Consider the following 72089-nt stretch of genomic DNA (forward strand, 5'->3'; position numbering starts at 1 on the left):
CAGGAACAAACAGGGGCTTCTGACTTAGAAGGTTGTCAAAGTCTAAGTGATGCAGAAATGGATGCATTTTGATCTCATTTGCTCCTCCTGGAAAAGGAAGACAAGAAAGAATGTGATAGAGTCATTTTTAGAGAAACTGCTCCATATCGGTACAGTTTATGTTAACCTGAACTGAAGATGTAACAGCAGACATGAAGGAAATGTACTGAAAGTCACAGCATGAAAAATGGGGAATGGATAAGTAGGTAGATTACTGAACCTCATGGACACAACCATTTGTCTGGTCACAGACGTGTAATAAGTCATAATACTATTATAATATTACCTGTCCCAAGTCTATCTGCTGGATCTTTTCTGAGCAGCTGAGTGATGATGTCCCGAGCATCAGGTGGAGTAGAGTATTTATGATATGTCAAAATTAATTTATCTGTTATATAGAAACAAATATTACAGGAAATGAAACGTTTTCATTTATTTTTATAAAAAATGTCCTTAATAAGGCTAGAAATTATACCAGAAAACCAATGAAACCAAATAACAGTGACATCACAAGCATTCAGATTATTTTACTTACCCTCAAGGACACTGCGTAAAATATCTCTTTTTAAAGCCCCTTTAAATGGTGTACATCCATAAAGAAATTTATGTAGAGTGATCCCTACTGACCACCAATCAACGGGCCTTCCATAGCCTTTCCTTTGGATAATTTCTGGGGCCATGTAACTAGGGGTGCCAAAAGTCTGGAAACCAACAGAAGAATGAGATGATAATCAATAAATATAATTGCGTCAAATAACATCAGTGCAAACGTTTTATAGAGAAATTGTCAGAGAAAGAGAAAGAGATGAAATCTGTAAAGTACAAGACCTTGAAAGTAAAGCCTACCTCTTCATCAAGGAACTCGCTGGTGATGTCCTCAGTTGAAGCCTTGTAGATATCTGAGCTTGGTCTCATGAGGCCGAATTTTGAAACCCCAAAATCGGTGACCTTAATATGTCCTGTTGATGATATCAGGAGGCTGTGAAAGAAAGAAATGGTGTCAGACCCAAGTAATTACCCATAGACTGTATAAAAACTATAATTTTTTTTCCCCTTTATTATACTACTGGGGTCACTTACTTGCCAGGCTTCAGGTCTCTGTGCACCACACCATAACTGTGCAGGTATTCCACAGCAAGTACCGTTTCCGCAATGTACATACGGGCCAGGGGGACTGGTAAAGGACCCCTGCGCTTTATAAGACTGGCACAGTCTCCTCCTATCGGAGAAAGCAAATATGAGAGGTGAGGGTTTGTTTCAATGTAAATTACACATGATGAGGGTGAATATGAAATAAGTGGAAATATTGGGACAAGATGGCCTATATAGAGATATACTGTGTAATGTAGAGCGTATACTGTATACTATATGTTGCCATCCATGTGGGCACATTATGGTCATATATAGGTGCTAGGACTAAACAGACGTGGGCTGGATATAGATACAATGGATGTGTCCTACCTGGTACATACTCCATGACCATACACAGATGAACTTTAGTAGGGAAAGAGCAGAACATGGAGGCCACAAAGGGACAATCAGCGAATGCTGAGATGTCCCTCTCCAGAAAGGTCAATTCAAGTCTCTTTGGCTTTTTCAGGTTCTCCTTGTCCATTGTCTTCATAGCACAAATCTGGTTTGTGTCTTTATGGCACACTAAGTGGACGGCCCTGGAGAGGAAGAAAATCCATGATTTATTACAAATTCTTATTAACAGTCCATCTATAGACCTCATCAAATGATCTCCTGTACTAATGGTTAATACTAGATGTGAGGCCATCACTATAAATCCATGTCTAGAAATGCATAAAATAATACTCCATAAATGATTATCAATGGAGGGTCCACATCCACGTCACATCCTAACTGACCTGACAGATAGATGTGGACAGTGATGTGGTCTCCTAATTTCTCTATGGGAATATTACATGGGCAGGACACCGAGGCATCATCATAAGGAGCCCTGGGAAATAAATATTATACCAAAGTAAAGCTCACCCAAAGGCTCCACTGCTGATCAGTTTGATCTGTTTATAGTCGCTCTTACAAGGATTTCTCTCAGGGTTCAATGATCCGATCAAGGCCTAAAAAGGAATAAGAAATGACATTAAGACAGAAAATGCAGGAGAATAAAAGCTCAAGATGCAGGAACGTCTCCCTTCTATATTATGTCCCCACTGATTACACTGTAGAGAACGTAATACAAGCCGGACCCACCACAGACCCCATTATATTATAAAGGGAAATCCCCCATACACATAAATCAATACTGCAGGGAAGGATAAGGGACATCACACAGAGGGGGCAGGAAGAATAACGCCATTATCACACATAATATGTCTGATCTACATGACGAACAGTGATATCCCATTGTCATATGGGATATAATATGGGATGTATAATTCACACCCGTCATCTAATGATATACAGACGTCCCTCTGATACTTACACTGGCAGATTCCTGGATGATTTCTGGTGTCTCACATATTCCACCATCAGTATTTGCCGGCACAGTTATTCCTAAAATAATGAAGAAACGTTATTTATTAAATGTCTATATCAGCACTTAATAACCAAAAGAAAAGGAAGTAAAAAAGTCAAATATCAAAAAACATAACAAATTGTATTGATTAATCAGAACAATTCATGATAAAAAAAATAATAAGAGAATGTCAGACACAGAGAACGCTCTCTCTTTCAAACCAAGAACAACTGATTAAAATCACTTCAAAACCTATTCATAATGGTATTCATACAAGTTTGTGTCTGTTTAGAATGTAGAAGATATAGGAACAATCTGTAGTCCTCAAAATTAATAAGACAAATAAAAAAGAGAAACCTGCACAGTCTGGGAGGGTGGGAAGCAAGACCCCGACATGTGTTTCGCATAGGCTTCTTCCAAGGGGTATTGAAGAAGTTTTGCGTAGGCTTCTTCCAGCGGGTGTGTAAGAAGCCTACATGAAACGCGCATCAGGGGCTCACTCCCCACCCTCCCAGACCATGCAGGTTTCTCCTATTTATTTGTTTATTTATTTATACAGAGGATGAAGAATAAATCAACATATTCTTTGCCGTTCTCAATAACGAAATATTTGAATGTAAAATATTAGATGATCGTCTTACCTTCTATCAGATCGGAGTTTGGCCCTGGCTGACTATTATCAGGGTCAGCAACATTTAGGTTTTGCCCCTCTGCGGAGTCGCCTTTTGATGTTTCCTGATGGATATAAGATATACAATTAATATAACATTTCTCAAACACTAGATTACCATATATATAAAGCAGGAAGGATTAAACCTGGATTTACTTGACAAGTTCAGTATTGGACGGACAATTCACGGCCGCTCTATCAAGTAAATTTACATTAATATTTAAGCGACTTGTATCTACAACTGTTCTCTAATAACTTCTATCAGAACTGCAGCATTTACAAGGAGGAAGATTGTGATGATCGAGTGAGACAGAGGTAGAAATACAAGCTCCGCACCGCTGAGTACAGACTGTCACCACAGAGGATGGAGCCGCAGAGACAGGCTGCCATAAAATATCCTGTGTCTGCCTGGAGCGGAGAGAGGAAGGCCTCTACCATCATAAATCTGACCTTCTGCTATATGACTGGTAATCTGGAGAAGATCAGACAACAAGGACATGAGATGTAGAAGATGATGGATCCTTACCAGACGCTCCAGTGAGTAGGCCGGATACTCCAGTACAAGCAGGACATTTTGGGCCAGCTGTTTGAAAAAGGCCAATTCTCCACTTTGGGATTTTTCTTCAGCCTATAAAGATGAAAATAAACAAGAAATGAAAATAATCAATAAAATTCATGAACATATATGGTATTGCCACGTTTGTTAAAGTCTGATCTGTTAAGATAGGTGTTTATTAATTGTGTTAATTAATTCCCTAACACCGAGAAAAAAAATCAAAACGCTAGATTTACAGGTTTTTTTGCTCACCTCACTTCACTAAAAAAATGTAATAATAAGTAATTAAAGCACCGTATGTACACAAAAATGATATCAATAAAAACCTGAGTTCACTGCGCAAAAAAAGGCTTTACTTAGTTATATCAACAGAAAAATTACAATGTTATGGGTCTCTGAATATAGTGACACAAAGAACCATTTCATCTCAATTGGAATTTTTTTCACCTTGTTTCAATACAATGTATGGTAAATAGGATGGAGCCATTGAAAGCTGCAATTCATCCCAAAAAAACAAGCCCTCACATGTCTATGCCAATGGAGAAATAACAAAGTTATGGCTCTTGAAAGAAAGTGAGGAAAAAATGAGAGCAGAAAAATGAAAAATTCTGTGGTCCATAAAGGGTTAACCAATCCTATTCCCTCCTCCCCCCGCATCCAGGACCTTCCCACCCCTAATTCAACTAACCCTTTAGATCCCACCCTCTCCTTTGTCATGTAGCCTGATTGCCCTGTTTTGACTCCAGGCTATTCTTATCTGGGTATTTGGCACAGGTTAAACTTAAACTTGTATTCCATTATTATTTTCCATTATTATTATATATAATTTGTGCAGATTGTCTGCTACTTACCTGGTGTACTAATGTCCAGATGTTCTGCTGTAAATGCTCAAGATATTCTGAGCTTATACAACCTTGGTGGTATTTGGTCAGGCAATCTCTCACAAGCTCCATAACCAGCCGGTAAGTGAAGCTGAGGACGCCATCGGGTAGTGGTAGCACAAAGTCAGGGTCATAGGTGGTAAGAATCCCCTGGAGTAGTGCTAACACCTGAAGTCTGTCTGGAGGAATTCCAGACATTTCAAGTAATCCAAGCGCGGTTAGTATATGACTAGCTATATGGCTTATCACACCAACAGCAATGACACCGGAATGTCAAAGTGACAACAGGAGTGTAAACACTTGTAGAAGTAGTGATGGTTAATTGTGATGTCATAATGGAATCTTGTGTTCTAATCTTAAAGGGGCATCTTACCTTATAAGGAAGTTGCCTTGCAACCCTTAAGTAGGGAAAAATATAGGCTCAGCATCAGTATCTGTTATACACAATAAAAATTATAGCATTTTGTATCAATAAGAAATTCCGATTCCAGCGCTAACAGAAATATCTTTCTGTGGGAACAGGGCATGTGGGGCTGGGGCTGCATCCAACCCTGGCATATGAAGCACGCTGGCCCATGTTGCTCTGCCACAACCACTTCCAAAGATGGGGGTCTTTATTACAAATATGACCCTGCCTACCAATGGAGAAAATCAAAATTTACTACTCCCAATAATTCCAGTTTTTAAAGTTGGCAAAATAGGTCTCTTTATAATATTAATAGTAACCTCTTGACCCTCCTTATAATAATAATAGCGCCCATCTGGTTCTCCTGATAATATTAAAGGGAATCTGACAGTGGCATCAACCCTCATAAGCCATCTATATGGGCATTTAGGTCATAGAACGTTGAAGAAACCAATACCTTGATATCTGCCATCTGATGTCTTATTCCACAGAAATCCACATTTTCTTTTATATGTAAATGAGCTGTTAAGATCTATGGGCCGGACATAGATCTCCCTGAGAATCTGCATCCAGAGATTATTTTCAATGGAACAGGTAGTTATCAGTGGGAGACATGTACATCAGGAGAGTAGACGGTCAGTCATTACATGTGTCACACTGGAAATGACTATTTTCATTTATAATAAGCCCTGGATGCAGATTCTCAGGGAGATCTATGTCCGGCCCATAGATCTTAACAGCTCATTTACATATTAAGAAAAAAAGTAAATTTCTCTGGATTAAGACATTCATCAAATAGTGGCTATCAAGGCATCACTCTATTCAACTTTCTCTGACCTGCATCTTTATGTAGACGGCTTATGAGGGTTGATCTTACTGACAGTTTCCCTTTAATAGTGTGGCTCGGACCTCCTTATAATAATAGTGCCCCTTATGGGCCTCCTTATAATAATGATAATAATGGTGACTACCTGTTCTTTTTTATTAAATTAAAAATAATAAAGCTCCCTCAGGCCTCTTTATAATAGTAATATTAATGATAAAAATATTAGATGACCCCACACGGTTTAGGGAAAGTGTCACTGAATGCAGGAGCCGGGTCTAAGCTCCTAATAAACACTACCCACCTCCTGCCCTGCTGTGTTATTACAGGCTTTATTCCCCTTCAAGCCTAAGCAGCAGAATGCCAGTATCTCCTCTTCCTGCTCCATTTCACCTGCTGTCAGTAATGCAAAGTACCTGGGCCCTGTTTTAAAGCCTCTTGTTAACCCCCTCCCACCATGTATCTATAGCATCGGCGTCTCTGCCCCCTGCTGGCGTAGCGTACATGTACATACCGTATCATACGTGTACGTTACGGTAAGCTCGGACCAATGAGAGGAAGCATCCGGCGCTCAATCAGAGGAAGTATCCGGCACCCAATCAGAGGGACAGCTGTAACATCACGTGCCAACGTTAGCTGCTGGTCTGAGATTGGCTGGCGGCTGCTTCCTGTGATTGGGCGGAGCTTACAGTAATGTACGGGACGCTACATGTAGGGTACAGCAGCGGAGAGAGACCGGCGGTCGGGCGGAATCCAGCGTGGAGCCACAGAACACCGATGAGTGTGTGTGTTCTGGCGGGTCTGGCAGTGGCATGGGGTTATTTGGTGGTGGCAGCGTGTTTGGTGGATCCAGCGGCGACCCCAGGAGCGGCTCTGACAACGGCGGCGTCTCTGGCGGTGTGTCCAGCTGTGCTTGGAGCAGCGTTTGCAGTGGCGGGTGCAGCCAGGGTGTCCTGTGCCATCTTGGGACACTCATGTGCTTCCTGCCGGGCACGGCCGCGGTGCCTTATGGGATTCGTTCACTTCGCAAACTGCCAATTATGTAAGTACATAGCCTCCCATTGCTTAGTGTTCTTGATTGTCTTTGTGGGCACACTCTCCTCCGTAGTGTAAAAACAAGGCAGCAGCGCAAGTGCGAATGCTCGCTGGGTTATGTCATCATCTTTGCCAGTGATGGTGCATCGGAGACCAGAGCTGTGGAGTCAAAGTCGGAGTCGTGGAGCCTGAGTCGGTGCCAATTTTGGTGGAGTCGGTATAAAAAGGACTGACTCAGACTCCAAAAATATATAATAAATTGGGTACGGTAGTGCAATGCAATATTTGCAAATTATTATGTTCTACATATCTTGATTATTATAGCAATGATTAAAAGGCTTATGTTCACATGATGCTACAATAAATGTATCACCTAAACATCAGCAATGTACGAAGGAGTCATGGAGTCGGAGTCAGGGAAATTGAGGAGTCAGTGGTTTGGCTTACCGACTCCACAGCCCTGGAGACAGCCAGGCAAGTGTCGCTGCTGCAGTTGTGTGTGCCTTTCCCAGAATTTCGCGCAGTATCCTAGATGCCAAATTGCAGCATCTGTATCCAGGATCGTGCATCTACCTAATAATGCATGTTGCAGCAGCCTCCAAGATGCATTATCAGTAGGAATAGATATATTCAGATGCTGAATATGGACAAATATTTTCAATTAACACTACCCCACCACTATACTAGAGAAGCAAACAAAACCATCTCAAACTTTTATTTAAAACATTTTATTTACTGGAAAAAGTAATGAGGCAGAGGGCAAAAACATTTAATACAAAAAAAAATAAATTCATATATGTACTCTTTTAAAAACAAAGGAAAGAAATTCTGCATTAATGAGCCTTGTCATTTATTCATAACTCTGTCAATCTTGCACCAATGCCATCCAGACATGACATCCACATTTGGAAATCTCAATCCCCTTTTTTTGCCAAGAAACATCTAAAGGAGTTATTCAAGTCTCCAACGCTTGGTTACCTAAATAGAAAAAAATAAATAATATAATATATATATATATTAGATGGTGGCCCGCTTCTAACGCATCGGGTATTCTAGAATATATATGTAGGCTGCTGGGGTGTATATAGAGGCTGCTGGAGTATATATAGAGGCTGCTGCTGCTGGGCTGTATATAGAGGCTGCTGCTGCTGGGGTGTACTGACCAGAAAATGTGACTGCCTCAGCCAATCACAGGCCATAGTTAACCGGATTTACCCAAAGTCCATTTTCCCTAATATGGGTAAATCCAGTTAATTTGTAGCATATAGCACAGTGGGTAACCGAAGTCCATTTTTCCCTAATCTGGTGAACAACTGCAGTATATGATACTACTTAACCGTTTTTACTCAAAATGAAGGGACTTTGTCGTTTTTTAGACCCTGGGTCACTGCCCCCCCGTGCTGGATCTGCCCCCGCAGTGTTCGCTTTCTACCCTCCATCCCACGTGCTGGCTCTTATGCAGCGGGTGAGAGCGGGCAGAGTAGGCGTGAGTGGGTAGAGCAGAGTGAGGGTAGTAGCAGAGAGCGGGACAGCGGGGGGACAGTGGGAGACAGGAGAACACAAAGGGAGACAGTAGAGCACAATGGGGTCAGTGGAACACAGCGGCGGAGAGCAGAGAAGGGGTCAGTGGAGCATAGCAAGCAAAGCAGGGTACAGCGGAGTACAGCAGGGGACATTAGAGCAGAGAAGGGGTCAGCGGAGCAGAGTGGGGGACAGCAAAACAGAGAAGGGTTCAGCAGAGCTCAGCGGGGGTTAGCAGAGAAGGGTCAGTGGAGCACAGCGGGGGACTGCAGAGCAGAGAAGGGGTAAGCAGAGCATAATGGGAGACAGCAGAGCACAGTGGGGGACAGCAGAGTAGAGAAGGGGTCAGTGGAGCACAGCGGGGAAAAAGCGGAGCAGAGAAGGGTCAGTGGAGCACAGCGGGGGACACCAGAGGAGGGGTTAGCAGACCACAGAGGGGGACAGCGGAGCAGAAAAGGGGTCAGCGGAGCATAGCTGGGGACAGCGCAGCACAGTGGGGGATAGCGAAGCAGAGAAGGGTCAGTGGAGCACAGTAAGAACAGAGAAGGTCAGTAGAGCAGAGAAGGGGTGTGTGTGTGTGTGTATATACACATGCGGTGTGTGTATATGTGTTCCCTCGCCCGACATCGCCGCAGCGCTGCCTGCACCCACCTCCGTGTAGCCACAGCCTCTAGGAAAGACCGCGGCTTGCGGCCTGTGCACGGAGGTGGCTGCAGGCAGCGCAGTGGCGATGTCGGGCGAAGGGGAATGGGGGAAGGGTCCCAGCGACGGCGGGTCCAGGCGGCGGGTGGGTTCCACTTCCGGTGAGCGTGGTTCAATTCTCGCGGCAACTCGCGGCTGGACTGCGCCTGTCCCTGATTGGTTCTGGCCGGCCGGGATTGGTTCAGCGACGCGGGATTTCGGTTACGGAAGTGGAACCACAAGGCAATTATATAGTGAACACACATTTCACATACAGTGACAGAACTACCCAACTCTGAGACCTTATTGTTCCCACACAGCCTGTCCTTGGGTGGCTCCGTCTGAGATAAGGTGTTATATTCAGCTAGGATGCATTTTAAAAAGATTTCTCTCTCCAGTCAGGGTGATGAAGGACTGTATCCCTTATCTGCATTATACACCACAGGGAACCCTGGTTTTACAGATTTCTGCTGCCTTCACCATAGCCCATAGGAGACATAATATATTACCTTATTGTATGATTAGACACTAACATGTCCCTGTGGACATTACAGCTGTGTTAAAAAAACAAACAAAAAAATGAGATAAGGCGACACTCTCACCCTTCCTGGGGATGGATGGCACAGTGAGCACCATTTATGGCCTCCCTCCAGGCAGGAGCAGAACCTGCAGGGGGGGCGAGTATAGGAGCAGTGAAAAGAGAAAAAAAACATCACATGGACTGTGAATGCCAGTTTGAAAAAAGAAATATGAAGCATTTCCCACCTTTGGTCCCTAGAGGGAGGGCTTACAATGTTTCTAGTTTGAAAGAAAAATAAATGTGATGCTTCTCCCCTTTTGGTCTTTAGAGGGGGGCTTGCAATGTTAAAAATTTATAGCACACCCCCTGTAACTGATGAACTATAAATTCAGTGGCCTGAACACAGAGCATTGTCAGAAGGTTCCGGTAAATCCAGGTAACTGCTAGCATAGTGCACAGCAAGGCAATCTGATAAACCACTATCCACTAGAGAATGAAATCCACCCAATGTACAGAGTCACTGCTGCCCCAAGAAAGATTGAAGAAAACAACCAGCGTGTATTTGTTGTTTTAGGAAATAGGCTGTGAGACTTTTTTTTTTTTTTTTTACAGGCTAGGTTTTATTTTTACATGGTGTTTTTTAATACAGATCCCATGGTGTTGTGGATCCGCCGGCTGCTGGGCGTAAGTATGTACCTTACCTACCAGTGTCTTACATCTGCCAATATGTATAACATTTTTTATTCACTTCTGGGTGTCTATGGGTAAATTACCTTACTTGATGCAATACGCAGTCACACTGTGACAGTGATACCACATGGAACGGTGTGAAGTCTACCATTTTGTCATGTCTGCAGCTTTTTGAGCGCTTTATGAATGTGTAAGGCCGTATTCCCTTTGACAGTAGTTGCACGGTGCATCACCAGTCTTATACTGCTTTTTTCAGAACATATACCACGAGGACATACCTGACCTGCCCAGTTTGCTCTAAAGTATCAGAGCGACTGGACAAACATCTACACGGAGTGTGCATGACCCAGAATTCTGCCGAGGAGAGGAAAGCCGCTACTGCTGATGCAAGGGCCAGAGTTAGAAAATCATATCCAAAGGGACAAGCATAGACGAGGAGGACATTATGTCTCTTCAAACATTGGCCAACGTAATCCCTTTCCTTGAGGATAGAGGGTTCCTCATAGTCCGGAAGCCAACTGCGGCCAGGTAGGCTCCACTTTTTCCTATCAATCTTTTGGCTATATCACATGACTTTGTATGTTTAATATATTAGTGTTGAATGATCTGATCGGCCCAACTTCAGGATGGATCAGGCGCTTTTTTGGCTGACTGGGTTTAAGGTTAGGGCCGATCACCGATTGTCGGTCAGATTGGGTCGATGCTTTTGACCCCATCTAACCCAGGATGGCTCATCACCATTTGATATGCATGTCCGTTAATCAGGTGATTTTTTATAAATTTACAGTACTGTCCAATGTGCGGAGCAGACTGCAGGTGCCAGCAGCACTGCCCCTGCGGTGGAATATGAAGTGGTCCAGGAGAGCGAGATGTCCGAGAGTGTGTAAGTGTCTGCCAGTCAGCCAGTCTGTGTCAGTCAGTCTGCGTCAGTCAGTCTGTCTGTCTGTCTAACTCACACATAATGCTTTCTTTCCTCGCAGTGCCAGTGCCGTGCATCCCTCTGCTCAGTCAACTCAAGAATCTCCTTCAAGAGAAGAAGACTACCAGAGATCGCCTGTACAGTGAGTTTATTGCTTAGTCTTTTCATTAGGATACACCCAGCATTCAGTTATAAGGTGAACCACTGCACCATATGCTACTACTTAACCGGAATTACTCAAAATGAAGGGACTTTGTCGTTTTTTAGACCCAGGGTCACTCCCACTGTCAGAGGTGCGGGCATTCAGGTGTCTGATGCCCGTCCCAGCTGGCCAGGGGAGATACCACCACCATCAGCCGCGTCCCAGCTGGCCAGGGGGGGGGACACCACCACCAGCAGCCGAGTCCCAGCTGGCCAGGGGAGATACCACCACCAGCAGCCGCGTCCCAGCTGGCCGGGGGGGAAACCACCACCAGCAGCCGCGTCCCAGTTGGCCATGGGGGGACACCACCACCAGCAGCCGCGTCCCAGCTGGCCAGGGGGGGGGCACACCACCAACAGCAGCCGAGTCCCAGCTGGCCAGTGGGGGACACCACCACCAGCAGCCACGTCCCAGCTGGCCAGGGGGGGACACCACCACCAGCAGCCGCGTCCCAGCTGGCCAGGGGGGGGAAACCACCACCAGCAGCCGCATCCCAGCTGGCCAGGGGGGGGGAAACCACCACCAGCAGCCGCGTCCCAGCTGGCCAGTTGGGACATACACATAAAGAAACACACATACACAGGGAGTAAGGCACACAGGAGGAAGACAGCACACAAGGGGGAAGAGCTCCTATCGGAACGTCACCCCCCTCCAACTAGTATAATATATATATATATATATATATATATATACACACACACTAGATGGTTGACCGATTCTAACGCATCGGGTATTCTAGAATATGTATGCGGTACACCGGGTGCAATCAGCACAGCAGTTTTTACATTTGGCGCCAATATCGCTGATTGCTCCCGGCCGCGACCAATCAGCACAGAGGTTTTTAAATTTGGCGCCAATATAGCTGATTGGTCGCTGCCGACGGCCGCGGCGCTGCTTGTGCGGGTACTTCCGCTGCGAGCAGCTGGGAGATGACCGGCTGCTCGCAGCAGAAGCATCCCGAATGGTGGCGCCGCTGCCCGGTCCTCCCTTCACTCTTACAGTCGGGAGATCAGCGGTCCTAGCCGCTGATCTCCCAAAGGTAGCCGCATGGAGGTCAGCGGCGCCGCCGGTCGGGGTAGTTCTGCTGCGATCAGCCGGTCATCTCCCGGCTGCATAGCCGCTGACCTCCGTGCGGCAGATGAGCCGCTAACGGCCGCCATCTTTTTTCTGAAATCCCGCGTCGCTTATTGGCTGCGGCCGGACCAATCAGCGACGCGGGATTTCCTGGACAGACAATTATATATATTAGATTTTATTTATGAAGATTTAGGAATAATGCAACACATGCGGGCGGGCGGGCGTGCGGCGGTGTAGGTGTGCAGTGGTGTGTATGAGCAGCGGCTGTGTGCCCCGATGGCTGTGTCACCTTGTGGCTTTGTACTCCTGTAGCTATGTCCTTCTGTCTCTGGCTGTCTCCCCGTGTGCGCTCTCTGTCTGTGCCTGTCCCCCTGTCTCTGGCTGTCCCCCATGTCCCCATGTCCCCTTGTCTCTGGCTGTCCCCCATGTCCCCCTGTGTCTGGCTGTCCTCCATGTCCCCCTGTGTCTCTGGCTGTCCCCCATGTCCCCCTGTCTCTGGCTGTCCCCCATGTCCCCCTGTCTCTGGCTGTCCCCCATGTCCCCCTGTCTCTGGCTGTCCCCCATATCCCCCTGTCTCTGGCTGTCCCCCATGTCCCCCTGTCTCTGGCTGTCCCCCATGTCCCCCTGTGTCTCTGGCTGTCTCCCATGTCCCCCTGTGTCTCTGGCTGTCCCCCATGTCCCCCAGTGTCTCTGGCTGTCCCCCATGTCCCCCAGTGTCTCTGGCTGTCCCCCATGTCCCTCTGTCTCTGGCTGTCCCCCATGTCCCCCTGTCTCTGGCTGTCCCCCATGTCCCCCTGTCTCTGGCTGTCCCCCATGTCCCTCTGTCTCTGGCTGTCCCCCATGTCCCCCTGTCTCTGGCTGTCCTCCATGTCCCCCTGTCTCTGGCTGTCCCCCTGTGTGTCCCCCTGTGGCTCTGCTGCAGGCACCACCCCCTGTCCTCTGCTCCTGTCCTGTGTGGCCCTGTGTCCCCCTGTTCTGGTCCTTTGCCCCAGTCCTGTTGGGACATAGGATCGTTGAGTGTACCTCAGTTAAGGATGACAGCAGCCGGTGGGCATCCTCTGCTCTTTGAAGAAAATGGCAGACACGGCACTAGAGACAGCCTCCGCCTCTCCGGGAAGGGAGAGTTCTGTTCTCCCGCGGAGGCTCTTGGGAGTTGTAGTTCTCCAGGCGCTGTCACTGCCTCTTCTGGCCTGGGCGTGGACTACATCTCCCAGCATGCTGTGCGGCTTCGGCCTCAGACAGACAGCTGGCTTCCCAGCAGCGTCACGTCCCCCCGCCCCCCAGCCATTCACACAGGGACGGGGAAAGGAGGAAACAGAGCAGGCTGGAACATTGAGCCCGCGCCTCCCTCTCCCCCTCCCCCCACGGCCATTCTACATTGTGCTCCGGACGGGGCCACAAGCAGATCACCCTGTCCCTGCCTCTGATGCCACACTGTACACTGCCCCCCACTTTGAGCCCGCAGCCCGTGCGCGTCCCCTACCGGCCGTTAACATTGTACATTGCACAATGAGTGACAAGCCAGCCGGCTCCGAGTCAAACACCCTGACTCCGCCCCCGCCGTGCAACATCCCCGTTTTACGCGATTTGAGGGTCTTTTGAAGTATTTTTTTTGCGGCGGCCATCATCCGGGGGAGGGGCTGATGATACCACACGCACTTAAAATTCAATCTGCAACAAAAAAGTCACTGACCCCGTTTTTCACATGAAATTTGCAAAATAAAAATAAGCGTACGTGCGGACGCGCCTCCGTTCAGCGCAGCGTCCGTTATCACGCTCATCACATGAATTACGGAAAAAAAACGTAAACTTTCTCTTTTTTTGGGTGCACTTTTTTTTCCACCCTATTGGGCTAGCTAAAGGCGAAACTGTCCATGGACAGCCCGCCACCTGCTGCTCGTTCACCGCATTGCATCTCCTAACCCAGATAATGGTGTTTGAGGGTTCCGTGGTCTGCTGCACCACCTGCCTGGGGTCGGCAGATCGCATGGCCCTAATCCGGTTAATTTGTGCACTTTGTGATTTTGGGGTGATCTTTTTTGTGCAAATAGGGCGTAGTCGCAGAGGCGCGGGAGAGGCGGCATATCGTTCGGCCGGTCTCGGCGGTGGGGCACGCACCGGTCTCGCGACCGCCAGGGCGACGGAACGGCCGCAGCGGCCCAAAGAAGCGCCACGGCGAGGGGGAAAAAAAATCCGCAAAAGCGGAGATGCTGCCCTCCCGGGCGTCGCCCCAGGGCCCGGTGTACCGATTTTCGAGGCAATCCGCCAAAATTTCCGTTTTTCCAGAGTCAGGCTGTAACCCTTCAGGTGGGAATGCTGCACTCGGAGAGGATCTCCTTTCATGTGCTATCCGGACTCTCTCACTCCCTTTTGCTAGGTCTTGCCTGGCTACAGAGACATGAACCCATCCTGAATTGGTGATCTGGTGAGGTGCTCCGTTGGGGGCAGGATTGTCATGAGACTTGCCTGGTTCCGGTTCGTCTGGCTCGACCTCCGTCTACTCCGGCTAATCTACTTGGTCTGCCGGCACACTACTGGTCCTATGTGGACGTCTTCGACAAGAAGGAAGCTGAGACACTACCACCTCATAGGCTGTATGATTGCCCTATCGACCTGGTACCCGTTGCTTCTCCTCCCCGCGGGCGTATCTACCCCTTGTCGCTGGCTGAGACCCGGGCCATGACTGAGTACATCGAGGAGAATCTTGCTAGGGGATTCATCCAGAAATCTACTTCCCCGGCTGGAGCAGGATTCTTCTTCATTAAAAAGAAAGACGGCTCGCTTCGGCCATGTATTGAATACAGGGGTCTTAACCAGATTAACATCAAGAATATGTACCCCCTGCCTCTAATCTCGGAGCTGTTCGGGTGCCTTAAAGGCGCAAGGGTCATCACCAGGCTCGATCTTCGTGGGGCATACAATTTGGTCCGGATCCGCCAGGAAGACGAGTGGAAGACGGCATTCAACACCCGGGACTGTCACTATGAATACCGCGTGATGCCCTTTGGTCTCTGTAATGCCCCAGCCGTCTTCCAGGAGCTGGTTAACGACATCTTCCGTGATCTCTTGTATTCTTGCGTAGTGGTGTACCTGGATGATATCTTGGTCTTCTCTCCGGATCTGCCCACACACCGGAGGAATGTTCGTCAGGTTCTGCTAAGGCTCCGGCAGAATCGTCTCTACGCAAGACTTGAGAAATGTCTCTTCGAACAGACTTCCCTTCCGTTCCTGGGATATATTATCTCCGAGACTGGTCTTCGGATGGACCCCGAGAAGTTTTCTGCCGTCTTAAAATGGCCCCGACCGGAGGCGTTGAAGGCGATTCAGCGATTCCTGGGCTTCGCAAATTATTACCGCCTCTTCATCCCTCATTTCTCCTTTCGGACTGCTCCCATCTCCACGCTCACCCGTAAGGGAGCAAATCCCAAGGAATGGACTTCCGAAGCGGAGGAGGCCTTCGTCTCCCTAAAACAAGCTTTCTCCTCCGCCCCTGTGCTGCACTGTCCGGATTGCAACAAGCAGTTCTTCCTGGAGGTTGATGGTTCCTCCTCCGGAGCCGGAGCGGTGCTCACCCAGAAATCCCCATCCGGGAGAATGGTAACCTGTGGCTTCTTCTCCAAGCTCTTCTCCTCATCGAGCGCAACTACTCCATAGGAGATCGTGAGCTGCTTGCCATCAAATTGGCGCTGGAGGAGTGGCGCTACCTGCTGGAAGGGGCTCTGCACCCGGTGATCATCTACACAGATCACAAAAACCTGGCCTCTTTACAAAACGACCAGAGACTCAATCCGCGTCAGGCCCGGTGGTCTCTGTTCTTTGCCAGTAAGTGTAGGGATAGTCCAGGCGGAAAGGAAAATAAAGTGGCAAATCTACTGTATTACTGAAGCTAGAAACGGAGGGTGCTGTGCCTGATACTGCGTGTGCCAATCGGATGTCCTTGAACTGTCCAGTAAACTTTTGTTGGTTAAAATGAATTGGATGTGCACTGAGTTGTGTACGGCTGTTCCTAAATATGTATTTAGTGCCCCAAAGTCGTAGTCTATATGCCTTTAAGATGTAGCAGAGCCAGCAGCTGCCTGATTATGTTTGCACAATGTTAATATTTTAGTTTGCAGATAATGTACACGAGAATTCAGTACATACACACGTGGTCAAAATTGTTGATACTCCTCATTTAATGAAAGAAAAACCCACAATGGTCACATAAATAACTTGAATCTGACAAAAATAATAATAAATTAAAAATCTATGAAAATGAACAAAATGAAAGTCAGTCATTGCTTTTTAACCCTGCTTCCACAAAATTTAAAAAAAAATGAAACTCATGAAATAGACCTGGACAGAAATGATGGTACCCCTGAAAATAATGTGACAAAAGGGACATGATAAATCAAGTTGTGTCCACTAATTAGCATCACATGTGTCTACAATCTTGTAATCAGTTAGTGGGCCTGTATATAGGGCTACAGATACTCACTGTGCTGTTTGGTGACATGGTGTGTACCACACTCAACATGGACCAGAGGAAGCAAAGGAAAGAGTTGTCTCAGGAGATTAGAAACAAAATTAGAGACAAGCATGTTAAGGGTAAAGGTTATAAGACCATCTCCAAGCAGCTTGATGTTCCTGTGACTACAGTTGCACATATTATTCAGAAATGTAAGATCCATGGGAGTGTAGCCAACCTCCCTGGACATAGCCGCAGGAGGAAAATTGATGACAAATCAAAGAGACGGATAATACGAATGGTAACAAAAGAGCCCAGGATAACTTCTAAAGAGATTAAAGGTGAACTTCAAGCTCAAGGAACATCAGTGTCAGATCGCACCATCCGTCGTTGTTTGATCCAAAGTGGACTTCATGGGAGACGACCAAGGAGAACACCATTGTTGAAAAAAAGTCATAAAAAAGCCAGACTGGAATTTCCCAAACTACATGTTGTCAAGCCACAAAGCCTCTGGGAGAATGTCCTATGGAATGATGAGACAAAAATGGAAGTTTTTGGCAAGGCACATCAGCCATGTTCACAGACGGAAAAATGAAGCATATCAAGAAAAGAACACTGTCCCTACTGTGAAACATGGAGGAGGCTCTGTTATGTTCTGGGGATGGTTTGCTGCATTTGGCACAGGGTGTCTTGAATCTGTGCAGGGTACAATGAAATCTCAAGACTATCAAGGGATTCTAGAGAGAAATTTGCTGCTCAGTGTCAGAAAGCTTGGTCTCAGTCGCAGGTCATGGGTCTTACAACAGGGTCTTACAACGACTAGATATCCTTGATTTTCCCTGATACAGGTAACCACTGTCTGTTACGCTCACTAAACCTTGCGTGGCTCAGTTATACTCCTATTGAGCTTCACACCAAGAACATGTGCTGAGTACAATTACCACTGTAACATCAATATTCACATAAAGTATATGCAACATACATCGTTGTACAGGGTCGGACTGGGGTGTCTGGGGCCCACAGGGAGAACTGACTCTAGGGGCCCACCTACAGCCATATGCAAATATCTGTTATCCGCTATCCCTGTTATAGTGGAGCATTGACTGGCGGCTCCTGCACATCTACTGTGCGACACTAACTGGGATGTAGAATTACGGTAGTTTGCATTAAAGGGGTTCTTTGGTTAAAACAAGTTATCACCGATCCATGGGATCCACAGGATCGGTGATCACTTATTGATCGTTTGGGTCCGAACATTGGAAAACGCGCCTATCAGAAGAATGGGGAAGTTTCATCCCTGACAGGACACTTATCCCCATTTTAAAATGCAGCTTCCAAAAAAGAGCAGCGCTCACAGTCACTGAGGGAATGAATGGATCAGTGGTCACATCTCACCAGTGACATTATACACAGGAGCTCTGTATATAGTGCACAGGTAATACAGTGGTCACCAGTGACATTATACACAGGAGCTCTGTATATAGTGTACAGATAATACAGTGGTCACCAGTGACATTATACACAGGAGCTCTGTATATAGTGTACAGGTAATACAGTGGTCACCAGTGACATTATACACAGGAGCTCTGTATATAGTGTATAGTGTACAGGTAATACAGAGATCACCAGTGACATTATACACAGGAGCTCTGTATATAGTGTACAGTGTACAGGTAATACAGTGACCACCAGTGACATTATACACTGGTGCTCAGTATATAGTGTCAGTGTACAGGTAATACAGGGTTCACCAGTGACATTATACACAGGAGTTCCGTATATAGTGTCAGTGTACAGGTAATACAGTGATCACCAGTGACATTATACACTGGAGCTCTGTATTTAGTGTACAGGTATTACAGTGGTCACCAGTGACATTATACACAGGTGCTCTGTATATAGTGTACAAGTAATACAGTGGTCACCGGTGACATTATACACAGGAGCTCTGTATATAGTGTACAGGTAATACAGTGATCACAAGTGATATTATACACAGGAGCTCAGTATATAGTGTACAAGTAATACAGTGGTCACCAGTGACATTATACACAGGAGCTCTGTATATAGTGTACAGGTAATACAGTGGTCACCAGTGACATTATACACAGGAGCTCTGTATATAGTGTACAGATAATACAGTGGTCACCAGTGACATTATACACAGGAGCTCTGTATATAGTGTACAGGTAATACAGTGGTCACCAGTGACATTATGCACAGGAGCTCTGTACATAGTGTATAGTGTACAGGTAATACAGTTGTCACCAGTGACATTATACACAGGAGCTCTGTATATAGTGTACAGGTAATACAGTGGTCACCAGTGACATTATAAACTGGAGCTCTGTACATAGTGTATAGTGTAAGGTAATACAGTGATCACCAGTGACATTATACACAGGAGCTCTGTATATAGTGCACAGGTAATACAGTGGTCACCAGTGACATTATACACAGGAGCTCTGTATATAGTGTACAGATAATACAGTGGTCACCAGTGACATTATACACAGGAGCTCTGTATATAGTGTACAGGTAATACAGTGGTCACCAGTGACATTATACACAGGAGCTCTGTATATAGTGTATAGTGTACAGGTAATACAGGGATCACCAGTGACATTATACACAGGAGCTCTGTATATAGTGTCAGTGTACAGGTAATACAGTGGTCACCAGTGACATACACAGAAGCTCTGTATATTGTGTATACATAATACAGTGATCACCAGTGACATACACAGGAGTTCTGTATATACTATACACACACGTGGTCAGAATTGTTGGTACCCCTCATTTAATGAAAGAAAAACCCACAATGGTCACAAAAATAACTTGAATCTGACAAAAGTAATAATAAATTAAAAATCTATGAAAATGAACAAATGAAAGTCAGACATTGCTTTTCTGCTTCCACTGAATTTTAAAAAAAATTAAACTCATGAAATAGGCCTGGACAGAAATGATGGTACCCCTGAAAATAATGTGACAAAAGGGACATGTTAAATCAAGTTGTGTCCACTAATTAGCATCACAGGTGTCTACAATCTTGTAATCAGTCAGTGGGCTTGTATATAGGGCTACAGATACTCACTGTGTTGTTTGGTGACATGGTGTGTACCACACTCAACATGGACCAGAGGAAGCAAAGGAAAGAGTTGTTTCAGGAGATTAGAAAGAAAATTATAGAAAAGCACATTAAAAGGTAAAGGTTATAAGACCATCTCCAAGCAGCTTGATGTTCCTGTGACTACAGGTGCACATATTATTCAGAAATTTAAGATCCATGGGACTGTAGCCAACCTCCCTGGACGTGGCCGCAGGAGGAAAATTGATGACAAATCAAAAAGACGGATAATATGAATGGTAACAAAAGAGTCCAGGAAAACTTCTAAAGAGATTAAAGGTGAACTTCAAGCTATCCACCGTTGTTTGATCCAAAGTGAACTTCATGTAAGACGACCAAGGAGAACACCATTGTTGAAAAAAAAAATAATAAAAAAGCCAGACTGGAATTTGCCAAACTACATGTTGACAAGCCACAAAGCTTCTGGGAGAATGTACTATGGACAGATGAGACAAAAATGGAAGTTTTTGGCAAGGCACATGAGCTCTATGTTCACAGATGGAAAAATGAAGCATATCAAGAAAAGAACACTGTCCCTACTGTGAAACATGGGGGAGGCTGTTATGTTCTGGGGCTGCTTTGCTGCATCTGGCACTACCAAAGGGATTCTAGAGAGAAATGTGCTGCCCAGTGTCAGAAAGCTTGGTCTCAGTCGCAGGTCATGGGTCTTGCAACAGGATAATGACCCAAAACACACAGCTAAAAACACCCAAGAATGGCTAAGAGGAAAACATTGGACTATTCTGAAGTGGCCTTCTATGAGCCCTGACCTAAATCCTATGGAGCATCTTTGGAAAGAGCTGAAACATGCCGTCTGGAGAAGGCAACCTTCACACACAAGACAACTGGAGCAGTTTGCTCATGAGGAGTGGGCCAAAATAGCTGTCGAGAGGTGCAGAAGTCTCATTGACAGTTACAGGAATGGTTTGATTGCAGTGATTGCCTCAAAAGGTTGTTCAACAAAATATTAAGTTAAGAAGAACCATCATTTCTGTCCAGGCCTATTTCATGAGGTTAATTTTTTTTTAAATTCTGTGGAAGCAGAAAAGCAATGTCTGACTTTGATTTGTTCATTTTCAAAAATTAGTAATTTATCAGATTCAAGTTATTTCTGTGACCATTGTGGGTTTTTCTTTCATTAAACGAGGGGTACCAACAATTTTGACCACGTGTGTAGTGTAAGTGTACATGTAATACACTGACTCACCAGTGATGTCTCTAGGTGAAGTCCTTCATCTTCGCTTTTCTTCTTCATCTGGCACAGACAGCCATCACTTCTTCCAGCCAGGAATCATCTCTGCAGAAAATAACACACAGTTATCAATAACTGATCTCTTCTAGAGAATATTCCCACTTTTCCCCCCGACTTCTACACTACACCAGTTGAAGAAAAAAAGCAACATAGTGCCGTCCTGCACAGTAACAGGACCCCTCTTTTGTCCCATCCCATGGAAAACAATTTCCTAAAAAGTAAATTATATTACAGAAGTAATAATGTAATAATAATAATAATTGGAATCTAAAGTAATAATGTTCCCCACTGGTCACCATAAACTAATAAAGTATGTTCCTCAATCTGGCTCCCAAACAGTAATTAAGTCCCTTGTCTAGCCAGGCACCCCCATATGTCCCTTCTGGCCACCATTTGTCTAGTGTGACCCCTCCATATATTTATCCTAGCACACGTGTATCGAGCCTGCCCCCTCCTATATACCCATCCTAGCACCCCCATGTGGCCAGTCTGCCCTCCCCACATATCCATCCTTGCCTCCATGTTTCCAGCCTGCGCCCCCATATATCCCACCCATATATCCTCCATGTGTCCAGCCTGCCCTCTACATACACATCCTGGCCTCCATGTGTCCAGCCTCCCCCCCTCATAAATCCATACTGCCCTTACCCCCTGCATATATCCATCCTGACTCCCCCCATATATCCAGCGTGCCCCTCCATATATTTATGCTAGCCCATGTGTATCGAGCCCGCCCCCACCACGTATTCATCCTAGCCCCCCATGTGTCCAGTCTGTCCCTCCCCCCCATATATCCATCCTGGCCTCCATGTTTTCAGCCTGCCCCCCCATATATTCATCCTGGTCTCCATGAGTCCAGCCTGCCCCCCCATATATCCTTCCTGGCCTCCATGAGTCCAGCCTGCCCCCCCATATATCCATCCTGCCCCCCATATATCCATCCTGGCCTCCATGTGTCCAGCCTGCCCACCCCCCTTTGCCTGGGTCCAGCCAGGGTTCCCCCTTGTGTGTCCAGCCAGGGCTCCCCCTTGTGTGTCCAGCCAGGGCTCCCCCTTGTGTGTCCAGCCAGGGCTCCCCCCCTTGTGAGTCCATCCAGGGCTCCCCCCCTTGTGTGTCCAGCCGGGCCCCCCCTTGCGTGTCCAGCCAGGGTTCCCCCTTGTGTGTCCAGCCAGGGACCCCGTTGCGTATCCAGCCAGGGCTCCCCCCTCCTGTGTCCAGCTTGGCCCCCCCCTCGTGTCCAGCTTGGCCCCCCCTCGTGTGTCCAGCCAGGGTTCCCCCTTGTGTGTCCAGCCAAGGCCCCCCCTCATGTGTCCAGCCAGGGTTCCCCCCTCTTGTGTCCCACCAGGGATCCCCCCTTGTGTGTCCCGCCAGGGTTCCCCCCTTGTGTGTCCCGCCAGGGTTCCCCCTTGTGTGTCCAGCCAGGGTTCCCCCCTTGTGTGTCCAGTCAGCTACACCCTTGTGTGTCCAGCCAGGCTACCCCCTTGTGTGTCCAGCCAGGGTTCCCCCCTTGTGTGTCCATCCAGGACCACCGCTTTTGTGTCCAGTTGGCTCCCCCCTTGTGTGTCCAGCCAGCCTACCCCCTTGTATGTCCAGCTGGGCTCGCCTTGTGTGTCCAGCCAGGGTTGCCCCTTGTGTCTCCAGGGAGGGTTCCCCCCCTGTGTGTCCAGCCAGGCTACCCCCTTGTGTGTCTGTCCAGCTGGGCCCCCCCTTGTGTGTCTGTCCAGCTGGGCCCCCCCTTGTGTGTCCAGCTGGGCCCCCCCTTGTGTGTCCAGCTGGCCCCCGCCTTGTGTGTCCAGCCAGTGGGTCCAGACCATTACACACACACACACACACCTCTTACCTTCCTGAGCTCCCGTGCGGTGTCCTCCTTCTCCTGAGTTGCGCGCCTCCTTCACAGCAGGCGCATGACGATGACGTCATACACCTACCGGCGAAGGGAGACACGCAGCTTCAGCTGCTTCACTGGGACGTGCGCCGCGGTGGTTCAGGTAATGAACGCTGCGTGCGCGCGTCCCTGCATACACTGTGCCTGCGCTTTTAAAGGGCCCGTGCCCCTTAAAACCGCAGGATTTTTTTTTGTTCTCTTCTCCCCCCTCTACTCTGCAGCAGGGGGCGGGGCCCACCGGGAAATTTCCCGGTATCCCGCCAGCCCAGACCGACCCTGTCGTTGTATGAATATTGGTATAAATGCACACTAATCTATAATAGTTAAAGATAGACTGGACTGTCAGCCAATGGTGTCTGGGTCGAATCAGTATGGGCCTCCGTCAACCTGCTCTATTTTCCCATGGCAGTCGCCGCCCCAGACCCTAACAGGAGCCCACACTACACTTTCCTGCAAGGATGAAAGTCTCACACTGTGGGCCATAGTCAATTTCTTCTACCACAGACCTTCTGTCCTTGCCTCCAATTTCCAGAGAGAGACAACTCATGCTCCCTTCTGCTCACATAACCGAATTTCTGTTCTTCCAATTAGGTCTACGCTCACACGACCGAATTTCCATTTCTGCAATCGGGTCTGTGCTATCTGCTATCTTTAGCCTCGACAATCAGGATCTCCTAGCCTCTGTAAGTGACTCGCCCAGGGTGATGGGGATGACTCGGTACCCGGGCCTTTCGCCTGACCTTCGGGATGTCACGGTGGTCGGCTCCCGGGCCCGTACTCTGGGGTCAGCTTTTAAAAAGGGATTGGTTTGTTTATTAGTTTTATTAAAGTTCGTGACGCCACCTGTGGTTTCTGGTGAGATTCACCAGCGCTGCGGCAGTCCACTGAGGCCGGTGATAAGGCAGCTTAGATGGTATCGCTTCCCACAGGTGGAGCAGGGCCTCAGGGCAGCGTAGGAGGGGGGATGCAGGGCAGGCGAGACAAATCCAGGTCAGAGCAAGAACAGGGACGGACACGATAGTCACTTCAGTACCTTTTACTGGTGGAAATTCAGACACATCCCAGAGCACTGTAGGGTGAAGGGTGCATATCAGAATCCTCCCCAATGAGCGGGTGTAGGGCCTCCTGTTTCTTGCCTCTGCGTAGTAAGTTTCTGACCTGCCTGGAGCTAGGCCTAACTTTGTCTCTGTCCTGCGCTGGCTGACCTTGTGGTAGGGCCTTTTCTTGGAATACACGCTCCCAGCTTACGGGGCCTATGTGTCTCCTGGCTCTGTTACGTATCAGCACTTTAGCGATCCTGGGACCTGTAGTTCTCCAGGGATTCCGGTTATACCTTACTGGGTCATAGAGATCCCGGTAAGCTCGGATCCGGTGTCCGGTAATGCTTCGGGGTGAGCTAGTTAAGCTCCTTTGCCCCCTATGTACTAACTTCTCCACTTGCCTTCGGCCTTCTTGGGCCCTCACTAGGCTATACACACTAACGGCAGCTTGCCACGCTTCACCGATCTTATGGCGCCGGCACACCTAAGCTCACTATTCAGAGCTACAACTGAGTCTGGACTGTGCTCCACTGCAGGAACTCTCTCAACAGACTTGACTAGGCTGAGCTCAACTCTGTATTCAGGTCTGTGCTTGCTGAACTCTCCAGAGGAACTGAACTGCCTGGCTCCACCTTCCCTTTTTATATCCGTAACGGGCTCCCTCTGCTGGTCTGAGGTGGAAGGTGGAGATGTGTGAATGTTTATGGGGGCCTCTTGTGGAGGATTCCATCAATGCACTCTTCCAGGATCTGTGATACCAAGCGCAGCTGGGCGTCACATTCCCCCCTAGCAAAGCTTAGCACTCCCGGTACATTTTATAACAATAAGAAACATTAACAATCTTCCCTTTATGGGAGGCACCAAGCTTAAACGTTGCATAATAATATCAACAAATACAAAGTGTCCTCAGAATTCAAGTCTCTTGTGGTGAGGTTCCCAAACAGGATGTCCATCTCACAGAGTAGAGTACTTGGTGGTTTGAGGGACCTGTCCCAAACCCTCAACGTAGGCCCTGGGGTGGCTGCAGGGCATGGAGATCCCGAGTTGGACCTCCAATAGAGCCACTCCAGACAGGTTTTCCTTCGGTGGTCACCTAAAGGGGCACTCCTGGGAGCGCAATTATATACAATAAATAGTTTTTGGGCTGCACACAGTCCTCAGCCACGAAGTTCTTTATGCAAACAATAAAGGAATTAATCAGGTAAAGTGTCCATGTCACTTGAACTGTTCAATAATAAAGCAAAGCACAAAATAATATACATTAGTACAGTACATTACAATTTAATACCCCAGGGGTAACTATCTACATTTGTCAGAGGTTAGCTATCTTACTGCTTGTACCTGAGAGGGGGTTTACCTCGCGTGCTACGTGTTGATCTGCGTAGTGCGGTGGTCTGTGAGGTATCAATGTCTGTACTATCAATTACCCTACCAGTTCTACGTGTGACTATGTTGTAAAACTGCCTTAACCTCTCTCTGGAACTGGTAAGTCTACCATTGGCTGGGCCTTCTTGCTCTACTCCTGCCGGGGATCCTTCGTCCGGGGATTCTTCTTGAGCTGGCTCTTCTGCGGCACTAGGCTCTTCTGCAGCACTTACAGGTTCAACTTGCTGTGGAGGGTCTTCTGGTTGTTGAAAGAATTGGAGTATTGGAAAGATTACTGCTCCTCCTAGTTGGGGCCAATCTGCTGGGAAGTCTCCTAAGTCAGTATGGATTACTGCTTCTTTAGGCTCCTCCTGGATAATGAAAGGCACTTCTTCTTGGGGTTTCAGTAGATTTGGACATAACTTTAGATGGTCCCTGGATACTGTGGCAGTTGTCCTTCCTCCATCTCGACTAATTATGCAGGTCTTCTTATTATCAAATCTTGACTTCAGCACAGTGTAGGGTTCTTTCTCTCACTGGTCATCAAGTTTGTGGTTCCTTCTTTTCCTTTTCAATACTATTTCACCAGGTGTGAAAGGCTCTGCGGGTGCACGTTTATTGTAGTGGGCCTCTTGCTTATCCCTCACCCAGGTGAGACTGTCCTCGACACAGGCTTGTACCCTTCTGTACTGCTCTTGTCTGGTCATGTCCCAGTCCTCAGTGGTCACATCCGCTTCTGGTTCTACTACACCAAGCTCCAGATCCATAGGCAACTTCCCAGGTCTTGCACGCATAAGATATGCCGGAGTACAATTGGTGGAACTCACGGGTATGTGGTTGTACAGATCCACTAGGTCAGGTAGTAGGTCTGGCCACTGATTTCTCTCCTCAAGTGGTATGATCTTCAGCAGGTCGATGATGATGTTGTTCATCTTTTCACAGAAACCGTTGGTTTGTGGGTGGTACGGTGTAGTTCTTATCTTTTTACACCCGTACAGATGGCACAACTCCTTAAACAATTCAGCCTCAAAGGCCGGGCCTTGGTCCATCAGCACCTGCTCAGGGTATCCATGGAGTCCGCAGAAACACGCCTGGAAGGTCTTTGCTGCTGTCTCCGCCGTCAGGTCCTTGACGGGGGCGACCACCAGGAACCTAGAGTAGTGATCCACCATGGTCAGGGCGTAGGAGTACCCTGACCTGCTGGGTGACAACTTGACATGGTCCAGGGCCACGATCTCCAGGGGTCGAATCATCTTGATGGGTTGCAGGGGTGCCTTCTGGCTGCTGTAGTCTTTTCTTCTGAGGCCACAGGGTCCACAGTCTTGGCACCACCGCTCAATGGAGCTGCGCATTACTACCCAGTAGAATCGACACTTCAGCAGGGTCTCTAGCTTTTTCCAGCCAAAGTGTCCCGCCTAATCGTGGTAGGCCTCCAACACCATTTCTTGCGGCCCGCCCGGTATTTAATTGTAAATTGGTAATTTGGCAGCTGAGCCATCCATCGTTGTTCCAGTGCTCCTAGCTTGGCTGTTTCAAGATGGGTCAAAGGGTTGTTATCAGTGAAGGCAGTGAACTTGCTGGAGGCCAGGTAGTGCTTAAATCTTTCAGTGATGGCCCAGACCAAGGCCAGGAACTCCAAATTGAAGCTGCTATAGTTCTCTGGGTTCCTCTCGGTCGGGCGGAGCTTCCTGCTTGCGTATGCGATTAACTTCTCCTGGCCATTCTGCTTCTGACTTAAGACAGCTCCCAGCCCTTCGTTGCTGGCATCTGTATACAGCAGGAACGGTTGGCTGTAGTCAGGGTAGGCTAGGATCTCATCGCCTGTCAGGATCTCCTTCATCTCCTGAAATGACTCGACTTGCTCCTTACCCCAGTGGAATGGGGGATTTCTGCCTTTGGGGGACTGCCCTACCAGGAGGTCTTGCAGAGGGGCTGCTTTCTTAGTATAGTCTTTTACAAACCTCTGGTAGTATCCTACTAGTCCCAGGAACTGATGCACCTCCTTGAGGTTCTTCGGCTCCGGCCACTTCTGGATGGCAGCGATCTTCTCCGGGTCTGGTGCTACCCCTTCCGGACTGACAATGTGCCCCAGGTACTGTACCTTTCTCTTGAGCAGGTGGCACTTTGAGGGCTTCAGCTTCATCCCATACCGGGACAGTGAATCAAATACCTCTGCCAGGTGTTTCAAGTGGTCCTCGTACGTTCTGGAGTACACTATCACGTCATCCAGGTATAGTAACACAGTCTCGAAGTTGCGGTGTCCCAGGCAGCACTCCATCAATCTCTGGAACGTTCCAGGGGCATTGCAGAATCCAAACAGCATACTGTTGAACTCGCAGAGTCCCATCGGGGTTGTAAAGGCCGTCTTCTCCCGATCCTCCTCAGCCACAGCTACTTGCCAGTACCCACTAGTGAGGTCAAGGGTGGAAAAGTAATTTGCAGACTTTAAGGCAGCTAGGGACTCCTCTATGTGTGGTAAAGGGTATGCATCTTTATGTGTAATGCGATTTACTTGTCGGTAATCTACACACATTCTCATGCTCCCATCCTTTTTCCTAACTAGCACTAGGGGAGCTGCCCAGGGACTACAACTATCCCTTATTACCCCCGCCTTTCTCATGTCGTGCCACATTTCCTTAGCCTTCTGGTAGTGAGCTGGTGGTATAGGCCTGTAACGTTCATTGATTGGGGCATGGTCGCCTGTGGGGATATGATGTTGAACCCCCTTAATCCTCCCGAAGTCAAGTGGATGTTTACTGAACACCTGCGAGTATTCTTGAACCACCTGGTGTACACCCTGTTTTTGATGGGCAGAAGTGGTGTCTGTCCCAACATGGAGCTGTTGACACCAATCCTCCACCTGGGTTGCAGGGTCATTATCCTCCACTTCATCTGGTGAGGCTAAGGACTCCGCCTTGTGAATACAATTGTTATTTACAGCATGTAATTTGGCAACAGTGGGATAACGTGGCATCTTCCCCACAGTTGAGAAGACGGACGGGCACCCTCCCATTGCGTACATCTACCACTCCTCTGGTGGTTAAGAGCGTGGGTCTGTGCTCGGAGCAAAGGGGTTCTACTACCGCCTGGTAGCTCTGTCCTCTAAGACCTATAGCAGCTCTACACCAGATGAGCATTTCACTCATTGGGGGGACGACAATGGGTGTGGGGTCCGTTACACGCACATTACCAATTTCACCTTCCGCTAACCTTACTTGCTGTTGGTACATCAGGACTCGGATCTCCTTCTGCAGCGCCCTCCTCTGTCCTGGTCTGGCAGTGTCAGCTATCTGTTGGAGCAAGAACACAACCTCTCCCAAACAGTTACCAACAATGTTTGCTTCGGGGTGAGCTAGTTAAGCTCCTCTGCCCCCTATGTACTAACTTCTCCACTCGCCTTCTGCCTTCTCGGGCCCTCACTAGGCTATACACACTAACGGCAGCTTGCCGCGCTTCACCGATCTTATGGCGCCGGCACACCTAAGCTCACTATTCAGAGCTACAACTGAGTCTGGATTGTGCTCCACTGCAGGAACTCTCTCAACAGACTTGACTAGGCTGAGCTCAACTCTGTATTCAGGTCTGTACTTGCTGAACTCTCCAGAGGAACTGAACTGCCTGGCTCCACCTTCCCTTTTTATATCCCTAACGGGCTCCCTCTGCTGGTCTGAGGTGGAAGGTGGAGATGTGTGAATGTTTATGGGGGCCTCTTGTGGAGGATTCCATCAATGCACTCTTCCAGGATCTGTGATACCAAGCGCAGCTGGGCGTCACATAAGGACTCTGCACCCCTTGCTTAATCCACATCCAATATTGATCTTGTGTTTCTGGACACACTCATCACCTACGTCAGGCCTAGCTACCACAGGTGACTTGTTACAAGTCGGGGCGACGACTGACTTCCTGGCCTGACCCCTGTGGCTTTTGTATTTTTCTGCTGCAGATCACATGTCCCCTGTGTACCTAGCTCTGCTTTCCTCTCATTCAGCCTGCCTTCTGTCCTTTGGTTCCAATATCCTTTCAGGGTCCTACACCTATATTCCTGATCACTACATGGCAGCATCTGCCCACAAATACCTTACAGCTCATTTCTATTATATGAATCACTCACTCTCCTTACATTCCTTCTCTCTTTAAGCTCATCAGTACTTGGATGAGAAAGGTTACTTATGCTCTAGATGCTCCTTGGCGGTGGTCTCAGAGTCACCAATATCCAAACACACTCCTGTGTCTGCTGTATTACATACTGCCATATGAAATCATCTTCCGCATACCTCCTGGGTGAAACACCAGTGTTGGTACATTCAGATCTGTGAGGTCCCTCCTGACCTGTCTCTTCTGGGACACTGAGGCCCTGAAACACTCTTCCTGTGATTTTGACCTCTACCCTACCCTCTAAGCTAGCCCCGGTCATTCTCTCTTCATCAGACACACATATCGGTAGCATGTAAGGGTGCCGCACTCTCTCTGGTGCGACGTCTTCTCCTTTCGGGGTGTACTCTCCTTGTCACTCGATGAGGAACAGCCTCCGATGCGTAGTCCAATTTTCCCCAAGCGTGCTTCACTTGAACCAAAACTCGATTCCCCAGCTGTAATGGTGCCTCCTGCACAGGAGTTACTACAGGATGCCTTTTCCCCTGGGGATTCTGTACAATCTTAGGTCTCAGTGTTTCTAACCGATGTTGGTGTTCCCACACCAAAGTTGTGGTGTTTATCTACGTACTATCTTCCTCTGGATCAAGCTCTAGCTCAGTAACCTTACGGCTGTTACGTCCAAACAGCAACGTGTAAGGCGTGTACCCTGTCGTAGCATGAACCCGGTTACTGTACACCCAGACCAGTTCTGGTACAAATTCAGGCCATTTCATTTTCCTGTGTCACGGTGTAGGGGAATGCTGGTGAGGAAATAGCAGATACGGGCTGGGTGAGCAGGGAAAACTAATCTGTCCCTAGACTGGGAACCCTGAATAGCCCTGACCCCAAAAGTATCTCTGATGGTGAGAAGGTTCGGGTCTCCACCCTAAGCCCTAACTCCTCCACAAGCCCTGCGCTAATTCCCCAAACCTCCCTCCGCAGAACAAAGGTACAGCAATCTCAAAGGAAAGGACTTCAGCAGCACAAACGAACAGCACTGCACAGCACGGCTTCCAGGTATAGAGTGAAACTCTATCAGCTGCACCACCTGGTGGAAGGCGAGGCTACTTAAAGGCTAAGGGGAGGAGACACACAGAAACTCACATCCACCAGGACATGGCAATAGAATTGGCATGAACCCATGCAGTACAAGAGGGAATTTCACAGTTTAAGTTACAGCGGCATCTAGAATAGACCGCAGACACACAGCGCTAGACAGCGTGTGACATCCTGTCATCTTCCTGTTGTCCTCCACAATTCTCAGAATGTAGATAAAGTTCTGTTGAAACGTTCACAGTCCCCATTTCTCTATGGGTGGTAGGGTGTAGTTCTGGAATTCTCAATGTTGTACAGTTGGTGCAATTCATCCATGACTTTTCCATGAAAACAGGCTCCCATCTCAGAGTGAATTCTTTTTGGACACCCGTATACGCAGATGAAGTCATGACAGATGGCACAGGCTGCTGACTCGGCTTTTTGATTCCCGGTGGGAGTCATGACTGCTAACTTATTAAAATGATCCATCATCACCAGACAGTACAGACAATCATTATCGGAGTGGCTGATCTTGAGATAGTCCACCATCAGCACTTCCAAAGGGAAAGAAAACCTCTTCACCTATATAGATGCTCTGTGTTTAGGGGGTTTAGTCATCTCACCCTGATGGGATTTCCGGTAATCTTCTTTCACCACTCGATTTACTTGTAGCCAATACAGAAGCCGTTGTAGCCAGTGGAAAGTTCTCTCTGTTCTGAAATGGGTATCACTCTCATGGACTTCCTTCTTCACTATGGGCTTCATTCCTTGTGAAATCATTAGCAGATTACAATGAGGCAATCTGGGCTACCGCCTAGGGCCAAAGGCACCGGGGGTCCTTTGGCCATATTGTCCTCATTATAATGGTTTTTTTCACCACTGTCGGCAGTGGACATCTCCGGAGAGGGAGCTTTCCTAAAGCTCAGCTGCCAGCAACTCACAATGGTTTGCTGGCATCTACAAGGCTATGTGTGTATGTGCTCTTAGGAATAACAGAAGCTTTGGTCCTCTCCTCCACTTTTGGCTGAGATTTAGAGGATTAATCGGAGACATAGAACCGCTGTTCTCCACTTTGGAATCCAACCCTTCAGATATATGGTATATGATGTATAGTATTGATATACCAAAAATATCAGTAATAATCAATTAAATTCTAAAAGACATTAATCAATTTAAAATTTGTATTTATTTAGTTTAATTAAATCTGGCATGGAAGGATGAAGACGTGTTCTTGGAGAAGCCTTCAACTTTAGCAGGTGTTTCTTGCTGGTCAGGAGGCCACGAGTAGATGGTTCAAATCCTTCCATACAGGTACAGCATTGATGGTGGACATGCTGTAGTTTCTTCAGGGCGCTAGATGTGGGGGTTTTCTGTCCTCGAGATGTCTAAGGTGCCCTGGTGACAGCAGGCAAAAATGCAGCTTCCTCTGACAGTGCGAGCAGCCCTGGATAATCCACGCCGGCAGAATGATATCATCCGGCGGAAGATGGAACCTATGAGAAAAGATGTAAAACTAATGTAAGTAATGGGACTCCATATTAGAGGGTACTACTGTGGTGTCACTGTGGGAGAACATTAGAGGAATCTCATCACACAGAGGGCAGGGATCATTGTCAGTCATCATACATGTGACAATCCCACCACTGACAGATAACATCTGCTCCACATGACTTCTTCTCACTGACATCATACAACAGGGAGATTATTGTCACACTTACCTCGCCTACTTTCCCCCTCTTCTACTTTCTCTGTTTTTTCTTGTCTTCTCAGTTTTAGAAAATATTTTCTTTTCTTCTGAACTGGAGATTCTAATCATAAAGTCAGAAAAAAATATTAATTATAAACTTCTAAAATATTTTCTTTGTATCTATATAGAGTTATGCAATTGATTAATATGCACCTGTAGCATTTCTGTGTGCCGCCATGTGGTGACTCCCCAAGGAAATATGTCCCCTTATTATCATGACATACTTGCAGCAAGCCACTGTGTTATCATATAATCAGTTAGATTAAACTTCAGTGTAACTTTCAAGAGCACCCATCACCAGATCAAAAGTTTCTGAGATTCACTCTTATCTTATGTCTGCTGCTCCCCTGAGTATTCTGATATTTGTTTTGCTAAAATCCACCCTATGGTTTTTTCCATGAGGGTGTGGCTCACAATTTTATATTGCAGAGCAACCTAAAGACACGCCCCAGAGGATCCTGTGAGCACCGCCCTCTTGGAAAAGACCATAAACATTATCACTAAATAAGACCCATAACTTAAAAACTGAATACTCAGGGGAGCAACGGGAATAAAGTAAGTAATTTTTGAAGCCTTCATGTGCTGATTCACATTATAATTTTGGATTATAGGCTATAATTGGATGGCCTATAAACCTGTACATACCTGACAATGAGGACGAGGATGACTCGTTGTTTTTAGCAGTGAAACACTGATTGTCTCCATTAGTTTTGGAAGAGGAAGACTCTTTCTGCCTGTTTGGTAGAAGAAAGACCAGTAAATTAAAAGTAAAAACAATAGAAAAAATGAAGAACACCTGTTTGTGAGGCCAATTAGGACAACATAGAGGGGATACCCTGCCCACGGCCTCAACTAGTAATATTGGCCTGTCATGAGCTGGAAATGAATGGCTGGTCACAATGATCAGCTGTTATTGCAGTGTTATCACAAGCCAGACGCACAGAGATCAGCAATCATGGGGTGGTGGATGCTGGATTTAGATTTGTGTTACTCGTGTCTTGTATTTGGTTCTGAACATACATCAAAACTAAATCTCATAATAATAATAATCTACTCACATGTCTGAGTGTTTTTCACTGTTCTCTTGGGAACACTGTGGAGGTGACATAGGCTCTACATTGGTCATCATCCCGGTATTGGTGATATTTAGCTAAAACACACAGAGAAAAATAAATTGATTTATTTTTAAGCATTTTTGTAATTATAGGTTTTAGACATACTATTAGCCACATACTTACTTTACAAAACCTTTGATAAGATGATACAAAGTTTTTTATTTCTGGCCAGTCATTGTCCTCTCTTGTGTCCGCCTCATCTGAATTCATGTGTCTGCTACAACGAGCTACAAAGTACAAGTGTTATCAGAGATAATTAGTATAAGACCCGGTCAGACATTCACCCTGTTATCACTAATAATGATGAGAACTTATCTTCACATAAAATGAAAGACAAGACACACAGCAGTTTTCTGCAGATGACGTCTCATTTTACTTACTGATAAAGTAGTGGGTGTCCTCATCTGACTTTAGCTCAGGAACGAACAGGGGCTTCTGACTTAGAAGGTTGTCAAAGTCTAAGTGATGCAGAAATGGATGCATTTTGATCTCATTTGCTCCTCCTGGAAAAGGAAGACAAGAAAGAATGTGATAGAGTCATTTTTAGAGAAACTGCTCCATATCGGTACAGTTTATGTTAACCTGAACTGAAGATGTAACAGCAGACATGAAGGAAATGTACTGAAAGTCACAGCATGAAAAATGGGGAATGGATAAGTAGGTAGATTACTGAACCTCATGGACACAACCATTTGTCTGGTCACAGACGTGTAATAAGTCATAATACTATTATAATATTACCTGTCCCAAGTCTATCTGCTGGATCTTTTCTGAGCAGCTGAGTGATGATGTCCCGAGCATCAGGTGGAGTAGAGTATTTATGATATGTCAAAATTAATTTATCTGTTATATAGAAACAAATATTACAGGAAATGAAACGTTTTCATTTATTTTTATAAAAAATGTCCTTAATAAGGCTAGAAATTAAACCAGAAAACCAATGAAACCAAATAACAGTGACATCACAAGCATTCAGATTATTTTACTTACCCTCAAGGACACTGCGTAAAATATCTCTTTTTAAAGCCCCTTTAAATGGTGTACATCCATAAAGAAATTTATGTAGAGTGATCCCTACTGACCACCAATCAACGGGCCTTCCATAGCCTTTCCTTTGGATAATTTCTGGGGCCATGTAACTAGGGGTGCCAAAAGTCTGGAAACCAACAGAAGAATGAGATGATAATCAATAAATATAATTGCGTCAAATAACATCAGTGCAAACGTTTTATAGAGAAATTGTCAGAGAAAGAGAAAGAGATGAAATCTGTAAAGTACAAGACCTTGTAAGTAAAGCCTACCTCTTCATCAAGGAACTCGCTGGTGATGTCCTCAGTTGAAGCCTTGTAGATATCTGAGCTTGGTCTCATGAGGCCGAGTTTTGAAACCCCAAAATCGGTGACCTTAATATGTCCTGTTGATGATATCAGGAGGCTGTGAAAGAAAGAAATGGTGTCAGACCCAAGTAATTACCCATAGACTGTATAAAAACTATAATTTTTTTTCCCCTTTATTATACTACTGGGGTCACTTACTTGCCAGGCTTCAGGTCTCTGTGCACCACACCATAACTGTGCAGGTATTCCACAGCAAGTACCGTTTCCGCAATGTACATACGGGCCAGGGGGATTGGTAAAGGACCCCTGCGCTTTATAAGACTGGCACAGTCTCCTCCTATCGGAGAAAGCAAATATGAGAGGTGAGGGTTTGTTTCAATGTAAATTACACATGATGAGGGTGAATATGAAATAAGTGGAAATATTGGGACAAGATGGCCTATATAGAGATATACTGTGTAATGTAGAGCGTATACTGTATACTATATGTTGCCATCCATGTGGGCACATTATGGTCATATATAGGTGCTAGGACTAAACAGACGTGGGCTGGATATAGATACAATGGATGTGTCCTACCTGGTACATACTCCATGACCATACACAGATGAAGTTTAGTAGGGAAAGAGCAGAACATGGAGGCCACAAAGGGACAATCAGCGAATGCTGAGATGTCCCTCTCCAGAAAGGCCAATTCAAGTCTCTTTGGCTTTTTCAGGTTCTCCTTGTCCATTGTCTTCATAGCACAAATCTGGTTTGTGTCTTTATGGCGCACTAAGTGGACGGCCCTGGAGAGGAAGAAAATCCATGATTTATTACAAATTCTTATTAACAGTCCATCTATAGACCTCATCAAATGATCTCCTGTACTAATGGTTAATACTAGATGTGAGGCCATCACTATAAATCCATGTCTAGAAATGCATAAAATAATACTCCATAAATGATTATCAATGGAGGGTCCACATCCACGTCACATCCTAACTGACCTGACAGATAGATGTGGACAGTGATGTGGTCTCCTAATTTCTCTATGGGAATATTACATGGGCAGGACACCGAGGCATCATCATAAGGAGCCCTGGGAAATAAATATTATACCAAAGTAAAGCTCACCCAAAGGCTCCACTGCTGATCAGTTTGATCTGTTTATAGTCGCTCTTACAAGGATTTCTCTCTGGGTTCAATGATCCGATCAAGGCCTAAAAAGGAATAAGAAATGACATTAAGACAGAAAATGCAGGAGAATAAAAGCTCAAGATGCAGGAACGTCTCCCTTCTATATTATGTCCCCACTGATTACACTGTAGAGAACGTAATACAAGCCGGACCCACCACAGACCCCATTATATTATAAAGGGAAATCCCCCATACACATAAATCAATACTGCAGGGAAGGATAAGGGACATCACACAGAGGGGGCAGGAAGAATAACGCCATTATCACACATAATATGTCTGATCTACATGACGAACAGTGATATCCCATTGTCATATGGGATATAATATGGGATGTATAATTCACACACGTCATCTAATGATATACAGACGTCCCTCTGATACTTACACTGGCAGATTCCTGGATGATTTCTGGTGTCTCACATATTCCACCATCAGTATTTGCCGGCACAGTTATTCCTAAAATAATGAAGAAACGTTATTTATTAAATGTCTATATCAGCACTTAATAACCAAAAGAAAAGGAAGTAAAAAAGTCAAATATCAAAAAACATAACAAATTTTATTGATTAATCAGAACAATTCATGATAAAAAAAATAATAAGAGAATGTCAGACACAGAGAACGCTCTCTCTTTCAAACCAAGAACAACTGATCAAAATCACTTCAAAACCTATTCATAATGGTATTCATACAAGTTTGTGTCTGTTTAGAATGTAGAAGATATAGGAACAATCTGTAGTCCTCAAAATTAATAAGACAAATAAAAAAGAGAAACCTGCACAGTCTGGGAGGGTGGGAAGCAAGACCCCGACATGTGTTTCGCATAGGCTTCTTCCAAGGGGTATTGAAGAAGTTTTGCGTAGGCTTCTTCCAGCGGGTGTGTAAGAAGCCTACATGAAACGCGCATCAGGGGCTCACTCCCCACCCTCCCAGACCATGCAGGTTTCTCCTATTTATTTGTTTATTTATTTATACAGAGGATGAAGAATAAATCAACATATTCTTTGCCGTTCTCAATAACGAAATATTTGAATGTAAAATATTAGATGATCGTCTTACCTTCTATCAGATCGGAGTTTGGCCCTGGCTGACTATTATCAGGGTCAGCAACATTTAGGTTTTGCCCCTCTGCGGAGTCGCCTTTTGATGTTTCCTGATGGATAAAAGATATACAATTAATATAACATTTCTCAAACACTAGATTACCATATATATAAAGCAGGAAGGATTAAACCTTGATTTACTTGACAAGTTCAGTATTGGACGGACAATTCACGGCCGCTCTATCAAGTAAATTTACATTAATATTTAAGCGACTTGTATCTACAACTGTTCTCTAATAACTTCTATCAGAACTGCAGCATTTACAAGGAGGAAGATTGTGATGATCGAGTGAGACAGAGGTAGAAATACAAGCTCCGCACCGCTGAGTACAGACTGTCACCACATAGGATGGAGCCGCAGAGACAGGCTGCCATAAAATATCCTGTGTCTGCCTGGAGCGGAGAGAGGAAGGCCTCTACCATCATAAATCTGACCTTCTGCTATATGACTGGTAATCTGGAGAAGATCAGACAACAAGGACATGAGATGTAGAAGATGATGGATCCTTACCAGGCGCTCCAGTGAGTAGGCCGGATACTCCAGTACAAGCAGGACATTTTGGGCCAGCTGTTTGAAAAAGGCCAATTCTCCACTTTGGGATTTTTCTTCAGCCTATAAAGATGAAAATAAACAAGAAATGAAAATAATCAATAAAATTCATGAACATATATGGTATTGCCACGTTTGTTAAAGTCTGATCTGTTAAGATAGGTGTTTATTAATTGTGTTAATTAATTCCCTAACATCGAGAAAAAAAATCAAAACGCTAGATTTACAGGTTTTTTTGCTCACCTCACTTCACTAAAAAAATGTAATAATAAGTAATTAAAGCACCGTATGTACACAAAAATGATATCAATAAAAACCTGAGTTCACTGCGCAAAAAAAGGCTTTACTTAGTTATATTAACAGAAAAATTACAATCTTATGGGTCTCTGAATATAGTGACACAAAGAACCATTTCATCTCAATTGGAATTTTTTTCACCTTGTTTCAATACAATGTATGGTAAATAGGATGGAGCCATTGAAAGCTGCAATTCATCCCAAAAAAACAAGCCCTCACATGTCTATGCCAATGGAGAAATAACAAAGTTATGGCTCTTGAAAGAAAGTGAGGAAAAAATGAGAGCAGAAAAATGAAAAATTCTGTTGTCCATAAAGGGTTAACCAATCCTATTCCCTCCTCCCCCCGCATCCAGGACCTTCCCACCCCTAATTCAACTAACCCTTTAGATCCCACCCTCTCCTTTGTCATGTAGCCTGATTGCCCTGTTTTGACTCCAGGCTATTCTTATCTGGGTATTTGGCACAGGTTAAACTTAAACTTGTATTCCATTATTATTTTCCATTATTATTATATATAATTTGTGCAGATTGTCTGCTACTTACCTGGTGTACTAATGTCCAGATGTTCTGCTGTAAATGCTCAAGATATTCTGAGCTTATACAACCTTGGTGGTATTTGGTCAGGCAATCTCTCACAAGCTCCATAACCAGCCGGTAAGTGAAGCTGAGGACGCCATCGGGTAGTGGTAGCACAAAGTCAGGGTCATAGGTGGTAAGAATCCCCTGGAGTAGTGCTAACACCTGAAGTCTGTCTGGAGGAATTCCAGACATTTCAAGTAATCCAAGCGCGGTTAGTATATGACTAGCTATATGGCTTATCACACCAACAGCAATGACACCGGAATGTCAAAGTGACAACAGGAGTGTAAACACTTGTAGAAGTAGTGATGGTTAATTGTGATGTCATAATGGAATCTTGTGTTCTAATCTTAAAGGGGCATCTTACCTTATAAGGAAGTTGCCTTGCAACCCTTAAGTAGGGAAAAATATAGGCTCAGCATCAGTATCTGTTATACACAATAAAAATTATAGCGTTTTGTATCAATAAGAAATTCCGATTCCAGCGCTAACAGAAATATCTTTCTGTGGGAACAGGGCATGTGGGGCTGGGGCTGCATCCAACCCTGGCATATGAAGCACGCTGGCCCATGTTGCTCTGCCACAACCACTTCCAAAGATGGGGGTCTTTATTACAAATATGACCCTGCCTACCAATGGAGAAAATCAAAATTTACTACTCCCAATAATTCCAGTTTTTAAACTTGGCAAAATAGGTCTCTTTATAATATTAATAGTAACCTCTTGACCCTCCTTATAATAATAATAGCGCCCATCTGGTTCTCCTGATAATATTAAAGGGAATCTGACAGTGGCATCAACCCTCATAAGCCATCTATATGGGCATTTAGGTCATAGAACGTTGAAGAAACCGATACCTTGATATCTGCCATCTGATGTCTTATTCCACAGAAATCCACATTTTCTTTTATATGTAAATGAGCTGTTAAGATCTATGGGCCGGACATAGATCTCCCTGAGAATCTGCATCCAGAGATTATTTTCAGTGGAACAGGTAGTTATCAGTGGGAGACATGTACATCAGGAGAGTAGACGGTCAGTCATTACATGTGTCACACTGGAAATGACTCTTTTCATTTATAATAAGCCCTGGATGCAGATTCTCAGGGAGATCTATGTCCGGCCCATAGATCTTAACAGCTCATTTACATATTAAGAAAAAAAGTAAATTTCTCTGGATTAAGACATTCATCAAATAGTGGCTATCAAGGCATCACTCTATTCAACTTTCTCTGACCTGCATCTTTATGTAGACGGCTTATGAGGGTTGATCTTACTGACAGTTTCCCTTTAATAGTGTGGCTCGGACCTCCTTATAATAATAGTTTCCCTTATGGGCCTCCTTATAATAATGATAATAATGGTGACTACCTGTTCTTTTTTATTAAATTAAAAATAATAATGCTCCGTCAGGCCTCTTTATAATAGTAATATTAATGATAAAAATATTAGATGACCCCACACGGTTTAGGGAAAGTGTCACTGAATGCAGAAGCCGGGTCTAAGCTCCTAATAAACACTACCCACCTCCTGCCCTGCTGTGTTATTACAGGCTTTATTCCCCTTCAAGCCTAAGCAGCAGAATGCCGGTATCTCCTCTTACTGCTCCATTTCACCTGCTGTCAGTAATGCAAAGTGCCTGGGCCCTGTTTTAAAGCCTCTTGCTAACCCCCTCCCACCATGTATCTAGTGGTAGACCCCATATTAATATAAGCCCCCTACATACCTTGAGCTGCCCCTCTCCAGCTGTCTTTTCTGGAGCTGATCCCAGCAGGTATGGCTGACAAGAGGCTGCAGCTGGAGGCCTTGTGCTTCAAGCAGCATTGTGGGGAGGAAGGATAGCTGTCCTGACTTCTGGCAAGGCTTGCAAGTCTCCTTCACGGCTGGACTGGGCATCTGGCAATTCTGTCAAATTCTGGCTTGGCCGGTCTGGCAGTGGGCTGCATCGATCCGCAACACTATTAACTGTTAACAATTATAGTGAAGCAGAGAGCCATCAGCTCCCTGCTCTGCCACTTAACTAAGGCAAGCCACAGATTGCTTCCGGCCACAGGCAGGGACTGCAAGGGATCGGTACCACGTAATGGACGTCAGGCAATGAGATGACATCAGAGACTGTAGTGAGGAGGAGCACATCACCACTCGGCATGGGAGTGTCGTGAGGAAAATATGAGTTTATTTCTATTTTTTTGCAGTCACTGCAGGGTACTAATATTATTACAAGATAAGATACCTAGGGGGGCACTAATGTCTCATAAAGAGGCCAAGGAGGGTGACATTGTTATTACAGGTTGTCCCATGGGGCTCTTTTATTATCACTATGGAGGAGGCCTAGAGGGGCTCTGTTATTATTATAAGGAAGCCCGGGGATATTAATATTATTGTAAGAAATCCCGGGGCGCTATAAATATTATAAGGAAGCCCAGGGTCCATTATTATTATTATTATTATTATTTTAAGCAGGCCCAGGGGGTCTCTATTATTATTGGGGCAATATTATTGTAAGAAGCCCTGAGTGCACCATTATTATTAGGTACAGATGGGGGCATTATTACTCTGTAGTGGCACAGAGGGGACACTGTTACTGTGTGGGATACAAAAGCAGGAAGCTCTTTCTATGCAGGGTACAGAGGGGGCATTATTACTACGACAGGGGTGGGCAATTAATTTTCCAGAGAGGAAACAAGAGAGACTGTGACTGTTGTGGAGGGTCAAACCAATAGGCTGAATTTAATTCTGCTCATCATTAATATTACCAAAAATAATTACAATTATTATTTTATAATAATAGTATCACTTAATATTAAGTAGAATTAAGTATGCTGACATCCCCCTATATACCGTACGAGCCCGCAAACAGCCTCCAATATACAGTATGAGCCCCTACACAGCCCCTTACATACAGTATGAGCCCCCAAATAGCCCCTCTATATACAGTGAGCCCCCACATAGCCTCTCTGTATATAATATGAGCCCTCACATAGCCTCCTATATATAGTATGAGCCTTCACATATTTCCTATATACAGTATTTGCCCCATAAACAGTATTAGCCCCCCATAGCCCCTCTATATGCAGTGTGAACCTCACATGGCCTCCTATATACAGTATATATACTCCTATGTGAGCCCTCACAAAGTTTCATAGTTTTAAAGTTGAAGATAGACTTAACACCATCAAGTTCAACCTATAGTCTAAAATGTTGATCCAGAGGAAGGCAAAAACCCCATGGGGCAGAGATTAATAGCTCCATATTAGGGGAAAAATTCCTTTCCGATTCCATAAGACAATCAGACTAGCTCCCTGGATCAACGCCCCATCACAGAATCTAGTGCCCATATCATGTAATGTTATATTTCTGGAAATTGCAGTTGGAACCAGCTCAACACACCGGAGTAATTAAAAATTTGCAAACTCTTTATTGGAAATCCTTTAAAAATGAAATTGATAAAAAATTGGGCATCTTAGACAACAAAGAGGGGTGTAACAGGAATCAATCCATACGCGTTTCTAGCTACATGGCTCTTAAACACAGTGTTCAAGAGCCATGTAGCTCGAAATGTGTATGGATTGATTCCTGTTACACACACCACCCCTGTTTATTGCTTTGTTGTCTGAGATGCCCAATTTATTATCAATTTCATTCTTAAAGGATTTCCAATAAAGATTTTGTGAATTTTTAATTACTCCGGTGTGTTGATCTGGTTCCAACTCCAATTTCCTCAACTACCTCCAGCGCTGTGCAGCAGCGGGGACGCCGTGCTCCTCCCGGACTGGAACAGCATCTCAGGGGTGAGCTGAATTTTTTCTTATTTAATGTTATATTTCTCAAGAAAAGCATCCAGACTCTTCTTCAATTTTTGTAGTGAATCACTCATTACAAACATCATCTGGCAGAGAGTTCCACAGTCTCACTGCTCTTACAGTAAAGAATCCGCGTCTGTGATAATGATTAAACCTTCTTTCCTCTAGACGTAGAGGATCCCCTTTTGTCCCCATCGCAGGCCTAAGTAAAAAAGCTCATTATACACATCTCTGTATTGTCCCCTCATATATTTGTACATTGCAGCAGGATCGCCCCTAAGCCTTCGTTTTTCCAAACCGAAAAACCCCAAGTTTGATAATCTGTCTTGGTATTGCAGTCCACCCATTCCCTTAATAACCTTGGTTGTTCTTCTCTGTACTCACTCTAGTTCAGTTATGTCCTTCTTATACACTGGAGACCAAAATTGTACAGAGTATTCTAAGTGGGGTAGCAATGGTGACTTGTATGGTGGCAAAACCAATGTTCTTGCCATAAGTGTCTATGCCTCTTTTAATGCATCCCATCATTTTCTTTGCCTTGACAGCAGCTGCCTGACACTGGTCACTAAAGTGAAGTTTGCCGTCCACCCATACACCCAAGTCTTACTCAGTGACTGTTTTACCCAGTGTTTTACGATTTAGTTCATAATTATTTATTTTATTTCCTCTGCTCAAGTGGAAAGTGGTGACTACCTGTTCTTTTTTATTAAATTAAAAATAATAATGCTCCCTCAAGCCTCTTTATAATAGTAATATTAATGATAAAAATATTAGATGACCCCACACGGTTTAGGGAAAGTGTCACTGAATGCAGAAGCCGGGTCTAAGCTCCTAATAAACACTACCCACCTCCTGCCCTGCTGTGTTATTACAGGCTTTATTCCCCTTCAAGCCTAAGCAGCAGAATGCCGGTATCTCCTCTTCCTGCTCCATTTCACCTGCTGTCAGTAATGCAAAGTACCTGGGCCCTGTTTTAAAGCCTCTTGTTAACCCCCTCCCACCATGTATCTATAGCATCGGCGTCTCTGCCCCCTGCTGGCGTAGCGTACATGTACATACCGTATCATACGTGTACGTTACGGTAAGCTCGGACCAATGAGAGGAAGCATCCGGCGCTCAGAGGAAGTATCCGGCACCCAATCAGAGGGACAGCTGTAACATCACGTGCCAACGTTAGCTGCTGGTCTGAGATTGGCTGGCGGCTGCTTCCTGTGATTGGGCGGAGCTTACAGTAATGTACGGGACGCTACATGTAGGGTACAGCAGCGGAGAGAGACCGGCGGTCGGGCGGAATCCAGCGTGGAGCCACAGAGCACCGATGAGTGTGTGTGTTCTGGCGGGTCTGGCAGTGGCATGGGGTTATTTGGTGGTGGCAGCGTGTTTGGTGGATCCAGTGGCGACCCCAGGAGCGGCTCTGACAACGGCGGCGTCTCTGGCGGTGTGTCCGGCTGTGCTTGGAGCAGCGTTTGCAGTGGCGGGTGCAGCCAGGGTGTCCTGTGCCATCTTGGGACACTCATGTGCTTCCTGCCGGGCACGGCCGCGGTGCCTTATGGGATTCGTTCACTTCGCAAACTGCCAATTATGTAAGTACATAGCCTCCCATTGCTTAGTGTTCTTGATTGTCTTTGTGGGCACACTCTCCTCCGTAGTGTAAAAACAAGGCAGCAGCGCAAGTGCGAATGCTCGCTGGGTTATGTCATCATCTTTGCCAGTGATGGTGCATCGGAGACCAGAGCTGTGGAGTCAAAATCGGAGTCGTGGAGCCTGAGTCGGTGCCAATTTTGGTGGAGTCGGTATAAAAAGGACTGACTCAGACTCCAAAAATATATAATAAATTGGGTACGGTAGTGCAATGTAATATTTGCAAATTATTATGTTCTACATATCTTGATTATTATAGCAATGATTAAAAGGCTTATGTTCACATGATGCTACAATAAATGTATCACCTAAACATCAGCAATGTACGAAGGAGTCAGAGTCATGGAGTCGGAGTCAGGGAAATTGAGGAGTCAGGGAAATTGAGGAGTCAGTGATTTGGCTTACCGACTCCACAGCCCTGGAGACAGCCAGGCAAGTGTCGCTGCTGCAGTTGTGTGTGCCTTTCCCAGAATTTCGCGCAGTATCCTAGATGCCAAATTGCAGCATCTGTATCCAGGATCGTGCATCTACCTAATAATGCATGTTGCAGCAGCCTCCAAGATGCATTATCAGTAGGAATAGATATATTCAGATGCTGAATATGGACAAATATTTTCAATTAACACTACCCCACCACTATACTAGAGAAGCAAACAAAACCATCTCAAACTTTTATTTAAAACATTTTATTTACTGGAAAAAGTAATGAGGCAGAGGGCAAAAACATTTAATACAAAAAAAAATAAATTCATATATGTACTCTTTTAAAAACAAAGGAAAGAAATTCTGCATTAATGAGCCTTGTCATTTATTCATAACTCTGTCAATCTTGCACCAATGCCATCCAGACATGACATCCACATTTGGAAATCTCAATCCCCTTTTTTTGCCAAGAAACATCTAAAGGAGTTATTCAAGTCTCCAACGCTTGGTTACCTAAATAGAAAAAAATAAATAATATAATATATATATATATTAGATGGTGACCCGCTTCTAACGCATCGGGTATTCTAGAATATATATGTAGGCTGCTGGGGTGTATATAGCGGCTGCTGGGCTGTATATAGAGGCTGCTGCTGCTGGGGTGTACTGACCAGAAAATGTGACTGCCTCAGCCAATCACAGGCCATAGTTAACCGGATTTACCCAAAGTCCATTTTCCCTAATATGGGTAAATCCAGTTAATTTGTAGCATATAGCACAGTGGGTAACCGAAGTCCATTTTTCCCTAATCTGGTGAACAACTGCAGTATATGATACTACTTAACCGTTTTTACTCAAAATGAACGGACTTTGTCGTTTTTTAGACCCTGGGTCACTGCCCCCCCGTGCTGGATCTGCCCCCGCAGTGTTCGCTTTCTACCCTCCATCCCACGTGCTGGCTCTTATGCAGCGGGTGAGAGCGGGCAGAGTAGGCGTGAGTGGGTAGAGCAGAGTGCGGGACAGCGGGGGGACAGTGGGAGACAGGAGAACACAAAGGGAGACAGTAGAGCACAATGGGGTCAGTGGAACACAGCGGCGGAGAGCAGAGAAGGGGTCAGTGGAGCATAGCAAGCAAAGCAGGGTACAGCGGAGTACAGCAGGGGACATTAGAGCAGAGAAGGGGTCAGCGGAGCAGAGTGGGGGACAGCAAAACAGAGAAGGGTTCAGCAGAGCTCAGCGGGGGTTAGCAGAGAAGGGTCAGTGGAGCACAGCGGGGGACTGCAGAGCAGAGAAGGGGTAAGCAGAGCATAATGGGAGACAGCAGAGCACAGTGGGGGACAGCAGAGTAGAGAAGGGGTCAGTGGAGCACAGCGGGGAAAAAGCGGAGCAGAGAAGGGTCAGTGGAGCACAGCGGGGGACACCAGAGGAGGGGTTAGCAGACCACAGAGGGGGACAGCGGAGCAGAAAAGGGGTCAGCGGAGCATAGCTGGGGACAGCGCAGCACAGTGGGGGATAGCGAAGCAGAGAAGGGTCAGTGGAGCACAGTAGGAACAGAGAAGGTCAGTAGAGCAGAGAAGGGGTGTGTGTGTGTGTGTATATACACATGCGGTGTGTGTATATGTGTTCCCTCGCCCGACATCGCCGCAGCGCTGCCTGCACCCACCTCCGTGTAGCCACAGCCTCTAGGAAAGACCGCGGCTTGCGGCCTGTGCACGGAGGTGGCTGCAGGCAGCGCAGTGGCGATGTCGGGCGAAGGGGAATGGGGGAAGGGTCCCAGCGACGGCAGGTCCAGGCGGCGGGTGGGTTCCACTTCCGGTGAGCGTGGTTCAATTCTCGCGGCAACTCGCGGCTGGACTGCGCCTGTCCCTGATTGGTTCTGGCCGGCCGGGATTGGTTCAGCGACGCGGGATTTCGGTTAAGGAAGTGGAACCACAAGGCAATTATATAGTGAACAGCTAAGGCAGCTTAGATGGTATCGCTTCCCACAGGTGGAGCAGGGCCTCAGGGCAGCGTAGGAGGGGGGATGCAGGGCAGGCGAGACAAATCCAGGTCAGAGCAAGAACAGGGACGGACACGATAGTCACTTCAGTACCTTTTACTGGTGGAAATTCAGACACATCCCAGAGCACTGTAGGGTGAAGGGTGCATATCAGAATCCTCCCCAATGAGCGGGTGTAGGGCCTCCTGTTTCTTGCCTCTGCGTAGTAAGTTTCTGACCTGCCTGGAGCTAGGCCTAACTTTGTCTCTGTCCTGCGCTGGCTGACCTTGTGGTAGGGCCTTTTCTTGGAATACACGCTCCCAGCTTACGGGGCCTATGTGTCTCCTGGCTCTGTTACGTATCAGCACTTTAGCGATCCTGGGACCTGTAGTTCTCCAGGGATTCCGGTTATACCTTACTGGGTCATAGAGATCCCGGTAAGCTCGGATCCGGTGTCCGGTAATGCTTCGGGGTGAGCTAGTTAAGCTCCTTTGCCCCCTATGTACTAACTTCTCCACTTGCCTTCGGCCTTCTCGGGCCCTCACTAGGCTATACACACTAACGGCAGCTTGCCACGCTTCACCGATCTTATGGCGCCGGCACACCTAAGCTCACTATTCAGAGCTACAACTGAGTCTGGACTGTGCTTCACTGCAGGAACTCTCTCAACAGACTTGACTAGGCTGAGCTCAACTCTGTATTCAGGTCTGTGCTTGCTGAACTCTCCAGAGGAACTGAACTGCCTGGCTCCACCTTCCCTTTTTATATCCGTAACGGGCTCCCTCTGCTGGTCTGAGGTGGAAGGTGGAGATGTGTGAATGTTTATGGGGGCCTCTTGTGGAGGATTCCATCAATGCACTCTTCCAGGATCTGTGATACCAAGCGCAGCTGGGCGTCACATTCCCCCCTAGCAAAGCTTAGCACTCCCGGTACATTTTATAACAATAAGAAACATTAACAATCTTCCCTTTATGGGAGGCACCAAGCTTAAACGTTGCATAATAATATCAACAAATACAAAGTGTCCTCAGAATTCAAGTCTCTTGTGGTGAGGTTCCCAAACAGGATGTCCATCTCACAGAGTAGAGTACTTGGTGGTTTGAGGGACCTGTCCCAAACCCTCAACGTAGGCCCTGGGGTGGCTGCAGGGCATGGAAATCCCGAGTTGGACCTCCAATAGAGCCACTCCAGACAGGTTTTCCTTCGGTGGTCACCTAAAGGGGCACTCCTGGGAGCGCAATTATATACAATAAATAGTTTTTGGGCTGCACACAGTCCTCAGCCACGAAGTTCTTTATGCAAACAATAAAGGAATTAATCAGGTAAAGTGTCCATGTCACTTGAACTGTTCAATAATAAAGCAAAGCACAAAATAATATACATTAGTACAGTACATTACAATTTAATACCCCAGGGGTAACTATCTACATTTGTCAGAGGTTAGCTATCTTACTGCTTGTACCTGAGAGGGGGTTTACCTCGCGTGCTACGTGTTGATCTGCGTAGTGCGGTGGTCTGTGAGGTATCAATGTCTGTACTATCAATTACCCTACCAGTTCTACGTGTGACTATGTTGTAAAACTGCCTTAACCTCTCTCTGGAACTGGTAAGTCTACCATTGGCTGGGCCTTCTTGCTCTACTCCTGCCGGGGATCCTTCGTCCGGGGATTCTTCTTGAGCTGGCTCTTCTGCGGCACTAGGCTCTTCTGCAGCACTTACAGGTTCAACTTGCTGTGGAGGGTCTTCTGGTTGTTGAAAGAATTGGAGTATTGGAAAGATTACTGCTCCTCCTAGTTGGGGCCAATCTGCTGGGAAGTCTCCTAAGTCAGTATGGATTACTGCTTCTTTAGGCTCCTCCTGGATAATGAAAGGCACTTCTTCTTGGGGTTTCAGTAGATTTGGACATAACTTTAGATGGTCCCTGGATACTGTGGCAGTTGTCCTTCCTCCATCTCGACTAATTATGCAGGTCTTCTTATTATCAAATCTTGACTTCAGCACAGTGTAGGGTTCTTTCTCTCACTGGTCATCAAGTTTGTGGTTCCTTCTTTTCCTTTTCAATACTATTTCACCAGGTGTGAAAGGCTCTGCGGGTGCACGTTTATTGTAGTGGGCCTCTTGCTTATCCCTCACCCAGGTGAGACTGTCCTCGACACAGGCTTGTACCCTTCTGTACTGCTCTTGTCTGGTCATGTCCCAGTCCTCAGTGGTCACATCCGCTTCTGGTTCTACTACACCAAGCTCCAGATCCATAGGCAACTTCCCAGGTCTTGCACGCATAAGATATGCCGGAGTACAATTGGTGGAACTCACGGTTGTACAGATCCACTAGGTCAGGTAGTAGGTCTGGCCACTGATTTCTCTCCTCAAGTATGATCTTCAGCAGGTCGATGATGATGTTGTTCATCTTTTCACAGAAACCGTTGGTTTGTGGGTGGTACGGTGTAGTTCTTATCTTTTTACACCCGTACAGATGGCACAACTCCTTAAACAATTCAGCCTCAAAGGCCGGGCCTTGGTCCATCAGCACCTGCTCAGGGTATCCATGGAGTCCGCAGAAACACGCCTGGAAGGTCTTTGCTGCTGTCTCCGCCGTCAGGTCCTTGACGGGGGCGACCACCAGGAACCTAGAGTAGTGATCCACCATGGTCAGGGCGTAGGAGTACCCTGACCTGCTGGGTGACAACTTGACATGGTCCAGGGCCACGATCTCCAGGGGTCGAATCGTCTTGATGGGTTGCAGGGGTGCCTTCTGGCTGCTGTAGTCTTTTCTTCTGAGGCCACAGGGTCCACAGTCTTGGCACCACCGCTCAATGGAGCTGCGCATTACTACCCAGTAGAATCGACACTTCAGCAGGGTCTCTAGCTTTTTCCAGCCAAAGTGTCCCGCCTAATCGTGGTAGGCCTCCAACACCATTTCTTGCGGCCCGCCCGGTATTTAATTGTAAATTGGTAATTTGGCAGCTGAGCCATCCATCGTTGTTCCAGTGCTCCTAGCTTGGCTGTTTCAAGATGGGTCAAAGGGTTGTTATCAGTGAAGGCAGTGAACTTGCTGGAGGCCAGGTAGTGCTTAAATCTTTCAGTGATGGCCCAGACCAAGGCCAGGAACTCCAAATTGAAGCTGCTATAGTTCTCTGGGTTCCTCTCGGTCGGGCGGAGCTTCCTGCTTGCGTATGCGATTAACTTCTCCTGGCCATTCTGCTTCTGACTTAAGACAGCTCCCAGCCCTTCGTTGCTGGCATCTGTATACAGCAGGAACGGTTGGCTGTAGTCAGGGTAGGCTAGGATCTCATCGCCTGTCAGGATCTCCTTCATCTCCTGAAATGACTCGACTTGCTCCTTACCCCAGTGGAAAGGGGGATTTCTGCCTTTGGGGGACTGCCCTACCAGGAGGTCTTGCAGAGGGGCTGCTTTCTTAGTATAGTCTTTTACAAACCTCTGGTAGTATCCTACTAGTCCCAGGAACTGATGCACCTCCTTGAGGTTCTTCGGCTCCGGCCACTTCTGGATGGCAGCGATCTTCTCCGGGTCTGGTGCTACCCCTTCCGGACTGACAATGTGCCCCAGGTACTGTACCTTTCTCTTGAGCAGGTGGCACTTTGAGGGCTTCAGCTTCATCCCATACCGGGACAGTGAATCAAATACCTCTGCCAGGTGTTTCAAGTGGTCCTCGTACGTTCTGGAGTACACTATCACGTCATCCAGGTATAGTAACACAGTCTCGAAGTTGCGGTGTCCCAGGCAGCACTCCATCAATCTCTGGAACATTCCAGGGGCATTGCAGAATCCAAACGGCATACTGTTGAACTGCAGAGTCCCATCGGGGTCGTAAAGGCCGTCTTCTCCCGATCCTCCTCAGCCACAGCTACTTGCCAGTACCCACTAGTGAGGTCAAGGGTGGAAAAGTAATTTGCAGACTTTAAGGCAGCTAGGGACTCCTCTATGTGTGATAAAGGGTATGCATCTTTATGTGTAATGCGATTTACTTGTCGGTAATCTACACACATTCTCATGCTCCCATCCTTTTTCCTAACTAGCACTAGGGGAGCTGCCCAGGGACTACAACTATCCCTTATTACCCCCGCCTTTCTCATGTCGTGCCACATTTCCTTAGCCTTCTGGTAGTGAGCTGGTGGTATAGGCCTGTAACGTTCATTGATTGGGGCATGGTCGCCTGTGGGGATATGATGTTGAACCCCCTTAATCCTCCCGAAGTCAAGTGGATGTTTACTGAACACCTGCGAGTATTCTTGAACCACCTGGTGTACACCCTGTTTTTGATGGGCAGAAGTGGTGTCTGTCCCAACATGGAGCTGTTGACACCAATCCTCCACCTGGGTTGCAGGGTCATTATCCTCCACTTCATCTGGTGAGGCTAAGGACTCCGCCTTGTGAATACAATTGTTATTTACAGCATGTAATTTGGCAACAGTGGGATAACGTGGCATCTTCCCCACAGTTGAGAAGACGGACGGGCACCCTCCCATTGCGTACATCTACCACTCCTCTGGTGGTTAAGAGCGTGGGTCTGTGCTCGGAGCAAAGGGGTTCTACTACCGCCTGGTAGCTCTGTCCTCTAAGACCTATAGCAGCTCTACACCAGATGAGCATTTCACTCATTGGGGGGACGACAATGGGTGTGGGGTCCGTTACACGCACATTACCAATTTCACCTTCCGCTAACCTTACTTGCTGTTGGTACATCAGGACTCGGATCTCCTTCTGCAGCGCCCTCCTCTGTCCTGGTCTGGCAGTGTCAGCTATCTGTTGGAGCAAGAACACAACCTCTCCCAAACAGTTACCAACAATGTTTGCTTCGGGGTGAGCTAGTTAAGCTCCTCTGCCCCCTATGTACTAACTTCTCCACTCGCCTTCTGCCTTCTCGGGCCCTCACTAGGCTATACACACTAACGGCAGCTTGCCGCGCTTCACCGATCTTATGGCGCCGGCACACCTAAGCTCACTATTCAGAGCTACAACTGAGTCTGGACTGTGCTCCACTGCAGGAACTCTCTCAACAGACTTGACTAGGCTGAGCTCAACTCTGTATTCAGGTCTGTACTTGCTGAACTCTCCAGAGGAACTGAACTGCCTGGCTCCACCTTCCCTTTTTATATCCCTAATGGGCTCCCTCTGCTGGTCTGAGGTGGAAGGTGGAGATGTGTGAATGTTTATGGGGGCCTCTTGTGGAGGATTCCATCAATGCACTCTTCCAGGATCTGTGATACCAAGCGCAGCTGGGCATCACATAAGGACTCTGCACCCCTTGCTTAATCCACATCCAATATTGATCTTGTGTTTCTGGACACACTCATCACCTACGTCAGGCCTAGCTACCACAGGTGACTTGTTACAAGTCGGGGCGACGACTGACTTCCTGGCCTGACCCCTGTGGCTTTTGTATTTTTCTGCTGCAGATCACATGTCCCCTGTGTACCTAGCTCTGCTTTCCTCTCATTCAGCCTGCCTTCTGTCCTTTGGTTCCAATACCCTTTCAGGGTCCTACACCTATATTCCTGATCACTACATGGCAGCATCTGCCCACAAATACCTTACAGCTCATTTCTATTATATGAATCACTCACTCTCCTTACATTCCTCCTCTCTTTAAGCTCATCAGTACTTGGATGAGAAAGGTTACTTATGCTCTAGATGCTCCTTGGCGGTGGTCTCAGAGTCACCAATATCCAAACACACTCCTGTGTCTGCTGTATTACATACTGCCATATGAAATCATCTTCCGCATACCTCCTGGGTGAAACACCAGTGTTGGTACATTCAGATCTGTGAGGTCCCTCCTGACCTGTCTCTTCTGGGACACTGAGGCCCTGAAACACTCTTCCTGTGATTTTGACCTCTACCCTACCCTCTAAGCTAGCCCCGGTCATTCTCTCTTCATCAGACACACATATCGGTAGCATGTAAGGGTGCCGCACTCTCTCTGGTGCGACGTCTTCTCCTTTCGGGGTGTACTCTCCTTGTCACTCGATGAGGAGCAGCCTCCGATGCGTAGTCCAATTTTCCCCAAGGGTGCTTCACTTGAACCAAAACTCGATTCCCCAGCTGTAATGGTGCCTCCTGCACAGGAGTTACTACAGGATGCCTTTTCCCCTGGGGCTTCTGTACAATCTTAAGTCTCAGTGTTTCTAACCAATGTTGGTGTTCCCACACCAAAGTTGTGGTGTTTATCTACGTACTATCTTCCTCTGGATCAAGCTCTAGCTCAGTAACCTTACGGCTGTTACGTCCAAACAGCAACGTGTAAGGCGTGTACCCTGTCGTAGCATGAACCCGGTTACTGTACACCCAGACCAGTTCTGGTACAAATTCAGGCCATTTCATTTTCCTGTGTCACGGTGTAGGGGAATGCTGGTGAGGAAATAGCAGATACGGGCTGGGTGAGCAGGGAAAACTAATCTGTCCCTAGACTGGGAACCCTGAATAGCCCTGACCCCAAAAGTATCTCTGATGGTGAGAAGGTTTGGGTCTCCACCCTAAGCCCTAACTCCTCCACAAGCCCTGCGCTAATTCCCCAAACCTCCCTCCGCAGAACAAAGGTACAGCAATCTCAAAGGAAAGGACTTCAGCAGCACAAACGAACAGCACTGCACAGCACGGCTTCCAGGTATAGAGTGAAACTCTATCAGCTGCACCACCTGGTGGAAGGCGAGGCTACTTAAAGGCTAAGGGGAGGAGACACACAGAAACTCACATCCACCAGGACATGGCAATAGAATTGGCATGAACCCATGCAGTACAAGAGGGAATTTCACAGTTTAAGTTACAGCGGCATCTAGAATAGACCGCAGACACACAGCGCTAGACAGCGTGTGACATCCTGTCATCTTCCTGTTGTCCTCCACAATTCTCAGAATGTAGATAAAGTTCTGTTGAAACGTTCACAGTCCCCATTTCTCTATGGGTGGTAGGGTGTAGTTCTGGAATTCTCAATGTTGTACAGTTGGTGCAATTCATCCATGACTTTTCCATGAAAACAGGCTCCCATCTCAGAGTGAATTCTTTTTGGACACCCGTATACGCAGATGAAGTCATGACAGATGGCACAGGCTGCTGACTCGGCTTTTTGATTCCCGGTGGGAGTCATGACTGCTAACTTATTAAAATGATCCATCATCACCAGACAGTACAGACAACCATTATCGGAGTGGCTGATCTTGAGATAGTCCACCATCAGCACTTCCAAAGGGAAAGAAAACCTCTTCACCTATATAGATGCTCTGTGTTTAGGGGGTTTAGTCATCTCACCCTGATGGGATTTCCGGTAATCTTCTTTCACCACTCGATTTACAATACAATACAGAAGCCGTTGTAGCCAGTGGAAAGTTCTCTCTGTTCTGAAATGGGTATCACTCTCATGGACTTCCTTCTTCACTATGGGCTTCATTCCTTGTGAAATCATTAGCAGATTACAATGAGGCAATCTGGGCTACCGCCTAGGGCCAAAGGCACCGGAGGTCCTTTGGCCATATTGTCCTCATTATAATGGTTTTTTTCACCACTGTCGGCAGTGGACATCTCCGGAGAGGGAGCTTTCCTAAAGCTCAGCTGCCAGCAACTCACAATGGTTTGCTGGCATCTACAAGGCTATGTGTGTATGTGATCTTAGGAATAACAGAAGCTTTGGTCCTCTCCTCCACTTTTGGCTGAGATTTAGAGGATTAATCGGAGACATAGAACCGCTGTTCTCCACTTTGGAATCCAACCCTTCAGATATATGGTATATGATGTATAGTATTGATATACCAAAAATATCAGTAATAATCAATTAAATTCTAAAAGACATTAATCAATTTAAAATTTGTATTTATTTAGTTTAATTAAATCTGGCATGGAAGGATGAAGACGTGTTCTTGGCGAAGCCTTCAACTTTAGCAGGTGTTTCTTGCTGGTCAGGATGCCACGAGTAGATGGTTCAAATCCTTCCATACAGGTACAGCATTGATGGTGGACATGCTGTAGTTTCTTCAGGGCGCTAGATGTGGGGGTTTTCTGTCCTCGAGATGTCTAAGGTGCCCTGGTGACAGCAGGCAAAAATGCAGCTTCCTCTGACAGTGCGAGCAGCCCTGGATAATCCACGCCGGCAGAATGATATCATCCGGCGGAAGATGGAACCTATGAGAAAAGATGTAAAACTAATGTAAGTAATGGGACTCCATATTAGAGGGTCCTACTGTGGTGTCACTGTGGGAGAACATTAGAGGAATCTCATCACACAGAGGGCAGGGATCATTGTCAGTCATCATACATGTGACAATCCCACCACTGACAGATAACATCTGCTCCACATGACTTCTTCTCACTGACATCATACAACAGGGAGATTATTGTCACACTTACCTCGCCTACTTTCCCCCTCTTCTACTTTCTCTGTTTTTTCTTGTCTTCTCAGTTTTAGAAAATATTTTCTTTTCTTCTGAACTGGAGATTCTAATCAAAAAGTCAGAAAAAAATATTAATTATAAACTTCTAAAATATTTTCTTTGTATCTATATAGAGTTATGCAATTGATTAATATGCACCTGTAGCATTTCTGTGTGCCGCCATGTGGTGACTCCCCAAGGAAATATGTCCCCTTATTATCATGACATACTTGCAGCAAGCCACTGTGTTATCATATAATCAGTTAGATTAAACTTCAGTGTAACTTTCAAGAGCACCCATCACCAGATCAAAAGTTTCTGAGATTCACTCTTATCTTATGTCTGCTGCTCCCCTGAGTATTCTGATATTTGTTTTGCTAAAATCCACCCTATGTTTTTTTCCATGAGGGTGTGGCTCACAATTTTATATTGCAGAGCAACTTAAAGACACGCCCCAGAGGATCCTGTGAGCACCACCCTCTTGGAAAAGACCATAAACATTAGCACTAAATAAGACCCATAACTCAAAAAACTGAATACTCAGGGGAGCAACGGGAATAAAGTAAGTAATTTTTGAAGACTTCATGTGCTGATTCACATTATAATTTTGGATTATAGGCTATAGTTGGATGGCCTATAAACCTGTACATACCTGACAATGAGGACGAGGATGACTCGTTGTTTTTAGCAGTGAAACACTGATTGTCTCCATTAGTTTTGGAAGAGGAAGACTCTTTCTGCCTGTTTGGTAGAAGAAAGACCAGTAAATTAAAAGTAAAAACAATAGAAAAAATGAAGAACACCTGTTTGTGAGGCCAATTAGGACAACATAGAGGGGATACCCTGCCCACGGCCTCAACTAGTAATATTGGCCTGTCATGAGCTGGAAATGAATGGCTGGTCACAATGATCAGCTGTTATTGCAGTGTTATCACAAGCCAGACGCACAGAGATCAGCAATCATGGGGTGGTGGATGCTGGATTTAGATTTGTGTTACTCGTGTCTTGTATTTGGTTCTGAACATACATCAAAACTAAATCTCATAATAATAATAATCTACTCACATGTCTGAGTGTTTTTCACTGTTCTCTTGGGAACACTGTGGAGTTGACATAGGCTCTACATTGGTCATCATCCCGGTATTGGTGATATTTAGCTAAAACACACAGAGAAAAATAAATTGATTTATTTTTAAGCATTTTTGTAATTATAGGTTTTAGACATACTATTAGCCACATACTTACTTTACAAAACCTTTGATAAGATGATACAAAGTTTTTTATTTCTGGCCAGTCATTGTCCTCTCTTGTGTCCGCCTCATCTGAATTCATGTGTCTGCTACAACGAGCTACAAAGTACAAGTGTTATCAGAGATAATTAGTATAAGACCCGGTCAGACATTCACCCTGTTATCACTAATAATGATGAGAACTTATCTTCACATAAAATGAAAGACAAGACACACAGCAGTTTTCTGCAGATGACGTCTCATTTTACTTACTGATAAAGTAGCGGGTGTCCTCATCTGACTTTAGCTCAGGAACGAACAGGGGCTTCTGACTTAGAAGGTTGTCAAAGTCTAAGTGATGCAGAAATGGATGCATTTTGATCTCATTTGCTCCTCCTGGAAAAGGAAGACAAGAAAGAATGTGATAGAGTCATTTTTAGAGAAACTGCTCCATATCGGTACAGTTTATGTTAACCTGAACTGAAGATGTAACAGCAGACATGAAGGAAATGTACTGAAAGTCACAGCATGAAAAATGGGGAATGGATAAGTAGGTAGATTACTGAACCTCATGGACACAACCATTTGTCTGGTCACAGACGTGTAATAAGTCATAATACTATTATAATATTACCTGTCCCAAGTCTATCTGCTGGATCTTTTCTGAGCAGCTGAGTGATGATGTCCCGAGCATCAGGTGGAGTAGAGTATTTATGATATGTCAAAATTAATTTATCTGTTATATAGAAACAAATATTACAGGAAATGAAACGTTTTCATTTATTTTTATAAAAAATGTCCTTAATAAGGCTAGAAATTAAACCAGTAAACCAATGAAACCAAATAACAGTGACATCACAAGCATTCAGATTATTTTACTTACCCTCAAGGACACTGCGTAAAATATCTCTTTTTAAAGCCCCTTTAAATGGTGTACATCCATAAAGAAATTTATGTAGAGTGATCCCTACTGACCACCAATCAACGGGCCTTCCATAGCCTTTCCTTTGGATAATTTCTGGGGCCATGTAACTAGGGGTGCCAAAAGTCTGGAAACCAACAGAAGAATGAGATGATAATCAATAAATATAATTGCGTCAAATAACATCAGTGCAAACGTTTTATAGAGAAATTGTCAGAGAAAGAGAAAGAGATGAAATCTGTAAAGTACAAGACCTTGTAAGTAAAGCCTACCTCTTCATCAAGGAACTCGCTGGTGATGTCCTCAGTTGAAGCCTTGTAGATATCTGAGCTTGGTCTCATGAGGCCGAGTTTTGAAACCCCAAAATCGGTGACCTTAATATGTCCTGTTGATGATATCAGGAGGCTGTGAAAGAAAGAAATGGTGTCAGACCCAAGTAATTACCCATAGACTGCATAAAAACTATAATTTTTTTTCCCCTTTATTATACTACTGGGGTCACTTACTTGCCAGGCTTCAGGTCTCTGTGCACCACACCATAACTGTGCAGGTATTCCACAGCAAGTACCGTTTCCGCAATGTACATACGGGCCAGGGGGACTGGTAAAGGACCCCTGCGCTTTATAAGACTGGCACAGTCTCCTCCTATCGGAGAAAGCAAATATGAGAGGTGAGGGTTTGTTTCAATGTAAATTACACATGATGAGGGTGAATATGAAATAAGTGGAAATATTGGGACAAGATGGCCTATATAGAGATATACTGTGTAATGTAAAGCGTATACTGTATACTATATGTTGCCATCCATGTGGGCACATTATGGTCATATATAGGTGCTAGGACTAAACAGACGTGGGCTGGATATAGATACAATGGATGTGTCCTACCTGGTACATACTCCATGACCATACACAGATGAAGTTTAGTAGGGAAAGAGCAGAACATGGAGGCCACAAAGGGACAATCAGCGAATGCTGAGATGTCCCTCTCCAGAAAGGCCAATTCAAGTCTCTTTGGCTTTTTCAGGTTCTCCTTGTCCATTGTCTTCATAGCACAAATCTGGTTTGTGTCTTTATGGCGCACTAAGTGGACGGCCCTGGAGAGGAAGAAAATCCATGATTTATTACAAATTCTTATTAACAGTCCATCTATAGACCTCATCAAATGATCTCCTGTACTAATGGTTAATACTAGATGTGAGGCCATCACTATAAATCCATGTCTAGAAATGCATAAAATAATACTCCATAAATGATTATCAATGGAGGGTCCACATCCACGTCACATCCTAACTGACCTGACAGATAGATGTGGACAGTGATGTGGTCTCCTAATTTCTCTATGGGAATATTACATGGGCAGGACACCGAGGCATCATCATAAGGAGCCCTGGGAAATAAATATTATACCAAAGTAAAGCTCACCCAAAGGCTCCACTGCTGATCAGTTTGATCTGTTTATAGTCGCTCTTACAAGGATTTCTCTCTGGGTTCAATGATCCGATCAAGGCCTAAAAAGGAATAAGAAATGACATTAAGACAGAAAATGCAGGAGAATAAAAGCTCAAGATGCAGGAACGTCTCCCTTCTATATTATGTCCCCACTGATTACACTGTAGAGAACGTAATACAAGCCGGACCCACCACAGACCCCATTATATTATAAAGGGAAATCCCCCATACACATAAATCAATACTGCAGGGAAGGATAAGGGACATCACACAGAGGGGGCAGGAAGAATAACGCCATTATCACACATAATATGTCTGATCTACATGACGAACAGTGATATCCCATTGTCATATGGGATATAATATGGGATGTATAATTCACACCCGTCATCTAATGATATACAGACGTCCCTCTGATACTTACACTGGCAGATTCCTGGATGATTTCTGGTGTCTCACATATTCCACCATCAGTATTTGCCGGCACAGTTATTCCTAAAATAATGAAGAAACGTTATTTATTAAATGTCTATATCAGCACTTAATAACCAAAAGAAAAGGAAGTAAAAAAGTCAAATATCAAAAAACATAACAAATTTTATTGATTAATCAGAACAATTCATGATAAAAAAAATAATAAGAGAATGTCAGACACAGAGAACGCTCTCTCTTTCAAACCAAGAACAACTGATCAAAATCACTTCAAAACCTATTCATAATGGTATTCATACAAGTTTGTGTCTGTTTAGAATGTAGAAGATATAGGAACAATCTGTAGTCCTCAAAATTAATAAGACAAATAAAAAAGAGAAACCTGCACAGTCTGGGAGGGTGGGAAGCAAGACCCCGACATGTGTTTCGCATAGGCTTCTTCCAAGGGGTATTGAAGAAGTTTTGCGTAGGCTTCTTCCAGCGGGTGTGTAAGAAGCCTACATGAAACGCGCATCAGGGGCTCACTCCCCACCCTCCCAGACCATGCAGGTTTCTCCTATTTATTTGTTTATTTATTTATACAGAGGATGAAGAATAAATCAACATATTCTTTGCCGTTCTCAATAACGAAATATTTGAATGTAAAATATTAGATGATCGTCTTACCTTCTATCAGATCGGAGTTTGGCCCTGGCTGACTATTATCAGGGTCAGCAACATTTAGGTTTTGCCCCTCTGCGGAGTCGCCTTTTGATGTTTCCTGATGGATATAAGATATACAATTAATATAACATTTCTCAAACACTAGATTACCATATATATAAAGCAGGAAGGATTAAACCTGGATTTACTTGACAAGTTCAGTATTGGACGGACAATTCACGGCCGCTCTATCAAGTAAATTTACATTAATATTTAAGCGACTTGTATCTACAACTGTTCTCTAATAACTTCTATCAGAACTGCAGCATTTACAAGGAGGAAGATTGTGATGATCGAGTGAGACAGAGGTAGAAATACAAGCTCCGCACCGCTGAGTACAGACTGTCACCACAGAGGATGGAGCCGCAGAGACAGGCTGCCATAAAATATCCTGTGTCTGCCTGGAGCGGAGAGAGGAAGGCCTCTACCATCATAAATCTGACCTTCTGCTATATGACTGGTAATCTGGAGAAGATCAGACAACAAGGACATGAGATGTAGAAGATGACAGATCCTTACCAGGCGCTCCAGTGAGTAGGCCGGATACTCCAGTACAAGCAGGACATTTTGGGCCAGCTGTTTGAAAAAGGCCAATTCTCCACTTTGGGATTTTTCTTCAGCCTATAAAGATGAAAATAAACAAGAAATGAAAATAATCAATAAAATTCATGAACATATATGGTATTGCCACGTTTGTTAAAGTCTGATCTGTTAAGATAGGTGTTTATTAATTGTGTTAATTAATTCCCTAACATCGAGAAAAAAAATCAAAACGCTAGATTTACAGGTTTTTTTGCTCACCTCACTTCACTAAAAAAATGTAATAATAAGTAATTAAAGCACCGTATGTACACAAAAATGATATCAATAAAAACCTGAGCTCACTGCGCAAAAAAAGGCTTTACTTAGTCCTATCAACAGAAAAATTACAATGTTATGGGTCTCTGAATATAGTGACACAAAGAACCATTTCATCTCAATTGGAATTTTTTTCACCTTGTTTCAATACAATGTATGGTAAATAGGATGGAGCCATTGAAAGCTGCAATTCATCCCAAAAAAACAAGCCCTCACATGTCTATGCCAATGGAGAAATAACAAAGTTATGGCTCTTGAAAGAAAGTGAGGAAAAAATGAGAGCAGAAAAATGAAAAATTCTGTGGTCCATAAAGGGTTAACCAATCCTATTCCCTCCTCCCCCCGCATCCAGGACCTTCCCACCCCTAATTCAACTAACCCTTTAGATCCCACCCTCTCCTTTGTCATGTAGCCTGATTGCCTGTTTTGACTCCAGGCTATTCTTATCTGGGTATTTGGCACAGGTTAAACTTAAACTTGTATTCCATTATTATTTTCCATTATTATTATTATATATAATTTGTGCAGATTGTCTGCTACTTACCTGGTGTACTAATGTCCAGATGTTCTGCTGTAAATGCTCAAGATATTCTGAGCTTATACAACCTTGGTGGTATTTGGTCAGGCAATCTCTCACAAGCTCCATAACCAGCCGGTAAGTGAAGCTGAGGACGCCATCGGGTAGTGGTAGCACAAAGTCAGGGTCATAGGTGGTAAGAATCCCCTGGAGTAGTGCTAACACCTGAAGTCTGTCTGGAGGAATTCCAGACATTTCAAGTAATCCAAGCGCGGTTAGTATATGACTAGCTATATGGCTTATCACACCAACAGCAATGACACCGGAATGTCAAAGTGACAACAGGAGTGTAAACACTTGTAGAAGTAGTGATGGTTAATTGTGATGTCATAATGGAATCTTGTGTTCTAATCTTAAAGGGGCATCTTACCTTATAAGGAAGTTGCCTTGCAACCCTTAAGTAGGGAAAAATATAGGCTCAGCATCAGTATCTGTTATACACAATAAAAATTATAGCGTTTTGTATCAATAAGAAATTCCGATTCCAGCGCTAACAGAAATATCTTTCTGTGGGAACAGGGCATGTGGGGCTGGGGCTGCATCCAACCCTGGCATATGAAGCACGCTGGCCCATGTTGCTCTGCCACAACCACTTCCAAAGATGGGGGTCTTTATTACAAATATGACCCTGCCTACCAATGGAGAAAATCAAAATTTACTACTCCCAATAATTCCAGTTTTTAAAGTTGGCAAAATAGGTCTCTTTATAATATTAATAGTAACCTCTTGACCCTCCTTATAATAATAATAGCGCCCATCTGGTTCTCCTGATAATATTAAAGGGAATCTGACAGTGGCATCAACCCTCATAAGCCATCTATATGGGCATTTAGGTCATAGAACGTTGAAGAAACCGATACCTTGATATCTGCCATCTGATGTCTTATTCCACAGAAATCCACATTTTCTTTTATATGTAAATGAGCTGTTAAGATCTATGGGCCGGACATAGATCTCCCTGAGAATCTGCATCCAGAGATTATTTTCAATGGAACAGGTAGTTATCAGTGGGAGACATGTACATCAGGAGAGTAGACGGTCAGTCATTACATGTGTCACACTGGAAATGACTCTTTTCATTTATAATAAGCCCTGGATGCAGATTCTCAGGGAGATCTATTGTAACGGGTCCGGGAGGCGGAACCTCTGAGCTACTATACAAGGGGGCGGCCCTTGTAAGGGAGCGGGTGGCAGTCTCTGGGTGAACGGACAGGGAGTTACGGCAAGTGATCAGGGCAGTCTCTGGGTAAGGGGTAGGTACGACCTGTGATGGCGGAGCCTCCGGGTAGGCTAGCAGGCAGATGGTAGATGTGTGCTCCCAGGTGAGCAAGCGAGAGTCTCTGGAATAGCAGGTGGTCACAGCACGTGACGGCGGAACCTCCGGGCTGGCAGGCAGGTAGGTAACGGAGAAGCGCTCCCAGGTGAGCGGGCAAGAGTCTCTGAGATAGCTGGTGGTCACAGCACGTGACAACGGGACCTCCGGGCTGGCAAGCAGGCAGGTAACGGAGATGCGCTCCCAGGTGAGCGGGCAAGAGTCTCTGAGATAGCTGGTGGTCACAGCACGTGACAACGGAGCCTCCGGGCTGGCAAGCAGGCAGGTAACGGAGAAGCGCTCCCAGGTGAGCGGGCAAGCTGGTCCATAGACAGACTGACCGGAGTTGTAAGGCAGACCGTCGGACCTCAGGCAAGCAGGCAGGTAGCTGATGTGCGCTCCCAGGTGAGCGGACAAGTTGGTCCTTAGACAGACTGACCGGAGTTGTAAGGCAGACCGTCGGACCTCAGGCAGGCAGGCAGGTAACAAGTATTCAGGCAGGAATCAGGCAGGTAACTAGCAGGAAACTGGCAGGAAACTGGCAGGTAACTGGCAGGTAACTGGCAACGGGACCTGAGGGCTGAAGCACAGGTGAGACACAGGTGCAAACAACATTGCTCGGGCACCTCCATTTTGGAGGAGGTGCCTTTTATATGATGAAGTCCTCCGGCCATTGGCCGGGGACTCTTTAGGGCGGCGCGCGCGGCCCCTTTAAGAGGAGGGGAGCGCGCGCGCGCGCGCCCTAAGCACAGGGGCCGGGAAGGAGCGCGCGCTGAGAGCAGAGCAGGAGGAGGACGCCGGGACGGAGCGCGCGCTGACAGCAGAGCGGGGGGAAGATGCCGGGCACGGAGCAGAGCGGTGAGGGGAGCAGCGTCCCTGCCTAGCAGAGGGCAGGGACGCCAGCGCTACAGTACCCCCCCCTTTAGGCCCCCCCTTTTTTAGGCCAGACAGAAATTTAGCTAGGATGAGAGGGGCATGGATGTTCTCCCGGGGCTCCCACGTTCTCTCCTCAGGACCAAACCCCCTCCAATCTACCAGAAAAAAGGTCTTTCCTCTTACCCTTTTGCTGGCAAGAATGTTCTCTACCTCAAACTTGTCCTCAGCAGAAACCAGAGCAGGAGGCGTACCTGTAGACTTAGAAAAAGAGTTAAGTACCACAGGTTTGAGGAGAGATACATGGAAGGAGTTAGGGATCCGTAAGTTGGCCGGGAGTTTCAATTTATAGGTTACCGGGTTGATCTGACCGATGACCACCAGTGGGCCGATGAACCGAGACCCTAACTTATAGGAAGGGATCTTGAGTCGGACATATTTGGACGAGAGCCAGACTTTATCCCCAGGACGGAATTGAGGAGGGTCCATCGCTAAATGCTGCCAGGGGGCAGCAGGTACTGGCAGAGGAAGAAGGCGGCCGGCCGACAGGTGTCTCGGAACTTTGTTGCGGGCGCAGGACACACAGGCAGAAACAAAGTCCATAACATCCTTGTGCAGGTTAGGCCACCAGTAGTGTCGGGTAATAAGCTGGAGGGTCTTTTTCCGACCGGCGTGGTCAGCTAGTTTAGACGAATGACCCCAGTGTAGGATTCTCTCCCGATCAGGTACCGATACGAACGTCTTACCAGGAGGGAGACAATTTAGACTCACGGGAGCCACCTGCATTACTCTGGCGGGATCGATGGGGCAGTCACATGGTCTATGAGGTGGTGATGTCTCTGCCTCCTCCTTAACAAAGACATCAGCACTAGACCAATAAGGAATCGGAAGTCCAGGTAGATTAGCTGGGATAGGAGAGGGACGGACGGAATGGACGGGAACCAGGCAGGTTTTATGACAGGCCTGTCCCCAGTGAAGGACTTCTCCGGTTTGCCAGTCAAGCACGGGTGCATGTCTCTGGAGCCAAGGCAGACCTAGCAAGAGGGCGTGAGGGAGACCAGGCAGAACGTGAAAGGAGATACTCTCTGAATGCAGCATTCCCACCTGCAGAGTAATGGATTCGGTGATGAATTGGATGGGGCGAGGTAAGAGGCCCCCATCCACGGCAACAACAGACAAGGGTACAGCCAGAGGTTTGGTGGGGATGCGGAATTTCTCCACCAGGGACTGTGAAATAAGATTTCCGGCTGCTCCAGAGTCAAGTTGGGCTAGTTCGGAATAACGATTCTCCCCGCAGATGATTGAGACTGACAACAGCAGGGATGGAGAGGATTTATTTTTGTCTAGATCGACCCCTCTGAGTGAACCTAGATACAGGCGTTCTCCCGACCTCTCCGGGCAGGCACGGATCAGATGCTCCTTACTGCCACAGTAGAAGCAGCTCCCCTCGGCACGGCGGAAATCCTGACGGGATTTGACCATCTTGGTCTGGTCGACCTGCATAGGCTCAGGAGAGTGTACCTGTGGAGAAACGGAAGGAATGACGGGTTCCTGGAAAGTAGGAGCTAGACGTGGAATCCTTCTCTCACGGGTGACCTCTTTGGCACGCTCCTGGAACCGTAGGTCAATCCGGGTGGCAAGGGTTATTAGATCATCGAGAGTGGTAGGAATGTCCCGACCAGCAAGTTCATCTTTAATACGGCCGGACAGACCCTCCCAGAAGACGGATACCAGGGCTTCGTTATCCCAGGCCAGCTCCGAGGCAAGGGTACGGAACCGTATGGCATATTGGCCCACGGTGAGGCTTCCCTGACGGAGGCGAAGCAGAGAAGATGCGGATGAGGTCCTCCGTCCGGGTTCGTCGAAGGCTTTCCGGAAAGCCATGAGAAAGGCAGGCAAGTCGGACACCAGGGGATCTCCTCTCTCCCATAGAGGATTTAGCCAGGCCAGGGCCTCCCCGGTGAGATGGGACATGATAAAGGCAATTTTGGCTCGGTCGGAGTTAAACTGGTGGGATAATAGTTCAAAATGCAGGGTGCACTGATTTATGAAGCCCCGAGCCAGGACGGAGTCGCCTCCGAAGCGAGGAGGTGCAGAGAGCCGGGGTCCGGAAAAGGATACCATGGTACTGGCGGAGGTTGTTGGTGGATCAGACAGAGTGTTCAGGCGAGTATTAACATTCCGCAGGTGACCCAGGATGGTCTCCTGTTGGGACCTCTGACGGGACAGTTCAAGACAGAGGTCCGAGAGCGAGGGAGCTTGGGTGCCACCGGGTTCCATGGCCCGAGCAAACTGTAACGGGTCCGGGAGGCGGAACCTCTGAGCTACTATACAAGGGGGCGGCCCTTGTAAGGGAGCGGGTGGCAGTCTCTGGGTGAACGGACAGGGAGTTACGGCAAGTGATCAGGGCAGTCTCTGGGTAAGGGGTAGGTACGACCTGTGATGGCGGAGCCTCCGGGTAGGCTAGCAGGCAGATGGTAGATGTGTGCTCCCAGGTGAGCAAGCGAGAGTCTCTGGAATAGCAGGTGGTCACAGCACGTGACGGCGGAACCTCCGGGCTGGCAGGCAGGTAGGTAACGGAGAAGCGCTCCCAGGTGAGCGGGCAAGAGTCTCTGAGATAGCTGGTGGTCACAGCACGTGACAACGGGACCTCCGGGCTGGCAAGCAGGCAGGTAACGGAGATGCGCTCCCAGGTGAGCGGGCAAGAGTCTCTGAGATAGCTGGTGGTCACAGCACGTGACAACGGAGCCTCCGGGCTGGCAAGCAGGCAGGTAACGGAGAAGCGCTCCCAGGTGAGCGGGCAAGCTGGTCCATAGACAGACTGACCGGAGTTGTAAGGCAGACCGTCGGACCTCAGGCAAGCAGGCAGGTAGCTGATGTGCGCTCCCAGGTGAGCGGACAAGTTGGTCCTTAGACAGACTGACCGGAGTTGTAAGGCAGACCGTCGGACCTCAGGCAGGCAGGCAGGTAACAAGTATTCAGGCAGGAATCAGGCAGGTAACTAGCAGGAAACTGGCAGGAAACTGGCAGGTAACTGGCAGGTAACTGGCAACGGGACCTGAGGGCTGAAGCACAGGTGAGACACAGGTGCAAACAACATTGCTCGGGCACCTCCATTTTGGAGGAGGTGCCTTTTATATGATGAAGTCCTCCGGCCATTGGCCGGGGACTCTTTAGGGCGGCGCGCGCGGCCCCTTTAAGAGGAGGGGAGCGCGCGCGCGCGCGCCCTAAGCACAGGGGCCGGGAAGGAGCGCGCGCTGAGAGCAGAGCAGGAGGAGGACGCCGGGACGGAGCGCGCGCTGACAGCAGAGCGGGGGGAAGATGCCGGGCACGGAGCAGAGCGGTGAGGGGAGCAGCGTCCCTGCCTAGCAGAGGGCAGGGACGCCAGCGCTACATCTATGTCCGGCCCATAGATCTTAACAGCTCATTTACATATTAAGAAAAAAAGTAAATTTCTCTGGATTAAGACATTCATCAAATAGTGGCTATCAAGGCATCACTCTATTCAACTTTCTCTGACCTGCATCTTTATGTAGACGGCTTATGAGGGTTGATCTTACTGACAGTTTCCCTTTAATAGTGTGGCTCGGACCTCCTTATAATAATAGTGCCCCTTATGGGCCTCCTTATAATAATGATAATAATGGTGACTACCTGTTCTTTTTTATTAAATTAAAAATAATAATGCTCCGTCAGGCCTCTTTATAATAGTAATATTAATGATAAAAATATTAGATGACCCCACACGGTTTAGGGAAAGTGTCACTGAATGCAGAAGCCGGGTCTAAGCTCCTAATAAACACTACCCACCTCCTGCCCTGCTGTGTTATCACAGGCTTTATTCCCCTTCAAGCCTAAGCAGCAGAATGCCGGTATCTCCTCTTACTGCTCCATTTCACCTGCTGTCAGTAATGCAAAGTGCCTGAGCCCTGTTTTAAAGCCTCTTGCTAACCCCCTCCCACCATGTATCTAGTGGTAGACCCCATATTAATATAAGCCCCCTACATACCTTGAGCTGCCCCTCTCCAGCTGTCTTTTCTGGAGCTGATCCCAGCAGGTATGGCTGACAAGAGGCTGCAGCTGGAGGCCTTGTGCTTCAAGCAGCATTGTGGGGAGGAAGGATAGCTGTCCTGACTTCTGGCAAGGCTTGCAAGTCTCCTTCACGGCTGGACTGGGCATCTGGCAATTCTGTCAAATTCTGGCTTGGCCGGTCTGGCAGTGGGCTGCATCGATCCGCAACACTATTAACTGTTAACAATTATAGTGAAGCAGAGAGCCATCAGCTCCCTGCTCTGCCACTTAACTAAGGCAAGCCACAGATTGCTTCCGGCCACAGGCAGGGACTGCAAGGGATCGGTACCACGTAATGGACGTCAGGCAATAAGATAACATCAGAGACTGTAGTGAGGAGGAGCACATCACCACTCGGCATGGGAGTGTCGTGAGGAAAATATGAGTTTATTTCTATTTTTTTGCAGTCACTGCAGGGTACTAATATTATTACAAGATAAGATACCTAGGGGGGCACTAATGTCTCATAAAGAGGCCAAGGAGGGTGACATTGTTATTACAGGTTGTCCCATGGGGCTCTTTTATTATCACTATGGAGGAGGCCTAGAGGGGCTCTGTTATTATTATAAGGAAGCCCGGGGATATTAATATTATTGTAAGAAATCCCGGGGCGCTATAAATATTATAAGGAAGCCCAGGGTCCATTATTATTATTATTATTATTATTATTATTATTATTATTATTATTTTAAGCAGGCCCAGGGGGTCTCTATTATTATTGGGGCAATATTATTGTAAGAAGCCCTGAGTGCACCATTATTATTAGGTACAGATGGGGGCATTATTACTCTGTAGTGGCACAGAGGGGACACTGTTACTGTGTGGGATACAAAAGCAGGAAGCTCTTTCTATGCAGGGTACAGAGGGGGCATTATTACTACGACAGGGGTGGGCAATTAATTTTCCAGAGAGGAAACAAGAGAGACTGTGACTGTTGTGGAGGGTCAAACCAATAGGCTGAATTTAATTCTGCTCATCATTAATATTACCAAAAATAATTACAATTATTATTTTATAATAATAGTATCACTTAATATTAAGTAGAATTAAGTATGCTGACATCCCCCTATATACCGTACGAGCCCGCAAACAGCCTCCAATATACAGTATGAGCCCCTACACAGCCCCTTACATACAGTATGAGCCCCCAAATAGCCCCTCTATATACAGTGAGCCCCCACATAGCCTCTCTGTATATAATATGAGCCCTCACATAGCCTCCTATATATAGTATGAGCCTTCACATATTTCCTATATACAGTATTTGCCCCATAAACAGTATTAGCCCCCCATAGCCCCTCTATATGCAGTGTGAACCTCACATGGCCTCCTATATACAGTATATATACTCCTATGTGAGCCCTCACAAAGTTTCATAGTTTTAAAGTTGAAGATAGACTTAACACCATCAAGTTCAACCTATAGTCTAAAATGTTGATCCAGAGGAAGGCAAAAAACCCATGGGGCAGAGATTAATAGCTCCATATTAGGGGAAAAATTCCTTTCCGATTCCATAAGACAATCAGACTAGCTCCCTGGATCAACGCCCCATCACAGAATCTAGTGCCCATATCATGTAATGTTATATTTCTGGAAATTGCAGTTGGAACCAGCTCAACACACCGGAGTAATTAAAAATTTGCAAACTCTTTATTGAAAATCCTTTAAAAATGAAATTGATAAAAAATTGGGCATCTTAGACAACAAAGAGGGGTGTAACAGGAATCAATCCATACGCGTTTCTAGCTACATGGCTCTTAAACACAGTGTTCAAGAGCCATGTAGCTCGAAATGTGTATGGATTGATTCCTGTTACACACACCACCCCTCTTTATTGCTTTGTTGTCTGAGATGCCCAATTTATTATCAATTTCATTCTTAAAGGATTTCCAATAAAGATTTTGTGAATTTTTAATTACTCCGGTGTGTTGATCTGGTTCCAACTCCAATTTCCTCAACTACCTCCAGCGCTGTGCAGCAGCGGGGACGCCGTGCTCCTCCCGGACTGGAACAGCATCTCAGGGCTGAGCTGAATTTTTTCTTATTTAATGTTATATTTCTCAAGAAAAGCATCCAGACTCTTCTTCAATTTTTGTAGTGAATCACTCATTACAAACATCATCTGGCAGAGAGTTCCACAGTCTCACTGCTCTTACAGTAAAGAATCCGCGTCTGTGGTAATGATTAAACCTTCTTTCCTCTAGACGTAGAGGATCCCCTTTTGTCCCCATCGCAGGCCTAAGTAAAAAAGCTCATTATACACATCTCTGTATTGTCCCCTCATATATTTGTACATTGCAGCAGGATCGCCCCTAAGCCTTCGTTTTTCCAAACCGAAAAACCCCAAGTTTGATAATCTGTCTTGGTATTGCAGTCCACCCATTCCCTTAATAACCTTGGTTGTTCTTCTCTGTACTCACTCTAGTTCAGTTATGTCCTTCTTATACACTGGAGACCAAAATTGTACAGAGTATTCTAAGTGGGGTAGCAATGGTGACTTGTATGGTGGCAAAACCAATGTTCTTGCCATGAGTGTCTATGCCTCTTTTAATGCATCCCATCATTTTCTTTGCCTTGACAGCAGCTGCCTGACACTGGTCACTAAAGTGAAGTTTGCCGTCCACCCATACACCCAAGTCTTACTCAGTGACTGTTTTACCCAGTGTTTTACGATTTAGTTCATAATTATTTATTTTATTTCCTCTGCTCAAGTGGAAAGTGGTGACTACCTGTTCTTTTTTATTAAATTAAAAATAATAATGCTCCGTCAGGCCTCTTTATAATAGTAATATTAATGATAAAAATATTAGATGACCCCACACGGTTTAGGGAAAGTGTCACTGAATGCAGAAGCCGGGTCTAAGCTCCTAATAAACACTACCCACCTCCTGCCCTGCTGTGTTATTACAGGCTTTATTCCCCTTCAAGCCTAAGCAGCAGAATGCCGGTATCTCCTCTTCCTGCTCCATTTCACCTGCTGTCAGTAATGCAAAGTACCTGGGCCCTGTTTTAAAGCCTCTTGTTAACCCCCTCCCACCATGTATCTATAGCATCGGCGTCTCTGCCCCCAGCTGGCGTAGCATACATGTACATACCGTATCATACGTGTACGTTACGGTAAGCTCGGACCAATGAGAGGAAGCATCCGGCGCTCAATCAGAGGAAGTATCCGGCACCCAATCAGAGGGACAGCTGTAACATCACGTGCCAACGTTAGCTGCTGGTCTGAGATTGGCTGGCGGCTGCTTCCTGTGATTGGGCGGAGCTTACAGTAATGTACGGGACGCTACATGTAGGATACAGCAGCAGAGAGAGACCGGCGGTCGGGCGGAATCCAGCGTGGAGCCACAGAGCACCGATGAGTGTGTGTGTTCTGGCGGGTCTGGCAGTGGCATGGGGTTATTTGGTGGTGGCAGCGTGTTTGGTGGATCCAGCGGCGACCCCAGGAGCGGCTCTGACAACGGCGGCGTCTCTGGCGGTGTGTCCGGCTGTGCTTGGAGCAGCGTTTGCAGTGGCGGGTGCAGCCAGGGTGTCCTGTGCCATCTTGGGACACTCATGTGCTTCCTGCCGGGCACGGCCGCGGTGCCTTATGGGATTCGTTCACTTCGCAAACTGCCAATTATGTAAGTACATAGCCTCCCATTGCTTAGTGTTCTTGATTGTCTTTGTGGGCACACTCTCCTCCGTAGTGTAAAAACAAGGCAGCAGCGCAAGTGCGAATGCTCGCTGGGTTATGTCATCATCTTTGCCAGTGATGGTGCATCGGAGACCAGAGCTGTGGAGTCAAAGTCGGAGTCGTGGAGCCTGAGTCGGTGCCAATTTTGGTGGAGTCGGTATAAAAAGGACTGACTCAGACTCCAAAAATATATAATAAATTGGGTACGGTAGTGCAATGCAATATTTGCAAATTATTATGTTCTACATATCTTGATTATTATAGCAATGATTAAAAGGCTTATGTTCACATGATGCTACAATAAATGTATCACCTAAACATCAGCAATGTACGAAGGAGTCAGAGTCATGGAGTCGGAGTCAGGGAAATTGAGGAGTCAGTGGTTTGGCTTACCGACTCCACAGCCCTGGAGACAGCCAGGCAAGTGTCGCTGCTGCAGTTGTGTGTGCCTTTCCCAGAATTTCGCGCAGTATCCTAGATGCCAAATTGCAGCATCTGTATCCAGGATCGTGCATCTACCTAATAATGCATGTTGCAGCAGCCTCCAAGATGCATTATCAGTAGGAATAGATATATTCAGATGCTGAATATGGACAAATATTTTCAATTAACACTACCCCACCACTATACTAGAGAAGCAAACAAAACCATCTCAAACTTTTATTTAAAACATTTTATTTACTGGAAAAAGTAATGAGGCAGAGGGCAAAAACATTTAATACAAAAAAAAATAAATTCATATATGTACTCTTTTAAAAACAAAGGAAAGAAATTCTGCATTAATGAGCCTTGTCATTTATTCATAACTCTGTCAATCTTGCACCAATGCCATCCAGACATGACATCCACATTTGGAAATCTCAATCCCCTTTTTTTGCCAAGAAACATCTAAAGGAGTTATTCAAGTCTCCAACGCTTGGTTACCTAAATAGAAAAAAATAAATAATATAATATATATATATATTAGATGGTGGCCCGCTTCTAACGCATCGGGTATTCTAGAATATATATGTAGGCTGCTGGGGTGTATATAGAGGCTGCTGGAGTATATATAGAGG

The sequence above is a fragment of the Phyllobates terribilis genome, unplaced genomic scaffold (genome assembly GCF_046119375.1).
Source record: "Phyllobates terribilis strain yellow unplaced genomic scaffold, ASM4611937v1 Scaffold_3__8_contigs__length_932513732, whole genome shotgun sequence".
In the NCBI taxonomy this organism is placed as follows: Eukaryota; Metazoa; Chordata; class Amphibia; order Anura; family Dendrobatidae; genus Phyllobates; species Phyllobates terribilis.